At 32.8% G+C, this 72,089-nt stretch overlaps 3 protein-coding genes across 3 annotated transcripts; 1 reads left to right on the top strand and 2 right to left on the bottom strand.

Annotated features, from left to right (window-relative positions):
• Window positions 1-22,535: 22,535 nt before the first annotated feature.
• On the bottom strand, window positions 22,536-28,999 carry LOC127708018 (elongator complex protein 6-like). The gene is made up of 2 exons (XM_052212808.1): window positions 28,254-28,999; window positions 22,536-22,688 (listed from the first exon to the last, which is right to left on the bottom strand). The coding sequence occupies exons 1-2, from the start codon at window positions 28,911-28,913 to the stop codon at window positions 22,569-22,571; spliced, it is 780 nt and encodes a 259-aa protein (XP_052068768.1). The 5' UTR covers window positions 28,914-28,999; the 3' UTR covers window positions 22,536-22,568.
• A 214-nt stretch (window positions 29,000-29,213) lies between these two features.
• Window positions 29,214-54,029, top strand: LOC127708017 (kinetochore protein Nuf2-like). The gene is made up of 12 exons (XM_052212807.1): window positions 29,214-29,270; window positions 33,170-33,287; window positions 33,827-33,901; window positions 35,650-35,729; window positions 36,018-36,079; window positions 41,171-41,268; window positions 41,751-41,861; window positions 43,163-43,282; window positions 46,465-46,727; window positions 49,373-49,564; window positions 51,084-51,246; window positions 52,986-54,029. Exons 2-12 carry the CDS (start codon window positions 33,171-33,173, stop codon window positions 53,070-53,072), a joined length of 1,368 nt encoding a protein of 455 aa, XP_052068767.1. The 5' UTR covers window positions 29,214-29,270; window position 33,170; the 3' UTR covers window positions 53,073-54,029.
• Window positions 54,030-54,773: 744 nt separating this feature from the next.
• On the bottom strand, window positions 54,774-58,793 carry LOC127708013 (uncharacterized). Its single transcript, XM_052212804.1, has 2 exons — window positions 58,750-58,793; window positions 54,774-57,969 (listed from the first exon to the last, which is right to left on the bottom strand). The coding sequence occupies exon 2, from the start codon at window positions 57,966-57,968 to the stop codon at window positions 56,262-56,264; it is 1,707 nt and encodes a 568-aa protein (XP_052068764.1). The 5' UTR covers window position 57,969; window positions 58,750-58,793; the 3' UTR covers window positions 54,774-56,261.
• Between the last annotated feature and the right edge of the window lie 13,296 nt (window positions 58,794-72,089).

Genomic DNA, 72,089 nt, shown 5'->3' with positions numbered 1-72,089 from the left:
TTCCAGCAAACCAGAAGATGACTTGATAAGTTCCGGTCAAAATTGTCAACGTCGGTTCATTCATTATGACGTCGGTGATATGTCCGGGACAAAGTTATTAAGGCCGAGTCTACGTATTTGACGTCACAAAGCCGTGATATGCAATTTTATTAAGAGCTGAGCAGAGTGATACAGACAGTGGGACGACCGATAAGTACCGATTATCCGGTTGTTTGCATATTAATATTTTAAAATGTCAGCTCCGAGTCACAATAAAAAGCTTTTAATCGAGTGAGCGCAGCAAACGAGTTGAAAAGGCTTCATATTGTGTCGAGCAGCTGATATATATATATATGCAGACACTAGATAATTGATTTATTGGGTTGTAATTGCGTATTTTTATGATAGAAACAAGCGTTTTCTTTGTTTCACCAGCAAACCGAAAGATGGCTTGATGAGTTCAGGTCAAACTTATCAATGTCGGTTCATTCATTATGACTTAAGTCAAATGTTCGGGTTAAAGTCATTTAGGCCGGGTCAACGTACTTGACGTCACAGACGGCCAGCCGTGATATGCATTTTATTAAGAGCTGAGCAGAGTGATATAGACAGAGGGACGACCGATAAGAGTAAGAACACATTAAATATCTGAAAATAAGTCTAATATTAAAAAAGATTGAAAAAAAGAGAAAAAAGGGGAGGTTAATACCCCGACGAGCATGTGGATTGTTTCTATAATAACAAGACATTATTCAGTAGTATAGTGATAGTAGTAGAAGTAGTAGTAACAGTAACACTTTTATAAAAACCGGCACCATTAAAAACACAAATGAATAAAATGGTTATCTACGAAACATCTATCAACATTAAAAGCGTTTCTCCACTGACCACAATAAATAAGAGGTTGGATTATAACCACATACCAAAGAACATGTTGTAAGAAGCGATAATTCAAATTCAACATGAAATAAATTAAAACAATTTCTCGGTTTTCAGTACTTTTATGAGATTTTATTATGACAATGATAAGGATCTATGGCGATATAAATTTGCTTAATTGATAGTTTAAGTATTGCATTGAGATATATTTGTATTACAGCTATTTTATGCCCCATCTGTTTTACAAGCTGAAAAAAGGGGAATAATGACTAATAAAAATGTCATTCTAATTAAGCTTCTGTTATTCAAAGTTTGTGAAGATCACATTTATTTATTTTATTTTATTTTTTCTTTGATTGAGCATGGAAGTATCATACTGTCAAGTAAATAGTTAAATGGATTTTAGTAGTTAACATAAAAAGATTGCATTTTCCGTTAAGGTCAGTTTAAGCAATAGGTGTAAAATTATACAATACAATATTAGGATTCATTGCAGAATTAATATTTAACAAAAATTCGCAAAGGCTTCAGCGTATCTCGACTGCGATTGTTGTGGTCATAAGTGAAATGTTGACTGCCAATAAAAAAAAGATATTTTCACAATTTTGCTCCATATACTATCCATTGACCACCAATAAGATGATATGTCTTAGTTTTATAAATTTCCAAGAACTTTTTGACAGAGTTATTTTCTATAACTATATTATCATATGACTTGTTTTATCATAGAAAAAGTACATGTTAAAAGTTACCAAAATATACGATATTGTGATGCCTAAAGCACTTCGTTAATAACGTTGGTCCTAATTGGCACCACAAATCGCAGATATCAACAAAAACTTGTCCACAACAAAAAAGACGTCTGCAGAACTCAAACTTTATTGAAAGAACAAACAATATGAAAACTAGTTTACAATCCCCACCCAATTGTCGTCAAACAAAGCATTTACACCATCAGTATATGAATGATAATCATCTACACTAGAACATTCAAACACGACCATGACGTTGATAATGTATACCTTGTAAAACTCCTATGATATGACTTTTTTGGTACACTTCATCCCCGATTAGGGCATTAAAAACCCTACCGTTTAAGAAAAGATGAGAAAGATACCAAAGGGACATTCAAACTCATAAGTCAAAATTAAACTGACAACGCTATGAATAAAAAAGAAAACAAATACAAGCTACAAACAGCAGCACACAAGACAAAACATAGAAAACAAAAGACTGATCAACATGAACCCCACCATCAACTGGATGTGATCGGAAGGGTAAACAGATCCATTACAGTTGGGCTATCGTGGATATTATCAGATCAGAACCAACCGTTATTTATAGTAAAGATAACTAAACCTTGTCAGAGCTAAATTCTCTATGTAAACCTAGGTCGCTACCTTCACAGAAACACCTGTTATTTACAGTAAATATAGCAATACCTTGTCAGAAATAGGTTTTCTATGTAGACTAAAAGAAACAGTTTCTTTTCCAGAACCAAATTCTTTTGGTCGTTATCTACTCAGAACAAACAATTATTTACATAAAAATATATTAAGCAAAGCCTTGTCAGAACCAAATTTTCTATGTAGACCCAGTTCATAACATCCAAAGTGAATATAACAATACCTTGTCGGAACCAAATTTTCTATGTAGACTTAAAGTCATGACCTCCTCAGAACCAAACGTTATTTACAGTAAGTACAGCCATTTCTTGTCAGAACTATATTTTATATGTAGACTTTAGGTCGATATCCCCGCAGAACCAACCGTTATTTATAATAAAAACAATCAAACATGGTCAGAACCAAAATTTCCAAGTAAACTTTAAGTTGGTACCTCCTCAGAACCAATCGTTATTTACAGTAAAAACCACAATACCTTGTCAAAACCAAATTTTATATCAGTACCTCCTCAGAACCAACCGTTATTTACAGGAGAAACCACAATACCTTGTCAGAATCAAATTTTATATCGGTACCTCCTCAGAACCAACCGTTATTTACAGTAGAAACAACAATACCTTGTCAAAATCAAATTTTATATCGGTACCTCCTCAGAACCAACCGTTATTCATAGTAGAAACCACAATACCTTGTCAGAACCACATGTTATATCGGTACCTCCTCAGAACCAACCATTATTTACAGTAGAAACAACAATACTTTGTCAGAACCAAATTTTCTAAGAAAACTTAAGGTAAGTACCTTCTCAGAACCAAACATTATTTACAGTAAAAACAAGAATACTGTGTTAGAACCAAATTTATTATGTAGACTTTAGGTAAATACCTCCTCAGAACCAACCGTTTTTTATTTCAGTCAAAAGAGGAAAACATCTTCAGAACCAATCGTTCTTTACAGGAAAAACCAAAATACCTTGTCAGAACCAAATTTTATATCGATACCTTCTCAGAACCAACCGTTATTTTCAGTAAAAACAGGAATACCTTTTTCAAAACAACATTGTGTATGTCGACTTTAGGTCGATACCTCCGCAAAAACAAACCGTTTTTTAGAGTAAAAACAACCAACCATTGTCAGAACGAACTTTTCCAAGTAAACTGTAGGTTGGTACCTATTCAAAACCAATCGTTATTTACAGTAAAAACCACAATACCTTGTCAGAACCAAATTTTATATCGGTACCTCCTCAGAACCAACCGTTATTTACAGTATAAACAACAATACTTTGTCAGAACAAAATGTTCTAAGAAAACTTAAGGTAAGTAACTTCTCAGAACCAAACATTATTTACAGTAAAAACAAGAATACTTTGTTAGAACCAAATTTTTTATGTAGACTTTAGGTTAATACCTCCTCAGAACCAACCGTTTTTTTCTTCAGTAAAACCAGGAATTCATTGTCAGAACCACATTTTGTATGTCGACTTTAGGTCAATACATCCTCAATACCAACCGTTATTTACAGTAAAAACAACCAAATATTGTCACCAAATTTTCCAAGTAAACTTTAGGTTAGTACCTACTCAGAACCAATCGTTATTTACAGGAAAACCCGCAATACCTTGTCAGAACAAAATTTTATATCGGTACCTCCTCAGAACCAACCGTTATTTATAGTACAAACAACAATACCTTGTCAGAACCAAATTTTATAGGTTTACTTTATGTCGGTACCTCCTCAGAACCAACCGTTATTTCCAGTTAAAACAACAATACCTTGTCAGAACTAAATTTTATAGGTTAACTTTATGTCGGTACCTCCTCGGAACCAACCGTTATTTCCAGTTAAAACAACAATACCTTCTCAGAACCAGATTTTCAATTCAGACTTTAACTCGATACCTCCGCAAAGCCAACCGTTACTAACAGTAAAAACAACCAACCATTGTCAGAACGAAATTTTCCAAGTAAACTTTAGGTTGTTACCTACTCAAAACCAATCGTTATTTACAGTAAAAACCACAATACCTTGTCTGAACCAAATTTTATATCGGTACCTCCTCAGAACCAAACATTATTTACAGTAAAAACAAGAATACTTTGTCAGAACCAAATTTTCTAAGTTAACTTTATGTCGGTACCTCCTCAGAACCAACCGTTATTTCCAGTTAAAACAACAATACCTTGTCAGAACCAGATTTTCAATGCAGACTTTAACTCGATACCTCCGCAAAACCAACCGTTATTTAGAGTAAAAACAACCAACCATTGTCAGAACGAACTTTTCCAAGTAAACTTTAGGTTGGTACCTACTCAAAACCAATCGTTATTTACAATAAAAACAGCAATACCTTGTGAGAACCAAATTTTCTAAGCTAACTTAATGTCAGTACCTCCTCAGAACCAACCGTTATTTACAGTACAAACAGCAATACCTTGTGAGAACCAAATTTTCTAAGTTAACTTTATGTCGGTACCTCCTCAGAACCAACCGTTATTTCCAGTTAAAACAACAATACCTTGTCAGAACCAGATTTTCAATGCAGACTTTAACTCGATACCTCCGCAAAGCTAACCGTTACTTACAGTAAAAACAACCAACCATTGTCAGAACGTAATTTTCCAAGTAAACTGTAGGTTGGTACCTACTCAAAACCAATCGTTATTTACATTAAAAACCGCAATACCTTGTCAGATTCAAATTTTATATCGGTACCTCCTCAGAACCAACCGTTATTTACAGTAGAAACAACAATACCTTGTCAGAATCAAATGTTCTTTCGGCAACTCCTCAGAACCAGCCATTATTTGAAGCAAATAACAACAATACTTGTCAGAACTAGATTTTGTCTATGTAGATTCAAGGCTGGTACATCCTCAGAACCAACAGTTATTTTCAGTAAAAATAAGAATACCTTGTCAGAACCAAATTTTCAATGTTGACTTTTACTCGATACATCTGTAGAACCAACCGTTATTTACAGTAAAAACAACAATACTTTGTCAGAACCAAATTTTCTAAGAAAACTTTAGATAAGTTCCTTCTAAGAACCAACCATTATTAACAGTAAAAACAAACATACTTTGTTCGAACCAAATGTAGACTTAAGTTAAATACCTCCTCAGAACCAACCTTTTTTCAGTAAAAACAGGAATACACTGTCAGAAACACATTTTGTTTGTCGACTTTAGGTCAATACCTCCTCAAAACCAACCATTATTTACAGTAAAAACAACCAAATATTGTCATCAAATTTTCCAAGTAAACTTTAGGTTGGTACCTACTCAGAACCAATCGTTATTTACAGGAAAAGCCGCAATACCTTGTCAGAACCAAATTTTATATCGATACCTCCTCAGAACAAACCGTTATTTTCAGTAAAAACAGGAATAAAATTGAGAATGGAAATGGGGAATGTGTCAAAGAGACAACAACCCGACCATAGAGCAGACAACAGCCGAAGGCCACCAATGGGTCTTCAATGCAGCGAGAAACTCCCGCACCCGGAGGCGTCCTTCAGCTGGCCCCTAAACAAATATGTATACTAGTTCAGTGATAATGGACGTCATACTAAACTCAAAATTATACACAAGAAACTAAAATTAAAAATGATACAAGACTAACAAAGGCCAGAGGCTCCTGACTTGGGACAGGCGCAAAAATGCGGCGGGGTTAAACATGTTTTTTTATATCTCAACCCTCCCCCTATACCTCTAGCCAATATAGAAAAAACAAACGTACAACAGTACGCACAGTAAAACTCAGTTTAAGAGAAGTCCGAGTCCGATGTCAGAATAGGAAACAAAAGAAAATAAACAAAATGACAATAATACATAAATAACAACAGACTACTAGCAGTTACTCCCATGCCAGCTCCAGACCTCAATTAAACTGATTGAAAGATTATGTCTTCCTCATATGAATATCAGGCACAATCCCTCCTGTTAGGGGTTTAGTATTATACCATCATAAAATATAGGAGAAGAACATAACCCGTGTCATGCCAACAACTGGTTTTAGAATAAATATGTTTAATGCCGATGCAAAGACCCTATAAGTGAATCAATATTAAAGCCAAAATATGCAATCTTTAATGACCTGACAACAGTATCGTAACTATATCCCTTCTTAAGCAGTCTGTTTAAAGGTTTGGTTAGCTTTTAAGGTGAATACTGACATTTTTGTGCTTTGTAAAGAATATTACCATAAAAGATTGGATGTGAAATACCCGAACGTATAAGATGTCTGCATGTTGAGTTATATTTACGAATGATGTCCTTATACCGATGATAAAATTTAGTAAATGTTTTGACTAGTTTATGATATCGAAAACCCTGGTGTAATAATTTTTCAGTAATACATACATTTCTTTCGCTAAAATCTAATACGTTGTTACATACACGAGCGAATCGTACAAGTTGAGATATAGAAACACCATAAGATGGTGACAAGGGAACGTCACCATCTAAAAAATTTACCTTTTTCAAAACCACATTTTGTATGTCGACTTTAGGTCGATACCTCCTCAGAACCAACCGTTATTTACAGTACAAACAACAACACTTTGTCAGAACCAAATTTTATAGGTTAACTTTATATCGGTACTTCCTCAGAACCAACCGTTATTTACAGTACAAACAACAACACCTTGTCAGAACCAAATTTTATAGGTTAACTTTATATCGGTACCTCCTCAGAACCAACCGTTATTTACAGTACAAACAACAACACCTTGTCAGAACCAAATTTTATAGGTTAACTTTATATCGGTACCTCCTCAGAACCAACCGTTATTTACAGTACAAACAACAATACCTTGTCAGAACTAAATTTTGTAACAACAATACCTTGTCAGAACCAGATTTTTAATGCAGACTTTAAGTCGATATCTCCGCAAAACCAACCGTTATTTACAGTAAAAACAACCAACCATCGTCAGAACGAAATTTTTCAAGTAAACTTTAGGTTGGTACCTACTCAAAACCAATCGTTATTTACAATAAAAAGCACAATACCTTGTCAGAACCAAATTTTTTATCGGTACCTCCTCAGAACCAACCGTTATTTACAGTACAAACAACAATACCTTGTCAGAACCAAATTTTATGTCGGTACCTCCTCAGAACCAACCGTTATTTACAGCAAAAAAACAACAATACTTGTCAGACTAAATTTTCTATGTAGACTTAATGCTGATACCTCCTCATAACCAACAGTTATTTTCAATAAAAATAAGAATACCTTATCAGAACCAAATTTTCAATGTTGACTTTTACTCGATACATCTGTAGAACCAATCGTGATTTACAGTAAAAACAACGAAACATTGTCAGTACCAATTTTTTTCAAGTAAACGTAAGGTTGGTATCTCCTCAAAACCAATCGTTATATACAGTAAAAACCACAATTATACCTTGTCAGAACCAAATTTTAAATCGGTAACTCCTCAAAACCAACCATTATTTACACAGTTTTCAGTAAAAAACAAGAATGCCTTGTTGGAACCAAATTTCCTATGTAGACTATAGGTCGGTACAGCCGCAGAACCAACAATACCTTGTCTGAACAACATTTTTGTTTGTCGAATTTAGGTCGATACCTTCTCAGAACCAACCGTAATTTACAGGAAAAACAACAATACCTTGCCAGAGCCAAATTTTCTAAGTAAACTTTATGTCGATACCTCCTCAGGACCAACCGCTATTTACAGTAAAAACAACAATACGTTGTCAGAACAAAATTTTAGTCTTATTTAAAGTAATATTTATGTCGGTGCCTCCTCAGAACTAATTTTTATTTACAGTAAAAGCAATAATGCCTTGTCAGAACTAAATTTTCTCTGTTACCTTTATGTCGGTATCTCTTCAGAAACAACTGTTATTTACATTAAAAAAAAACATCAAAACCGTGTCAGAGCGAAATTTTCTAATTAAACTTGAAGTCGGTACCTTCTCAGAACCAACAGTTAATTACTGCAAAAACAACAATGCCTTGTCAGATATTCTCTATGTAGACCTTAAATCGTTACCTACTCAGAACCAACCGTTTTTTACAATACAAACAACAATAGCTTGTCGGAACCAAATTTTCAATGTTGACTTTAGGTCAGTACCTCCTCAGAACCAGCCATTATTTACAGTAAACAACAATGCCTTGTCAGAACCAAATGTTCTATGAAGACTTTAGGTTGGTACCTCCTCAGAACTAACCGTTGTTTTTAGTAAAAACAACAATACCTTGTCAGAACCAAATTTTCAATGTTGACTTAAGGTCAGTACCTCCTCAGGACCAACCGTTATTTACAGTTAACAGAACAATTTCTTGTCAGAACCAAATTTTCTACTTGAACTCTAGGTCGGTACCTTCTTAGAGCCAATTGTTATTTACAGTAAAAACAACAATACATTGTCAAAACCACATTTTCTATGCAGACTGTAGGTCGATACCTCCTCAGAACCAACCGTTATTTAGCGTAAAAACAACAATACCTTGTCAGAACCAAATATTATTTCGGTACCTCCTCAGAACCAACCGTTATTTACAGCAATAAACAACATACTTTTGTCAGAACTAAATTTTCTTTGTAGACTTAAGGTTAGTACCTTCTCAGAACCAATCGTTTTTACACTGTTACAATAACAACCATAATTCCTTGTCAGAACCAAATTTTATATCGGTACCTCTTACCTTTTCAGTAGTATAAGAATACCTTGTCGGAACCAAATTTTCAATGTTGACGTTAAGTCGATAACTCAGTAGAACCAACCGTTATTTACAGTAAAAACAACCAAACATTGTCAGGACCAAATTTTCTAAGTAAACTTTAGGTTGGTACCTCCTCAGAACCAATCGTTATTTACAATAAAAAGCACAATTCCTTGTCAGAACCAAATTTTATATCGGTACCTCCTCAGAATCAACCGTTATTTACAGTAAAAACAACAACACCTCGTTAGAACCTAGGGCATTATGTTTTTCGGTATGTGCGTCCGTCCGTTCGTCCGTTCGTCCGTCCCTCCGTCTGTCCCGCTTCAGGTTAAAGTTTTTGGTCAAGGTAGTACGCATGTTCCCTATGATATGTTCTTTCTAATTTTAATGCCAAATTAGAGTTTTGACCCCAATTTCACGGTCCACTGAACATAGAAAATGATAGTGCGAGTGGGAGCAACCGTGTAATATGGACACATTCTTGTCTATGTAGACTTTAGGTCGATACCTCCTCAGAACCAACCGTTATTAACAGTAAATACAACAATACCTTGTCAGAACCAAATTTTCGTTCTGTAACTCCTCAGAACCAACCATTATTTATAGCAATAAACAACAAGACTTTGTCGGAACATAGTTTTCTATGTAGACTGAAGGTTGGTTCCTCCTCAGAGCAAACTGTTATTTTTAGTAAAACAAGAATACCTTGTCAGAATCAAATTTTCAATGTTGACTTGAAGTCGATACCTCCTCAAATCCAACCGTTACTTACAGTAAAAACAACTATAATAGTGGTTGTCGTTATTTGATGCGGTTCTCGTTTCTCGTTTTTTATATAGATTAGACCGTTGGTTTTCCTGTTTGAATTGTTTTGCACTAGTCAATTTTGAGTCCTTTATAACTTGCTGTTCGGTGTTAGCCAAGGATCCGTGTTGAAGGCCGTACTTTAACCTATAATTGTTTACTTTTTGCACATTATGACTTGGATTGCGAGTTGTCTCATTGGTACTCATACCACATCTTCTTATTTATATATACCTTGTCAGAACTTTAGGTTGGTACCTCCTCAGAACCAATCGTTATTTACAGAAAAAACAACCATACTTTGTCAGAACCAAATTTGATATTGGTACTTCCTCAGAACCAACCGTTATTTACAGTAAAAACAACCATAACGTGACAGAACCAAATATTCTAAGTAATCTCTAGGTTGGTACCTCCTCACTGAAACACAATGTGTGAAAGAACAATATTTACCAAGGTATATTCAAATGTAACTTAATTGATACAAGTACATGTATCCTGCAGACACTTAATAACGATGTGCACGAATATTATAGTACATATACCCATCAGAAAATTAATGACAATGTCCACGGCTTAATTAACATGTATCCTGCAGATGTTAATTGCAATGTCCGATGCTTGACCTAGTTCATGTATTATTCAACAGCTAGACTACTTTATAAATTTATACCGACAGTTATGGGCTATTGTTGAAAGCTGATTGATTACCCCTCTGAACTATATAAGATCCAGCTTTGGACTAGAACGGCAGATTCCGATAGGAGATTCCGCTAAGGTCTCCCCTCTCGTGGGTAGGCTGAAATTAATCAGGACCGAACAGTTATACCGCTATACTATCACGTGTTCATGTGACAATTCGCTAACACTAGAATTCGTCAGATCACGGCCAGTGTCACAGTGCAAAACAATTATTGAACTTTCGAACTAGTTATCTTTAGAACCTCTGTACATTACGTAATAAATTTTAATTCTGTCTTAGACTTCGTTATATAAGTCTATTTTTTATGCCGTTAAGACCAGGATCGACTTCGATTCGAGCTAGAACAACGCAAAGAAATATAAAACGTAAGAACTAAGCTACTTTCATTTTTTCTTTATGGACCATCAAGATATTTCTATGTCAGCGCAAAAAGTAGAAATGGCTTTTCAAGAGATGGCACACATATTAAGTAAATTTGTAAATTTTAAAGTCTGGCTGCATATTTATAAAGGCTTAAAATCAGCCGTATGTTCACGAGATGTGGTTCACACAAAGTTTTTGTTAGTTATTTTAATGTATAGGTCAATTTCAGAATTATGAATACTCATTTTTTATATTAGAACTAAAGGTTATATTTTTTTGGAGTTATTTTTTATATGCTGTTATTTAAATATAGAATCATTTTTTTTAAGTGTAAAGAAGCATCTAGTGTTTCGTTTCAGTAAATATGATAAAAATTAAAATGTCTGATACTATAGCATTTTTTCCGTATTTAATGGTGGTTTTTTGGTCATATCATGGGTTGTTTTTTGAAGATACATTCAATTATTCTAGAAAATATATATCTAACGTAAAATAAGTAGAGTACCGGTATAAATGAAGGTTGAATTAGAACCTTTGGAAGATGAAGTTAAGGGTACATTGTGGATACATATGTTTACGTGTTATAGCCATTGATGATTATGGTTTACACAGTTGGGTAGTGTGTACACATGTTTACGTGTTATAGCCATTGATGATTATGGTTTACACAGTTGGGTAGTGTGTACACATATTTACGTGTTATAGCCATTGATGATTATGGTTTACACAGTTGGGTAGTGTGTACACATGTTTACGTGTTATAGCCATTGATGATTATGGTTTACACAGTTGGGTAGTGTGTACGCATGTTTGTTTAGAAAAAACAAATAGTCTATAATTTTGGATTCCAATCCCTTCTTCGGATGATTAACATAAGTGATGTTAGTAATTAGGTGCAGGTTGTTTTAATGTGTTAGATTACGCCTAATTTACATAATGTTAATAGATAAAGAGAAGTATCTTCAGAAAATAGCACATTAAAGATTAAAATTGATATGTTTTGCCCTAAGGGATTTACAGTATTGTTGTGGTAGATTGATATTTGTAAAAAAAATGAGAGACTTATTTAAACTTCATAGATAGTGAAAAACAATGGATAATTGATATAAAAGGAAAACTAGCATTAAAGTAAAATTGAAAATTTTTCATAAACACTTCTGAGGATTATCATCAGAAATTAAAATAAGAATAAGAAAATAATTAATTTATGAGTCGAAAAAATAAGAGTCTTAACAATGTGTTTTGTTCATGAATAAGTATAAAAATCAACTTTAAATTGTTTTAGTTTTTAAGATGAAAGTTAAGTTTTAAACGAATTAGAATGAATAAAATATGACCGGACTATTTTGACTGTGCAGTGTGAAAATAGTTTTTAAACAACATTATTAGTAAGTCAATTGTTTTAATGTACTTTAATATTTTGCATATATTATTCTAGACTTTGTCGTAAATTTAGACATAAGTGTTTTACACAGATTAAGTGTCATAATCTTGGACAAAGGAGGGAATGTCATGTAGTCTTTTCATTTAAATATTTATATCATGGTTAGGTCTTGCCGGACTGTTAAAATAAAAGTTTAAGGAGCGAAATATTCCTTCTTGATTTCAATATAGTCGGAACGCTATTTTACCAGGCTAAAAAATCTCAACATATACATTTAGTCATATTGAAATGTATAAAAAGATAGGCTTTTTAAGAGTGATGAGAATTAATCTGTGGTCTATATTTAGCGTTAAGATTAATTAATGAGAAACTAAAGTTAAAGAAGTAAAAGTATTACAATTGGTAACAAAGTAACACATATAATTTTTAGTAATTTTTTTTATAGGTATCATGTAGGTGTAAGGGTTATATAAAAGGATCGAATTGAACTTATTTGATTGTAAATTTAGAAATATATTTCTTATGTCTTGTGTAAATAAACATCTCTTTGTTTTTATTATGTAGGATTCTCAAAATTGTAGAAGTTTTATCTCCCTTTGTTTTTTTGTTTTAACCAGGTAATTCGATATTTAGGGGAATATACCTAGAAATTGTTTTATTAAATTTTGCTAGGCTTGAATAACCCAGTGAACTAAATGCGATTAAACAAACCATCGTAATACTTTAATTGATAAATTAAAGAAATTTAAGGGGAATTTAAAACTATATTGAATTTCCAAATTGGGGAGTATGTTTATCCGTGGGCTTAAATGCGATCGTCATTGGAATAGCCACATATTTTGTACTGTTAAATTATTAAGAATATATCTTGGTTAGCTAAAAAGAAAAGTGTGAGTTCTGGTTCTAATGCCATGAACGATGAGTACAAAATGGTGTCAACGCAATTGGTTGGAACAGATGTTACTGCTTCCAGAGAGATGTCTTCCTCTGCGCCATTGATCAGGGACGAAACTTAACCGAAGACCAATGTTAATAGTCTCTTGAGAAAGATGTACCTAGAGCTAGATACGTCAACAACTTAGTAATTGGATTAGAGTGTAAACCTTAAAATGGTGATGACCGAATTCACTAGCAGATGATGACCGACACTTGTACAAAGAATTGCACACTTTCCAGTAGTTGAGGAACAATAGGTTATGATGGTGACGGGAAAAATATGAACAATATATACCCAAATATTGAACTTTATGAATCATATGAACTGTATATATATATATAAATATATATATAAACAAGTCTAAATTGAAAACAACGTTCAAACCTATGATTGCGTTGGATAAAAACCGCAATTTTTATACGTGTGCATGCAAAACAAATTTCATGTTAGAGGGGTCTAAATACAGCACAAACAACATTTTCCAAAAGACCAAAAAAGTGAAAAAGTATATTTTAACAAAACGCATTTGACTAACAGGTCGAACAACAAATGTTCTTAAACCCTGCTGACTGCCATTGGCGATTGCCAAATAAACAGATCACCGATGTACTTACTGGATCTTAATTAAAAATTTAATACTAAACAGAAAACAATAAACTTGCGGGAAAGATGATATACCGCAAACAAAAGGTGCAAAGGTTTTTGTACACCATATCCGGATTTCGACAATTAATGGGTCTTCAGTGATGTTAGGAATCGAAACGGTATTTGGAAAGCCATACAATTTACCTCAATTTAGGATAGACTCTTGAATTTTGAGGAGTCAAAATATGATGAACGGATCATATAAACCCGACGGCAAATATAATACAAGCCCATACGAAAAAATATAAACAAGTCTAAATTGAAAAAAACGTTCAAACCTATGATTGCGTTGGATAAAAACCGCAATTTTTATAATTTTTATATATATATATATCCAGATATTGAACTTTATGAATTTTATGAACTCTATGTATCCAGATGTTGGGCTGGCGAATTTCATTGAACTATATATGTGGTGATGGTTACCGAAAACTTAACAAGGAACTACAGAATTTATAATAGCATCAATAAAGAAGGACTATCGTATTTTACCGGACTTTCGTTCTTATTGCGATGGGAGGAATTATTATGTAACACAATGTGTGAAAGAACAATATTTACCAAGGTGTATTCAAATGTAACATAATTGATACAAGTACATGTATCCTTCAGACACTTAATAACGATGTGCACGAATATTATAGTACATATACCCTGCAGAAAATTAATGACAATGTCTACGGCTTAATTAACATGTATCCTGCAGATGTTAATTGCATTGTCAGATGCTTGACCTAGTTCATGTATTATTCAACAGCTAGACTACTTTATAAACTATACCGACAGTTATGGGCTATTGTTGAAAGCTGATTGGTGACCCCTCTGAACTATATAAGATCCGGCTTTGGACTAGAACGGCAGATTCCGACAGGAGATTCCGGTAAGGTCTTCCCCCTCGTGGGTAGGCTGGAATTAATCAGGACCGAACAGTTATACCGCTATACTATCACGTGTTCATGTGACAATTCGCTAACACCAGCATTCGTCAGATCACGGTCAGTGTCACAGTGCAAAACAATTATTGAACTTTCGAACTAGTTATCTTTAGAACCTCTGTACATTACGTAATAAATTATAATTCTGTCTTAGACTTCGTTATACTCAGAACCAATCGTTATTTACAGTAAAAACCACAATACCTTGTCAAAACCAAATTTTATATCGGTACCTCCTCAGAACCAACCTTTATTTACGGCAAAAACAACAATACCTTGTCAGAACCAAATTTTCTATCGGTTTCCTCCTAAGAACCAACCGTTATTGATAGCAAAAACAACAATATTTTGTCAGAACCAAATATTCAATGTTGATTTAAAGTCGATACCTCCTCAGAACAAACCGTTATGTACAGTAAAAATAACCATACCTTGTCAAAACCAAATTTCTATGTAAACTTTAGGTTGGTACCTCCTCAGAACCAATCGTTATTTTCAGTTAAAACAAGAATACCTTGTCAGAACCAAATTTTTAATGTTACCTTCTCAAAACCAATCATATTTACAGTAAACACACAATATCTTGTCAGAACCATTGTTTTATGTATACTTTTGATCGTTACCTCCTCAGAACAGACCGTTATTTCCATGCAGTAAATAAAACAATACCTTTTCGGAATAATTTTATTTCTGTGCAGACTTTCTCAGATACCTTTTCAGAACAAACCTTTAAAAACAAGAATACCTTGTCAGAACCAAAATTCATATGTAGACTTTAGGTTGTTACGTCCTCAGAACCAACCGTTATTTCCAGTTAATATAACAATACTTTTTAGGAATAATTTTCTTTCTATGCAGACTTTAGGTCGTGACATAAGAACCAATCGTTATTTACAGTAAAAACAAGAATGCCTTGTCAGAACCAACATTTTTTTCACAAATAGATAAAAGTTTTCTAATCCCAGCAACTGTTTTACACATATGATCAGTATAACTAAAATTATATTTAGTTATTATATTGCTTCTTTTATAACCGTTTGATATATTAATGAATTATATGTAAGCTTGAGTACGCAAAATGTTGTTTGAATAATTTTCATTGATTGAATAATGCACACTTGTTTTGTGATTAGGGTAAAATTCAAAGACACCTAGCTGTGGTGTCCACTTATATTAAAATTGTAAAAAATGAAAATGGTAGGACGAATGCCCGAGCGACAGGGTTATTTTGTTGGCTGAATATGGAACAAACAAAAAAAACACACACATTTTAAAAAAAAAAATTTTTCTACTGTTAGTTCAGGGGACAACACGCAAAAGCCCCTGGAGAAAGTAGAAGGAAAAAAATATAGAAAAAACTTTATAAATAGCTAGAGAAAATGTAGTGCGGTGAGAAGATACTGAAAGAAATTCAAAAGAAACCAACCGTTGAATTCCAGTAATGCAATGCGGTGAGAAGATATTAAAAGAAATTCAAAAGAAACATAATTTCATGAAATGAAAGATTTTAGAATATTTGGAAGAAACTGTTGAATACTCTAAATCATCTTGTACTGAGAAAATTCAGCAAATTATAAACTAAACAATACATTATACAATACAATACAATTTGTGTTTGTTCCAATTAATGTTCCCCAGGGGGCAGTGACACAGATACAGACATGCAATGATAGGACTATAGGGTGGTATATATTAGTAAAATCTGAACATCAAAACTTATCTTCGTGTTCATTATCAAATGTGTAACGTCTCTAAAGAACAGACCAATTTATCTTTCTTTTGGTGGGGTTTGGAGGGGGGTTCCTCTCGACATTGAATATTTTTTATGCAACTTGAATAACAGATAATTTGTTTTAACACGAGAAAGGGTGTTACAGGTATCATCAGTGTCAGTTGGTGTGGGATATTAATCCATATAATCAGTCCCAGATTAAATGAATAGGTATTTTGATAAAAATAATAGAGCTATATGATATTAAATTTGACCTATTAAATGTTGGAGTTAACTATCTCTGATGTTTATACATGTCTCCGGTTTTTCTCATTAACTTAAATCTTTATTTGTAAAAATACAGCAGTTTGTCGGCTGCTTATTTCACTTAAATGATAATTTGTAGTACATATAAATATATACAAAATATAACCCCACATGGTAACGTAATCAACGCGTAAACATTTTTATTACGCCTCTGTTGATGCAAACAACCTTAATGTTTTCTTTCATGGTCGTTATATCTGTCCTAATTTTACGGGAGTGAGATGTCAATCAAAGACATATCTGCGCAAGACTTATAAAGCTTCTGAGAACGTACTCCGGTTCTGCACAATTAATGGTTCTGGGGAGGTGCACCGCTGCCGTACCCTGATCAAAATTGGGGCACAGCAGTCAACATTGTGTTATAATCTTAATCACTATAAAAACATTATAACTATTTCAACAAATAGTATGCAAATCAAATTAAATCGAATAATTTTATTGGTGTAAATTCCAATACAGGAATGATACCAGCTGACATTTACAAAATATAAAAATACAAAAATAGACAAAAATAAACAAAAACAAATATACAGAGACATATTTTCTCAATGATAAGAGACACATATTTAATATCTATACATTGCGTGGAAGTGTTATTCATACTATATTATTAATTCAAGCTATTACAATAAGCTTTAATATGCATGCACACGTATACAAATGGCGGTTTTTATCCAACGTAATCATAGGTTTGAACGTTGTTTTCAATTTAGACTTATTTATATTTTTTCGTTTGGGCTTGTCTTATATTTGCCTTCGGGTTTATGTGATCCGTTCATCCTATTTCGACTCTTCAAAATTCAAGAGTCTATCCTAAATTGTGGTAAATTATATGGCCTTTCAAATACCGTTTCGATTCCTAACATCACTGAAGAGACATTAATTGTCGAAATCCGGAAATGGTGTACAAATTTTTGCACCTCATGTTTGCGGTATACCATCTTTTCCGCAAGTTTATTGTTTTCTGTTTGGTATTAAATTAATGATAAAGATCCATTTTGTTACATCTTGTGATCCGTTTATTCGGCAATCGCCAATGGCAGTCAGCAGGGTTTAAGAACATCCGTTGTTCGACCTGTTAGTCAAATGCGGTTTGTTTAAATATACTTTTTCACTTTTTTGGTCTTTTGGAAAATGTTGTTTGTGCCGTATTTAGACCCCTCTACCAAGAAATTTGTTTTGCATGCACACGTATAAAAATTGCGGTTTTTATCCAATGCAATCATAGGTTTGAACGTTGTTTTCAATTTAGACTTATTTATATTTTTTCGTTTGGGCTTGTCTTATATTTGCCTTCGGGTTTATGTGATCCGTTCATCCTATTTCGACTCTTCAAAATTCAAGAGTCTATCCTAAATTGTGGAAAATTATATGGCCTTCCAAATACCGTTTCGATTCCTAACATCACTGAAGAGACATTAATTGTCGAAATCCGGAAATGGTGTACAAAATTTTGCACCTCATGTTTGCGGTATACCATCTTTTCCGCAAGTTTATTGTTTTCTGTTTGGTATTAAATTAATAATAAAGATCCATTTTGTTACATCTTGTGATCCGTTTATTCGGCAATCGCCAATGGCAGTCAGCAGGGTTTAAGAACATCCGTTGTTCGACCTGTTAGTCAAATGCGGTTTGTTTAAATATACTTTTTCACTTTTTTGGTCTCTTGGAAAATGTTGTTTGTGCTGTATTTAGACCCCTCTACCAAGAAATTTGTTTTGCATGCACACGTATAAAAATTGCGGTTTTTATCCAATGCAATCATAGGTTTGAACGTTGTTTTCAATTTAGACTTGTTTATATTTCAACAAATAGATATAGATTAAATGTAAACAGTAAAAATGATCAGAATGCAGGATCTGCCGTGAAATAAGTCAACATATCTTAAATCATCATTGTATTTGTTCCAAAAGAGATAGATTTTACATTAGAAAACGATCATTTGTATTAAATTAAGCCTTTAAACTGAATTATTAAATTCAGCATTTATAATTTATCATTGTGTCCATGTGTCCGGCTTCAAAATGCATGCCAACTTTTTTTTGCACCGGAACCTTGCCACTAATGAAAAGAGAGGCGAAAGATATCAAGGGGATATTCAAACTCATATAAAGATGAAAAAACTGACAATGCCATGGCAAAAAAACGAAAAACGACGAAAAGGCAAACAGTACAAAAATCACAACGAAAAAACACTTAAGACTGAGCAACACGAACCCCAACCAACTTGAAACGACGTCGTGTTGCCAATGTAAGTACAGACTTGGTGATAAGTCTAATTCGATAGATCACATTCGATGAAAAGATGACAGGATTGTGGCTACGACAATTGGAACATATCTGTCATCCTCTGTAAAACAGATATTCCATGACTGTCTACCAACTCGTGATGGCGTCCGAAATGTTTTCGAAGGGATGATTTCAACTTCACCACTTCCTATCGTCGTAACCACGAATGTGACCCACCTGTTAAGACTTATCACCGGTTTTGTACTTTCATGAGCAACATGACGGGGGTACATGTAAAGCAGGATCTGCTTATCCTTCCTGAACACCTGAGATCCCCACCCATCGGTTTTTGGCGGGGGTCGTGTTGCTCAATCTTTAGATTGAGTTGTGTTCTGTAACCTGTTGTTTGTCTTTTGGTCTTTTTTCTTTTTTGCCATGGCGTGGTCAGTTTATTTTCGACTTATGAGTTTAATGTCCCTTTAATATCTGTTGTCTCTCTTTTAAAACGTTATTTGACAACTTATAAGAGTAATTTCCCTCGAAAGAAGACTTTACACATGTATGTTTTTTTGCAGAAACTATAGTAAATAAAGAAAAATATAAACAGCAAAATTTATCAGCAGACCACGGCAAGATCTACAAATCAGACATGGACGAAATCGTCATGAATTTTTACAGGAGTTAGTGCCCTTGCAAGTCAAATTTTAACCTTTTGTGGTTTTGTTTGCAGAACTATAGTAGATGATGAGAAACTCAGTCCAGCAAAATGACCATCAAGATTTTCAAATAAGTCAAATGTCTAATCCCTAGAGGAGTTGTTGCTCTTGAAAGACATTTCATACCAACTTCGGTTTTTTTAAAGAAACTATATTCGTAGTAGCTAGAGAGAAACTGTTCAAGTGATAATCAGGACAAGGTCTACTAATAAGTCAAATTGTAGACATCGTCAGTTGTCTCCTTATTGGAAGTTATTTTCCCAATTTTTACTTTTTATGACAGAAACTATCAGAAATACTCTTACTGAATTCTACCCATTTTATGAAAATATGACAGCTGAACAATATACCTTTGAGACACTAGTTTATTGTCCCTTGTTTTCATTAAGGTACAATGTATTAGGTTTAGAAAAATCTTCCATCCAAATACATTGATCCATACATTAATTTTCTTTTCATATTGGTTTGGTTCTTTTAAATCAAATAGCAACCATATATTTCATACGTTTCATTTCTATTCCGAAAAGGGGGCCTCAGTGGCCGAGTGGTCCAAGAAGTAGTCTAACTACTGTATAACTAGGCTGTCAACACTGGGGTTGTGAGTTTGAATCCCGCACGGGCAGGTGCGCTCCACTCCAACCTTATCTGACTAGAATTGCCGGAAAGTCTTACCGAAAGTCGGTGGTTCTCTCCGTGCACTCCAGCTTCCTCCACAAATAATAAAGATCTGCGCCATGAGCGCATGATACGCCCGTCGCTTTTTCAATGAATAAAGTTCAATAACTCCTCAATGTCATATCAGATATTTATAAAAAAAAAAATATTAAAGGGAGCTTATTTTGATAGATATAAACCAGTCGCCAAAGTTTCGTGAAACTGCACATAGCATTTTTGAGTTATTGTCCAATAACTAGAAAATCCCCCCTTTTTATGAATAAAATCCCATAACTCAGAAACCTAAAATCTCAAATTCATAAAAATCGAAAGGGAGCTTACATCGATAGATATAAACAATTTGCCAAAGGTTCATGAAAATTGGTTAAAGCGTTATTGAGTTATTGTCCGACATGTTGACGACGGACAGACAGATGGACAACGGTATACCATAATACATCCCGTAAACGGGCGTATAAAAACTGACCGCTACGAAATAGCACAATAATGCTGAAAGTGGCTAAAACACCAATCAATCTATATTCTGTAAAAAGGCTTGGCTAGAATTCTGTGTCTGCATAGTGAGATTTTTCTTTCAACTAAAGCAAATGAAACCAAACTGATTAAAGACAGAAAAAGCTAAATGTTGAAAATGTACAACTGTATGCAAATATTATTGACTTAACATAGTGGTTCATGTTAAGATAATGAGTTTTATGTAAACCAAATACCTGTCTGTCATACCAAATTATAAGCCTAGTTTTTTTAATGAGTTTTCCCAACACTTTGGTCTACACCACTAACTGTTTGACGTTTTTTTCCCCGGGCCTCGCAAGCCCAGTTGTTAGCACTTCAATATAAACTTCGAATATAATTGATATGGTCATCTTCTTCAAATTAACTATTTCATTAAATGTTCAGTTATTTGATATAGTAAGTTTTTTCAACCCCGAGGAACAGATAGCCTTAGCTGTATTAGGCACAACATTTTTCAATTATTGATTTTCAATGCTCTTCATCTCATAATTTAACTTTTTCTTCAAGCACCACTGATGAGTCGTATGTAGACAGAATGCATGTAATACCACATCCTGAAGCTGGTATCTTTTTTATGTTGAAACATGAATACTCCTCATTGAAATGAGTTTTACTAATCCTAAAAGAGGCACATTCAAACTCATTTGTTGAAAACAAGCTGACAATGCCATGGCAAAAAAAAAACAATCAAAAGACAGTCAGCAGTATTTTAAACACAACATAGAAAACCAAATACTGAGCAACATGAACCCCAACAAAAACCGTGGTCCATCTCATGTGCGTAAGAAGGATTAGTAGATCCTGCTCCAGATGCAACACCTGCAGTCTAATCATCAGAGGTTAAACTGAACTCTTAAACCTTAGACTATGCAAAAATATATTGTTGGTTTCCCCTTACACTATCGGTCTGTTTTTAACCTTCAGGTCAATTCTTTTTTAAACAGATGAAGAAAAGAAAGAGCAAGACTCTCATTCAAGAAAATTATAAATGATGCTTTAATTGTCTGAAAATTTCTTTAAAAATGTTTTATTTATCATTCTTTAATTGTAAAATAGCTTATATCACAATTTAGATTAAGATACATGTAAAATGTCAAACTACTTTTTTCAAGAATTTCCTGTCAGTGGTTTGAAAAAAAAATCTCTGAAAATTGCTTCTCTTGTTTTTCTTTGCAAACAAAATCAAATGAAAAGTTTTCCTGTCTGCTTACTCTTTCAAATTCTCTTGTGTTAGGGGAAACCAACATTCTATTTGTTAATGGCCTTATATTAACTTTCATAGAGTACTCATAGGCAGATCCTGGGGGGGGGGGGGGGTTTGGCCTGGGGGGAAAATTTGGTTTATCCTATAGGGAATCACTGAAGCATGACTGGAGTGGGCCCCCCCTTAGGTCAGTCAGCGGGCCCCCCAATATGAAAAGTTCTGGATCCGCCACTGGTACTGCAATAGCACTGGACAGATTATACACTACAATGTACATGAAATCATTCATTGTTTAAGCTTTTTTTTTCAATTCAGACAATTTTTTGAGTCTATTGAAAGGATTTTATTCTCTTAACAAAAAATAACAAGGAATAGCACAAGGTCAAATCAACATGCAAAAATAAATGGAATTCATTGTAGATAATAATTATTTGTATTTTTAATTATCTATAGAACAGCTGATGACATCCCTGCAGCAAACAATATGATATTTTTATCTGTCAGTTTATACTGCATTCTTCTTTCTTTTCCTGGTTTTGTTAGAGAATGTCTGTGTTTAACAGCAATCTGAAAAAGATAACACATTTTATTTTTTTATATTATAGATATCTAATTTAGACATGGTAGATGCTCTAACTCAAAACTGCTGAATTTAGTGATTTCCAAATGCTTTTTCTATTTACATAAGGAATGATCTGAGGCAAACTTCTGGCCATGCTGGACAGACCTGGAAATACATGCAAGAAAAAAGTTCTACAAATAGGGATCTACATGTACAACCAAAAATTACAACTAATAGCCAAATCATATTTATTTATTTTGGTTAACTTTGGTTAATTGTAATTGAAATTTAGTTTTCAAATGTGACTTTATCATTTTATAAATCATCCATTTGTATATGAACATCATATCTGTGCCATATAATTGCCTTCTTTGTTGATAATACATTTAGTCAAGACTGTATAAAAATGCACTTCTACTAAGAAGTCAAAAATTAGGCTCTTTACCAAGAACTTATACAGATATACTTTAAAAACTGTATACAGTACTTCTTACAAAATGGTAATAATACTTTAGATGAAAAAAAAAAAAATAGAGGCTCTTAAGAGCCTGTGTCGCTCATCTAGGTCTATGTGCATCTTCAACAATGGATACTCTCCATCTTTGTGGACTAGAATCAAATTCATGACAAAAATCTCTTCTTTGTTGATCTTGTCTTGCTGATCATTTTTTGCTTATTTAAGTTTCTATCTATCTAATATAGTTTTTCAGATAGTAGGCAACAATGCAAAAAAAATGTCAAAATCGTTATTAAAGAGAACAACTCCAACATGTCCAATAAGGGGTCAGCAGACGATTCAAACCATGCTGACTTATTTGTAGATCTTGTCTTGCTGATCATTTTTGCTTATTTAAATTTCTATATATCTATTATAATTTTTCAGATATAAGGCAAAAATGCAAAAAAATTGGTCAGAACCATCATTAATGGGTAATAACTCCAATAAGGGGTCGTCAAACAATTTCAACTATTCAACTTATTTGTAGATCTTGTCTTGCTGATCATTTTTGCTTATTTAAGTTTCTATCTATCTATTATACTTTTTTCAAATATTACGCAAAATAAAAAAATGTAAATATTATCATTAAAGGGCAATAACTCCAATAAGGGGTCATCAGATGATTTCAACCATGTTGACTTATTTGCTGATCATGCTGATTATTTTTGCCAAATAAAGTTTCTCTCTATCTATTATAATTTTCAAGATAATAGGCAAAAAATTTTAAAAGGTTGGTAAAATTCGTCATTTAAGGGCAATAACTCCTATAGAAAGTCGTCTGTCTACATATATAGTTGAAAGTGACAGTCATGTTACATCCAGGCTCCATGTTTTATCATATCTAAACAAAGATTTGAGCAAAAAGAAGCATATCTCTATCTACCATATCATTTATATGCTTTTTAATATGCAAATGTGGGGAACGACCTAAATTGACAACCTGTTTTTTTAAGCTTGACATTGCTGAAGACCATTTTATTCACATGTGTTATGCTATTTGAAACTTATATTTCCATTAAAAGTACATTTATAACATGTAAAAGGTGTTTTTATAACTTAACAACTTCAGAAAATTGTGGTAAGTGAAAAATATTACATTTCATATAAGGCCTCGATTCATTTGAAAACCTCTATTTTTTGGCACAGGCTCATATAAAATTTACTTCTGGCCATTTTTTATAAGTCTGAAACATGAAGTATGCTATCTGTTGCTTTTAATAGGTGATAACTTATACATAGAAACATTAAAAAATGTAAGTTTTGGTATATTTTGGTTTTTAGAAGCCCAAATTTGATAGTTGAAATTGTTCTAATTCAACGCCACAATTCAGCACCCAAAGTTCAGATATAAAAAATGCCACATTTTTTATAATTGGTATCATATGGCTTTGAAACTTTGTAAACTGTTTTATAATACACTAAGCTTAAATCATGCCAAGTTTTATTAGAATTGGTCAAGTTTTAGACCCCTAATAGGCCCAAGACCACAATTAATGATCCCGCTTTTCGTTGTCCACGAATATAGTTCCTTTTAATTAGAGTGTATTTTTTCTTAATTTTTTTTCTTTTCCTTCCTCACTCATTTCTTAGTTTTTTTTGGGTGGAAATAAAAGAAGAGAGGTGAAATAATCTTTTGGATGTTGTATTTTAACTGATTTTGATATGGAAAGAGTGATTAGGCCAGGTGCAAAAAGGTGATATTTACAGTTTTCGGAACATCTCTTGACTTGTCCATAGGGGTATGGATGTGTATTGGCTAAATTTGTAAGAGTCATTGGTTCAATCTTTCTGAATTTTGGATATATTTTTGGACTAGAACTATACATTATACACACAAAAGATTTGACAAAAATGCAAGGTGCAATTTTTTTAATGAAACAAAACGTTATAAAGAACTAATAGGGGAATTTAATTGTGGTCTGTGGCCTATGTTCTATTTTTAGCCATGTCAGCCATGTTGGTTGGCAAGCGGGGTCATCAGACACATTTTTTCAAACTAGATACCCCAATGATGATTGAGGCCAAGTTTGGTTAAATTTGGCCCAGTAGTTTCAGAGGAGAAGATTTTTGTAAAAGTTAACGATGACGACGACGGACAACAACGACGACAGATGCAAAGTGATGAGAAAAGCTCAGTTGGCCTTTTGGCCAGGTGAGCTAAAAATTGTACATAGCAAAGTTTTGCAATCAAAACTATTTCCAAACAAACTCAGTCAAAAAATCAAAGCATCGTGGATGTTGTGATCCAGCCATATTCATAGCTAGTCTGATATTCTTTCTGACCATACTTTTTCAATAATTTTTTCTCTTTTCATTTCTAATCTTACTGTTAAATTTCTATGTTATTGCCACAGGAAGGGAATTTCGCAATATTGATGCAAATAATGATATATATATTGATATTTCAATTTTAGAATCTGTCAGATTTTTTTTTTTTATGAATATTTGCAATCTAATGGAATTGACATGAATGGAAAGGGAAATAGTCAAGCAAGTAATATATTTTTTTATATGCCATTAATAATAACTGGCTTAATTATTTCCAGAAAGAGGCCTTGGAAATGCACTTTCTCAACAACAAAAATGAAAAAAAATAATAACTAATTTTTATCTAAATTGGTGTTCATTCTTCATTAAGAAAAAATACATTTCCTGTATTCAAATTTAAATGTACAAATTAAATACCTAATGCTGAGATATTTCCAATTACTGTTAAATAGCAATATAATGGGATATTAATGCAGAACAAATAAATAAATTTTATTGCAGAAAATACTCAGGTAAGAGTTATGCAATTTTGTTTATTGTTTCAACAAAATTTCTGATAATTGTAACTAATTAATTAGATCTTAATTATTGACTTATGTCAGATGGGGTGCAGGACATTTTAGCGAGAATTTTTAAACTACTAGGAGACATTTTAGCGCAGACATTAGAGCCCATTTTAATCCGTTCACATGTATTTTCGATAGTCCTTTTTAGCGAAAACTTACCTGGTTGAATAATACTCACCTTACTATAACCATGAACAGTAATTTATACTGGTTTAATGTTTCAGTTGTTTATATGTTCATCATGGAAATACAAGTTGTTGAAACGAATAGAGGAAAGAAAAGTGTAATTTGTGATAGATACCGATATAGGATAGACAAAATATTGAAAGACCAAGAAATAGCATGGAGATGTTTGGTAAATACTAATTAATATCAATATGAAATGCACAAAATTATATTAAACCTCTCATATTTACAGATAAAAGACTATAAATGAAAAAAAAAAAAAATAAGATTTTATTATACACACAGCCAATAATAAATAGGATGTAGTTTTTTTTCTCATTGTTGAAGGCCTATAACTGCTTACATCTCAAGTATCAATTTTAAAAACGTCTTATATTTACAGATAAAAGACTGCAAAGCTAGATTTAGGACAGACGAGAAAGCATCTATTAAAAGTTTTTTATTTATCATATATTATTTATTATAATGGGTTAAAAATATGGCGCTTAAATTGGCATTGACAATTTTAATTTTCGCTAAAATGGGTTAAAAATCTGGCGCTAAAATGGGTTATACTTTGGCGCTAAAACGTCTGATTTTTTTCGCTAAAATGTCCTCCGCCAGTCAGATGATAATGACACTGATTTTACAAATGAAATAAAATTTGCTTGCATTTTTTATACATATTTTTACATTTTTTGTCTTTTCTTTGAAAAAAAAACATTCAGCTAGCTAGCAAAATTAACAGAATATTTTAATGTAGTGTAGATCAAAATAAATAATACACTTGTAGGTTTACTATTGAGGTAATGAATGTGTGTATTCAGTTTGGTGTGTAATAAATTTTGCCTATTTAATTATGTAACAAGTCAGGAGATATTAAATGTGGTGAATTAAGACTGGGGTTGTTTCCAATTAATACATACACCTTTGAGTGTAATTATTTAAAAATCATGACAGTTTATAATCATACTGACTCTTACTTGCCTATGGAAAGAATTTGAGTACATGTAATACCATTTCAAAAAATTGTGGGAATCAACTTAGATTTATTAACACACATGTTGACCTAAACTTCAGTCTTCACGCTGAATGGCAGCCCAGGCAGCCCAGGCTTGTAATATTGCTCTCGGGCCTGTAAAAATCATATCTACAAGCCAACAGAATCTAACTAAAAATTTTCAAAAATTGAGCTCCGGGCCTGTAGATTTGGCAGTTTATCGTGAAGACTGAAACTTCATAGAACAAAAACTTACACAAGCATAAGATAATAATATAATACTTTCAAAATTGTTATTAACTGATTCAATTGATGTAAAAATACTTTTTCAAAATAATTCGTAAATAGTAAATCATTATAAAGTTTGATTTAAAAAGGAACTATATGCAAGTGTATATCTAAAATAAAAGGGTTGTTCGACCAATCTTTTCTTAATTTAAAGGGCAAATAACATGTCCAAATTTGGCAGTTGATGATTAAAATGGTGTAGAAAGTTTCTGCAAGTCATAAAAACACATAATTAGTTTCATGACATGTCTTCAACTTAGTATTCTGCACCATCTCCAAAAACAGAGTGATCGCATAGATCCAGCATGGCTGAATCAAAAACCCAACAATCAATCGTCAATAATCATGATAATAGAAAAGCTTCAACATGTTCAATACCAAATGCTAAGAATTTAATTGTCTCAAGTTCTACATTTTTGTAAAACATTTAAATGGTACAGACAGACAAAGCCCTTACTTTCACACAGATACACATATGACAGTTAATTTTGCAGCAGGGTTCTCACTTAGGATTTTTTAAGGCGAGTCCAGGGACTCGTCGTTTTTTTTGGCTATGGAGAGTCCAGGCCAGTAAATACCAGTAAATTTGAGATGCAACCAATGTTTTTACAGTTCATTTGTGCATACAAGGTATGTACACAGACATGGAACAATGGGGATCTATATGTCAGTGTGTACAGATTTAGTAGCTAATCTGTCCACTTTCTGTTTGGGAGCTTAAGAAAGAATTGGAACAAGTTCCAATCTTTCCAAAAATAAATTCATAGACAATGTATATATGTACCTCTCCATGAACATCCTTACAGTAACCAGTTGCTAGCCCAGACACTTCCATGGTGACAGTACAGTTATGACACATCCAGTTCCATACCATTTTCATTTGTTCATCACCGTTATGTTTTCCATTGTTTGCATAGAGGACAAGACATCCTTTCTCACCAATGTCTTCATGTATTAGTTCGTGTAAATAATGGCAAAATGTAATCACATCTTTTGTGCTAAAACCAAGAGCTATAAGAACAGATATGTTGTCTATGATGATAGTTGGAGAGCAACAATTCTTCTCTTTAAGGTCCTTGTAAGATGTGCTGATGGACTGTAACAAATTAATCAAAACAGATTTGTCATCAACCGAATTGTCTCCCTTGTCACAATCTTTACAACAGGTATTCCCTAGAAGTTTTAGTCCTTCAACAAATACGAGTTTATTTGTTTCCTTTTGTGTTGATAAATTTGTGCCAAACTTTTGACTAATTACATTATAATGTCCAAAAGACTGACTTAGTGCAACAAAACAAACTGGAGTCGAACTTTTAAAAGAATGTGACAGAAAATGATGAACTAGAAATGATCCTTCAACTGTTGACTCTGATATACCAGCAAACCAACCATTGATTCTTTCTGTTTGTTTTACGTCTATTAAATTGTTAATTTCGATAAACATTTTGATTTTAAAACGCGAACGTGAAGAACATGTAATTTAAATTGACAAGTGCATGAAGTGTGGAAGCAAGATCAACCAAAAGTGAAAATGAAAGTTAAGACAATTTACATAATTTATTTTCAAAAACGAACACAAAATTTATCCTTATTTAGTTGGAAATTAATGTTATTATTAAGGATTTTTAAACCATAAATAAAATATTTGGGCACTACATTAATAGAAGTTTTTTATTACACAATTCATTATATTGTGTAAGCCATTGATATAAAATTCGTTTTACAATATTCATATATTATTTTTACCGGAAGTAATATATTTGGCGGATGATTTAAAAAATTGTCAACATTCTTCTACCAGGTAAAACTATTCGCAGTGTCGGGAAACGTAGCAAGTTCTCTGTATGCTGTTTACGTTTAAAACCATTCCCAATATACAATCTGCCAGTCAACTCAACAAGCAATTGGGGCATAGACCCCCCTTTTTCTAATTCCCTTTTTTGTATAATTTAATATATCAACTCAAAAAAGTCTTACCTATTTGTTTCTGTTTGTGGATTGTGTGTACAATCATTCAACTATCCAGAGATTTCAAAATTTCACTTCTCTAAATATTTTGTCAAGTCTTATTATGGATGACAGAGGAATATGTCATTCACATGAGCTGTAGGAATCCCTGATATCTCGGCCTATATCAAAATCGGACTATAACAAACTCGGCCTATAACATAATCGGCCTCACAAAATCGGACTATAACAAACTCGGACTACTAGAAGAATATAAGTATGATGTTGGATGTTGTTTTCTTTATTGGAAATTAATTATCAATACTTAATTTGCAATTAATTATGATTTACAATTAATTAAATAATCATTTTGAACATTTTAGAAGCGAGTAATATAAATTGCGTTAACAAGATATGTATTAAATGAAAAGTAGTAATAAATTCATTTAATAATGAAAATCTAGCACTTATTTGTCTTTTCTGTATTATTATTTGTATGTCCCTCTCATTAAGGTCTTTCCTTTCACTATAAGGAAAGACTTTACTGTATTTCTTCTGATTATTATTATTATTATTATTATTATTCTCTCCGTCAAACTTTCAACGACATTTCCCAACAAAAGTACTCGACATGTTGAAATGATATTAGGTATCTTTTATCATACGCATATCTTATATGATTGAACTGGGAATATGACATCATGCCACGTGTATCGTTGACACCTTTTTAATTACCTGAATTTAAACTAACAACTGGCACATGTACTGTTGACACCTATTTAATCACCCAAAGTGAGAACAAAACTACCTGTAATTACATAAAATTGTAATTAACTAAATATTGAATAACTTTGCAGTAGCAGCTTGTGTATAACAATAGATGTAATAGCCATTATGTCTATGGTATAACTGACGGTTTTTTTTTGGTTTTTTTTTTAGTTTGATTACAATTCTTATGTAATTATAAGACAGTGTAGTGAATTATATGTTTCTGATCATACTTTTATTGGTAACGGTTGAATCCCAGCGGTTTGTGAGAAAAAGAAATCTCTGTTGTTTTTTCAATTTTACTCCACATCTATTTTGAGAAATATGTATAATAAATGTTTGCGTCAGCTTGCCTTTCTAAAAACATTGTATCTGTTTGATGTGACAATTTAATTTTAAATATAATTACTTTTCCATTAATAAAGAATTACAGATAAGTGAAATTGTAAAGAACCTATTCACTGTCAATCAAATTTCTCTTTGTTTGTATACTAATAATGAACATCAAGGATTAAACACAATACAAACATGCACACACGCCAATCATTAAAACATCTTTTGTCAATAAACATAACAAACGAGAAAATCTCAATAAAATTTCAAATAGAAGTAAATTATCCTCATTCAAAAATATCAAATTCAACTCATATAACACATATTTTAATGATGGATCTACATCTATTTTAATACATTTCTATATATTGTTTTTTTTTAAATATTTATCATTTTCTCATAAATTCGTATATAATTTTTTTATATATAAAGTTGTTTTTTTTTAAAGTCAGAAAAAAAAAGTTAACAACACAATCTACTAATCGTAGTCCGAGTTTGTTCAATATATTTCTGCATATAAATAGTGGTAGGCTGAGTTTGTTATAGTCCGAGTTTGTGATAGTCCGATTTTGTGATAGGCCGATTTTGTTTTAGTCCGAGTTATCCAGCAGCGATCTGTAGACTGTAGTCTTGTAGATACTGTAGACTTCAAATGCACATTTATTATGCATGTATGTATGCTACGTAGAAGCCTCCTTTCACTGGGAGCACAACCAAGAGTTGTGGTGTAAAGGAGGACATTTAGCACACTAAATAGGTAGATTTTATTTAAATGTGAGCATTTGCCCAGTGATCGGGAAGGACGTGCGTAATAATAGCAACATGCGGTATGACTGATTACCCAAAAAACGTAATTAACCATCATTCATGATATAATTTTTTATAAACAACTTTAAATTTGTGAAAATTGGCTAGTACAGGCGAGAATTCTTCTCTAATTATAATCTTTTAAGTAAGCTTGCTATAATTTCGATTGAAAAACCCAAAAGCCTTTTTATGAATAGTATAGTATTTGTCTCCATAAAAGGGGCTTAACTGTCTTTCTCAATTTTTTTGGTCTTTGGCTCGTTTTGACATTTTGTAAACATGCCTTCAGCGAATTGTTGTTGTGTCTTATCAATTAACATTGCTCTCTACTGTTATTCTTGTCATCGTGATGAAGTAATAATAATACAAGTGCAGAGGAAATGCCAGAAACGTCCTCTAATACGGAACGTCTGGAATAAGTTTGGTATCGACGAAGACCCAAATTGAATGTAAAAAAAACCCATGAACATGAACAAGGGAACAGTACCAGTTTTAACATTGTAAATAAAGGTTATCGTAAATATTGCCTGGTTTGGAAGAAGTTATTGTATATTCATTGAAATTGAAATTACAAAATCACAGGAACAATATCCATGGTATTAGTTAGAATCATACTTGTAAGTACAGTGAAATATACACTTTTTTTATTTGTTTTTATTGTAAATGAATGGCCCACTCATTTGACAACATGGTCCATTAATTCTAAAAATGGCCCATTGAATTTTTTTTGGGGGGGCCCTGTGCCCATAGAGAAAAAATCCTTCCAGATCACTGTTTGCCTACCCAGTTCCCCAGCCTGGCTGTGACTGGACTTTCATTTTTTGTACTTCCAGAAAGTTGGCCTTCCCAAAAACATGAATAAATACAATGCAATAAAACATTCAAACACACCCACTCACCTGGTTCGTTCATCCTCAAAACATAAAAAGTGCAAAATATATACAAAATAAGAGAAAAGCTCACCCGGATGCCGCACGAATGCCATAGCAACGAACAGTGGCGTAACAATGTATTAGTTTGTGATTAGGTCTAGTTCATGGTGAACCACTAGTGGTAGGTCAATGATATTTGCAGTTGTATTAGCATTGGCACATCTTATTACCATGGAGATTATTTGGCACCGCCCCCTCAGTCAAGGTCTATTGACTTTGAAACTTTGCTTCATTTAATTACATGTATTAGTTTGTGATTAGGTCAGTTTATGGGGAACCACTAGTGGTAGGTCAATGATATTTGGTATGCAGTTGTATAAGCATTGGCACATCTCATTTCCATGGAGATTATTTGGTCCCGCCCCCTCATTCATGGTCTATTGACTTTGAAACTTTTGCTTCGTTTACATGTATTAGTTTGTGATTAGATCAGTTTAAGATGAACCGCTAATGTTATGTCAATGATATTTGGTATGCAAATGTATTGGCATTTGCAAGTATCGTTTCCATGGATTATATAGCCCCACCCCCTCCTCATGGTTCATTGACTTTGAAACTTTTACATAGTTTACAAGTCAATGTTTGTGTTTAGGTTTTTTGAAAGGGAACGACTTATGATAAGTCTATGGTATTTGGTATGCAGTTGTATTAGCATTGGCACATCTCATTTCCATGGAGATTGTTTTGCCATGTACCTTCAGTCATGGTTCATTGACTTTGAATATTTGCATAACTTACATGTTAAAGTATTGCTATTTAAATTTTCAACATTTGCATTATCAAAAGTACAAAAAGGCGAGACATATCTCTGTGTTAACAGTTTATTTACATAATGGATTAGTGATGAACGATCATAATCTGTCTTAGAAATTTAACATTTCTACAGAATATTATCCCTATAATTTTTTTACAGAATGGCTGGTGATGAACAATCATTTCAGTTTCCTCCTCTAGAAATACATGAGATTGTTCGTCAACTCAGAAGTATTGGCAACATTTTAACTGAGGAAAATGACTTCAAAAGACCAGATGTAAGTTAAGCAATTAACATGAATGTAATTTTGAAATTTTCAGTGATTTGGAAGTGACCTTACAGGAAACATATTTCAAGGGTGGATATATAGAGCCAACAGAAATAACATCCACAAAAACATATATAGCCAATAGAAGTAACCTCCACAAAACACATTATAGCTAACATACATTTTGTAAGTAACCTCCGCAAAACACATTATAGCTAATAGAAATTACCTCAATAAAATATATTTTAGCCAATAGATATAGCCTCTACAAAACATATAATATAAAGCCAATAGAAATAACCTCCACAAAACAGATTATAGCCAATAGAAATAACCTCCACAAAACATAACAGAAAAAAAGTATAAAAAAAAAACAACACTTAGAAGAGAGTCAGAATTTCTGCAGATGACCTTCTTGTCTACATGTATTACCCACTGGTAAAATCAAATACAAATGTACATGTAGTTTTAATTTAACAAAATGGATGTGTACTTAACTACTGACATTGTTTTCTTCTTAAGGTCAAATATCGAATTTTGCTTTGTAGCCTAACAGATGGGCAAAGCTTTACCCACAGATTCTAGAAGCTTTAACAGGTGTACCATATGAAAGTATGTTACAGGTAATTAAGTATGAATAAATATGACAGACTCCTATTAAATATACATTAAAGTTGAAATTAAGGCATGCAAGGTATTTGTGAGTGGATGTATTTTTTCATAGTGAAGGTCAGAAAAGATCACTTTTTACCCATCAGTGACACAAGTCAAGTTTATATTAAGATCAAGATTTTTGTCTCGCCTTGACGGAGTCAAAAAGTGAGACATAGGTATGCTGTTTCCGGCAGCGGCGTCAACAATGTATTAGTTTGTGATTAGGTCTAGTTCATGGTGAACGACTAGTGGTAGGTCAATGATATTTGGTATGCAGTTGAATTAGCATTGGCACATCTCATTACCATGGAGATTATTTGGCCCCACCCCCTCAGTCAAGGTCTATTGACTTTGAAACTTTTCATAGTTTACATGTATAAGTTTGTGATTAGGGCAATTTATTGGGAACCACTAGTGGTAGGTCAATGATATTTGGTATGCAGTTGTATAAGCATTGGCATATCTCATTTCCATGGAGATTATTTGACTCCGCCCCCTTAGTCATGGTCTATAGACTTTGAAAATTTTGCTAAGTTAACATGTATTAGTTTGTGATTAGGTCAGTTCAAGGGGAACCATTAGTGGTAGGCCAATGTTCATTGGTGTTCAGTTGTATAAGCATTAGCACATCTCATTTCCATGGAGAATATTTGGCCCCGCCCCCTCAGTCATGGTCTATTTACTTTGAAACTTTTGCTTAGTTTACATGTATTAGTTTGTGATTAGATCAGTTTAAGATGAACTGCTAATGTTAAGTCAATGATATTTGGTATGCAAATTTATTGGCATTTGCAAGTATCGTTTCCATGGAGATTATATAGCCCCACCCCTGATCATGGTTCATTGACTTTGAAACTTTTACATAGTTTACAAGTTAATGTTTGTGTTTAGGTTTGTTTAAAGGGAATGACTCATAATAAGTCAATGGTATTTGGTATGCAGTTGTATTAGCATTGGCACATCTCATTCCATGGTGATTGTATAGCCATGTACCTTCAGTCATGGTTCATCGACTTTGAATATTTGCATAACTTACATGTTAAAGTATTGCTATTTTAATTTCAACATTTGCATTATCAAAATTACAAAAAGGCGAGACATATCTCTGTGATAACAGTTCATTAAAATTAAACACATGAAATGGATGATGATGATGATGGGTGGCTGCTTCACATTCAACAGCAAATTAAATGCATATTCATATATTCATATTCATGTTAATGTAATATAAATATTAATCCTACTTTGTACTAGACTGACAAGCTGAGCTGGATTTTTAATGTGCTAATTCACAAGGCAACAGTCTGCAAGAAGACATGTCATCCTACCTGGACACATTATTCTCCAAGCAGAGCAGTCTGTGCTCTTACTCCTTAATGCCCCTTGCTTAGTGAAGAAGCAGCAAATGCCAATTTTAATGTCTTTTTAACCAACTACCTCCGGTCTGGTGGCGGACACACAAAAAGGATAGAAATATCTTGTCATACCTTTTTATGTAGACAATTGTCTGTACTGATAGACACTGTGTTGAAATCTAGATGTTTTTGGTTCTTTTTTGGTTGTTATTTTATTAATATTCATCCCTTTTCTCTGGAGATCATTATTGACTTTACTGTTCCTCTGTGTATTTTTAAGTCTCCTTATAGAGTGTGTTTATGTAAAGTTGTCTGTTTTACAATGTATATATTTTTTTATTTGAAATTCTGTATTTTTTCAGAATTCCTTAAATTTTGCATCATTTGAATATCCAGAACTTTCAGAGGAATCAATCCCAGCATTTGTACTATCTCTAGCATTGTAAGTACATTGAAGTACAGTTTTAGTTGTATATATATATATATGTGTTAATTTCTCAACAATGTAAGGATATATAAGAAAAAACATGAAAAATACAATGTACTTCTGTGTGTCCCACTTACCAGTAATTTGGAAAGGGATTGTCACACAGGTACAATCAAGTTTAGATATGTTGTAAGAATTTGTCTGCATGAGGTTATGTGCTGTAACCATATCAATTGATGCCACTGCTACAATCAAAAATGTAGAAAGTGTTAATCCATCAGAACTGTGTTGATCTCATTTCAGATCTAGAGTATTAGGATCATGTGGAATAAAGAACTTCAGTATAGCAGATATACATGAACCAAGTAAGAGTTGTTGGTTATATGTGTTAATTATCTTTTCTGTTCAGATGTCATGTTATATGTGTTAATTATCTTTTCTGTTCAGATGTCATGTTATATGTGTGTATTGTCTATTCTGTTAAGATATCATGTTATATGTGTTTATTGTCTATTCTGTTAAGATGTCATGTTATGTGTGTGTATTGTCTATTCTGTTAAGATGTCATGTTATATGTGTGTATTGTCTATTCTGTTGAGATGTCATGTTATATGTGTGCATTGTCTATTCTGTTAAGATGTCATGTTATGTGTGTGTATTGTCTATTCTGTTAAGATGTCATGTTATGTGTGTGTATTGTCTATTCTGTTAAGATGTCATGTTATATGTGTGTAGTGTCTATTCTGTTCAGATGTCATGTTATATGTGTTTATTGTCTATTATGTCATGTTATATGTGTGTCTATCTCTTCTTTTTTCAATATTTTATTGTTCATCTGTATAATAAATGTGAATCCTCTAATTTCCAATATCTGTTCACTCTTTTTAAACTGTTACATTTGTGTTAAGAGGTTAGAAGAATTCCAGTAGGTGATCTATAGTTGTTAATTTCTATGTTATTTGATGTCTTGTAGAGAGTTGTCTCATTGGCAATAGTATCACACCTTTTTAGCTCACCTGGCCCGAAGGGCTAAGTTAGCTTTTCTCATCACTTGGCATCCATCGTTGTTGCCGTCCGTTGTTAACTTTTACAAAAATCTTCTCCTCTGAAAGTACTGAGACAAATTTTACCAAACTTGGTCACAATCATCATTAGGGTATCTAGTTTAAAAAATGTGTCCGATGACCCCGCCTGCCAACCAACATGGCTGACATGGCTAAAAATAGAACATAGGGGGTAAAATGCAGTTCTGAAACTAAAGCATTTAGAGAAAATCTGACATGGAGTAAAAATGTTCATCAGGTGAAGATCTATCTGCACTGAAATTTTCAGACGAATCAGACAACCCCTGATTTGGTAATTTTAAGGAAATTTTGCAGTTTTTTGTTATTATCTTACTTAGAAACTGTGAGATTGAGGAGGATTTGCAGTGCTGTTGTTAACTTTTTATTGTTCTGTAATTGTAGAAACTTCAAGATTGAGGAGGATTTGTAGTACTGTTGTTAACTTTATATTGTTTTGTAATTGTAGAAACTTCAAGATTGAGCAGGATTTGCAGTGCTGTTGTTAACTTTATATTGTTTTGTAATTGTAGAAACTTCAAGATTGAGCAGGATTTGCAGTGCTGTTGTTAACTTTATATTGTTTTGTAATTGTAGAAACTTCAAGATTGAGCAGGATTTGTAGTGCTGTTGTTAACTTTATATTGTTTTGTAATTGTAGAAACTTCAAGATTGAGGAGGATTTGCAGTGCTGTTGTTAACTTTATATTGTTTTGTAATTGTAGAAACTTCAAGATTGAGCAGGATTTGCAGTGCTGTTGTTAACTTTATATTGTTTTGTAATTGTAGAAACTTCAAGATTGAGGAGGATTTGTAGTACTGTTGTATACTTTATATTGTTTTTCAATTGTAGAAACTTCAAGATTGAGGAGGATTTGTAGTGCTGTTGTTTACTTTATATTGTTCTGTAATTGTAGAAACTTCAGGATTGAGGAGGATTTGCAGTGCTGTTGTTAACTTTATATTGTTTTGTAATTATAGAAACTGCAAGATTGAGGAGGATTTGTAGTACTGTTGTTAACTTTATATTGTTTTGTAATTGTAGAAACTTCAAGATTGAGGAGGATTTGTAGTACTGTTGTTAACTTTATATTGTTTTGTAATTGTAGAAACTTCAAGATTGAGGAGGATTTGCAGTGCTGTTGTTAACTTTATATTGTTTTGTAATTGTAGAAACTTCAAGATTGAGCAGGATTTGCAGTGCTGTTGTTAACTTTATATTGTTTTGTAATTGTAGAAACTTCAAGATTGAGGAGGATTTGTAGTACTGTTGTTAACTTTATATTGTTTTGTAATTGTAGACACTTCAAGATTGAGGAGGATTTGCAGTGCTGTTGTTAACTTTATATTGTTTTGTAATTGTAGAAACTTCAAGATTGAGGAGGATTTGCAGTGCTGTTAACTTTATATTGTTTTGTAATTGTAGAAACTTCAAGATTGAGGAGGATTTGCAGTGCTGTTAACTTTATATTGTTCTGTAATTGTAGAAACTTCAAGATTGAGGAGGATTTGTAGTACTGTTGTTAACTTTATATTGTTCTGTAATTGTAGAAACTTCAAGATTGAGGAGGATTTGCAGTGCTGTTAACTTTATATTGTTTTGTAATTGTAGAAACTTCAAGATTGAGGAGGATTTGCAGTGCTGTTAACTTTATATTGTTTTGTAATTGTAGAAACTTCAAGATTGAGCAGGATTTGCAGTGCTGTTGTTAACTTTATATTGTTTTGTAATTGTAGAAACTTCAGGATTGAGGAGGATTTGTAGTACTGTTGTTAACTTTATATTGTTTTGTAATTGTAGAAACTTCAAGATTGAGCAGGATTTGCAGTGCTGTTGTTAACTTTATATTGTTTTGTAATTGTAGAAACTTCAGGATTGAGGAGGATTTGTAGTACTGTTGTTAACTTTGTATTGTTCTGTAATTGTAGAAACTTCAAGATTGAGGAGGATTTGCAGTGCTGTTGTTAACTTTATATTGTTTTGTAATTGTAGAAACTTCAAGATTGAGGAGGATTTGCAGTGCTGTTAACTTTATATTGTTTTGTAATTATAGAAACTGCAAGATTGAGGAGGATTTGTAGTACTGTTGTTAACTTTATATTGTTTTGTAATTGTAGAAACTTCAAGATTGAGGAGGATTTGCAGTGCTGTTAACTTTATATTGTTTTGTAATTATAGAAACTGCAAGATTGAGGAGGATTTGTAGTACTGTTGTTAACTTTATATTGTTTTGTAATTGTAGAAACTTCAAGATTGAGGAGGATTTGCAGTGCTGTTAACTTTATATTGTTTTGTAATTATAGAAACTGCAAGATTGAGGAGGATTTGTAGTACTGTTGTTAACTTTATATTGTTTTGTAATTGTAGAAACTTCAAGATTGAGGAGGATTTGTAGTACTGTTGTTAACTTTGTATTGTTCTGTAATTGTAGAAACTTCAAGATTGAGGAGGATTTGCAGTGCTGTTAACTTTATATTGTTTTGTAATTATAGAAACTGCAAGATTGAGGAGGATTTGTAGTACTGTTGTTAACTTTATATTGTTTTGTAATTGTAGAAACTTCAAGATTGAGGAGGATTTGTAGTACTGTTGTTAACTTTATATTGTTTTGTAATTGTAGAAACTTCAAGATTGAGGAGGATTTGCAGTGCTGTTGTTAACTTTATATTGTTTTGTAATTGTAGAAACTTCAAGATTGAGGAGGATTTGTAGTACTGTTGTTAACTTTATATTGTTTTGTAATTGTAGAAACTTCAAGATTGAGGAGGATTTGTAGTACTGTTGTTAACTTTATATTGTTTTGTAATTGTAGAAACTTCAAGATTGAGGAGGATTTGCAGTGCTGTTGTTAACTTTATATTGTTTTGTAATTGTAGAAACTTCAAGATTGAGCAGGATTTGCAGTGCTGTTGTTAACTTTATATTGTTTTGTAATTGTAGAAACTTCAAGATTGAGGAGGATTTGTAGTACTGTTGTTAACTTTATATTGTTTTGTAATTGTAGACACTTCAAGATTGAGGAGGATTTGCAGTGCTGTTAACTTTATATTGTTTTGTAATTGTAGAAACTTCAGGATTGAGGAGGATTTGCAGTGCTGTTAACTTTATATTGTTTTGTAATTGTAGAAACTTCAAGATTGAGGAGGATTTGCAGTGCTGTTAACTTTATATTGTTTTGTAATTATAGAAACTGCAAGATTGAGGAGGATTTGTAGTACTGTTGTTAACTTTATATTGTTTTGTAATTGTAGAAACTTCAAGATTGAGGAGGATTTGTAGTACTGTTGTTAACTTTATATTGTTTTGTAATTGTAGAAACTTCAAGATTGAGGAGGATTTGCAGTGCTGTTGTTAACTTTATATTGTTTTGTAATTGTAGAAACTTCAAGATTGAGGAGGATTTGTAGTACTGTTGTTAACTTTATATTGTTTTGTAATTGTAGAAACTTCAAGATTGAGGAGGATTTGTAGTACTGTTGTTAACTTTATATTGTTTTGTAATTGTAGAAACTTCAAGATTGAGGAGGATTTGCAGTGCTGTTGTTAACTTTATATTGTTTTGTAATTGTAGAAACTTCAAGATTGAGGAGGATTTGCAGTGCTGTTAACTTTATATTGTTTTGTAATTGTAGAAACTTCAGGATTGAGGAGGATTTGCAGTGCTGTTGTTTACTTTATATTGTTTTGTAATTGTAGAAACTGCAAGATTGAGGAGGATTTGCAGTGCTGTTGTTAACTTTATATTGTTTTGTAATTGTAGAAACTTCAAGATTGAGGAGGATTTGCAGTGCTGTTGTTAACTTTATATTGTTTTGTAATTGTAGAAACTTCAAGATTGAGGAGGATTTGCAGTGCTGTTGTTAACTTTATATTGTTTTGTAATTGTAGAAACTTCAAGATTGAGGAGGATTTGCAGTGCTGTTGTTAACTTTATATTGTTTTGTAATTGTAGAAACTTCAAGATTGAGGAGGATTTGCAGTGCTGTTAACTTTATATTGTTTTGTAATTGTAGAAACTTCAGGATTGAGGAGGATTTGCAGTGCTGTTGTTAACTTTATATTGTTTTTTAATTGTAGAAACTGCAAGATTGAGGAGGATTTGCAGTGCTGTTGTTAACTTTATATTGTTTTGTAATTGTAGAAACTTCAAGATTGAGGAGGATTTGCAGTGCTGTTGTTAACTTTATATTGTTTTGTAATTGTAGAAACTTCAAGATTGAGGAGGATTTGCAGTGCTGTTAACTTTATATTGTTTTGTAATTGTAGAAACTTCAGGATTGAGGAGGATTTGCAGTGCTGTTGTTAACTTTATATTGTTTTGTAATTGTAGAAACTGCAAGATTGAGGAGGATTTGCAGTGCTGTTGTTAACTTTATATTGTTTTGTAATTGTAGAAACTTCAAGATTGAGGAGGATTTGCAGTGCTGTTGTTAACTTTATATTGTTTAAAGGACAACAGTGTGATGTGTACAGAAATCTACGAGAGGAAACTGTAAGTCTTTCACTACCTTTGTTTAATAAACAATACAAAAATCTAGCGCTAAACCCTATTGAAGGACGATGTATTTGTCTCACAATTATGTTGATTTTATTTGTTAATGTCTATGAGGTATATAGTCTTTTCACTTTAATTCAGAAGTACTTTGCTATGTCACATTGACATTTTTATAAACATTAACGAATAAATACACAATAAGGGAGATAAATTTCTTATGTAATTGATATTTGTTAGACTAATTTGTTGTAAACATTTTAAGATTCATAATTCTCAATATTCTTAAATAAAAGGGCGGAAGAAGCAGTCCTATTTTAGCTTTGTCTTTTTTGCGAAACCCAGGTATAAAAGAAATTTACTGTTTAAATGTTTTTTAAAGTGTGTATACCAGCAATCAATATTTATGCTGGTGTTAAGGTTTTAAGATTTAATATAAATAATGCTAGACATTTGGATTTACTTTATATTTATTTTCTCAGGAAAGTTCTGTTAAAGAGTTTGAACATGTGGTGAAGATGAACGATGAACTAAAAATGAAAATTAATGCTATAAAATCTGTTAGAGCTGAGCAAGAACCAGAAATAATCAGGGTAAGTTAAATTTCTTAGGGAAGACTTCATTATACCGACACTATGAAGTAGCCGAGGGGATATAAAGTTTCTGACCCATCACTCTGTCAGTCCATTTCATTTTTAGGATGCTTACTCAAATACTTTATGTCGGACTGCAACCATATATGTATATATAGTCACATATAATAAGAAGAAGATCCCTGTTGATTTTGACATCACCTTGCTAAAGTTGAAGTTCGTAGTTACTAAAAATAGGCTTTAATTTGTGCAGAAAAGTTGTTTCTCAATTCTAAATCACATATTACATATGGGATTGCAACTTTACTTGAGTAAATGTTCACATATATGAAAGGAAGATCCCTATTCATTTTGAGATCAATACCGAAAAGGTCATGGTAAAAGTTACTAAATACAATATGAAATTTGTGAAATAATTTGAACCACAAATGGTAAGTCAAGGATATTTGGTAGGCAGTTGTATGACCGTTTGCACATTTCATTTGTTTTCATCTTTTAAACATTCGCATTAAACCATTAAAATTACACATAGTCCAGAGATGTCACCATGTCAACAGATTTTGACATTTTCCATTAATTGCTTTGTTATACCCAAGAGGGGGTATCTCTGATCACCAGTTCCCCTAATTCTAGTTTGTATAATCAAACTCACATTTTTCACCTCACAGGACTTTTACAATATGTACATACATAGAAAAATTATGCACCTGGTATTATGTAATTATGTTTGGAAGATTTTCTACTTTTTGTTCATGTTACAAGTTCAATAGTACTTAACTTTCTCTGATTATTTTATTGATATACTCCTTATAAAAGCAAGGAGATATTTTATGACAGCCAATGAGATAAATATCAATCAAAGAACAAAGGATAAGGATGTAACCAACTACAGGTTGATGTTAGGCCTTCAACAATGAGCAAAAATCTATACCGTACAGCATTCTAGAAAAGGCTATGGATAATGGAACATGAAACAATACAACATAGAAAACTAGCAGCCTGATTTGAGCTAATATCAGTAAACAAGAAACAATTACGACAGACAGCAACATATGACAAACACTGTATAACAGTTGCCTGGGTTGGAACTGGTACAAAAAGAATGTGATGGGTTTAAAATACAAATATATATATATATTATATTGGAAGACAGGTTAGAAGAAGCGGTGTTATTTGTTTCTGGATTCTGTTTCTTTATAATGGTTTATCTTTATAAGCATTATTATTTATTGAATAATATATGTTTTAAACCAAAATTTAGAATTGACATAATGTAGGACTATAAGTTTTAAATATTTTAGGTACAACAAGACATACAGGCCAGAACTGTTACCATGAATGAAATGGACAAAGTTAAGAATGAGAAACTAAAGGGCATTAGTGAAATAAAGGAGGCTGTAGCAGAGAAACAAGCAAATACTGTATGTATCAGTTTATACTTACCGTACATCGAAAGGGTGCAAGTAATATTTAGCAATTACTTTGAAACCTATATCTGACAGCGAGTCATCCCATTGCTCCCAGCCTAATTTTTTTCTCGCCTTGGCGGAGTCAAAAAGCAAGATATAGGTATGCTGTTTCCGGCGTCGGTGGCAGAGTCAACAATGTATTAGTTTGTAATTAGGTCTAGTTTATGGTGAACCACTAGTGGTAGGTCAATGATATTTGGTATGCAGTTCTATTAGAATTGGCACATCTTATAACCATGGAGATTATTTGGCCCCGTCCCCTCAGTCATGGTCTATTGACTTTGAAACTTGGCTTAGTTTACATGTATTAGTTTGTGATTAGGTCAGTTTATAGGGAACTACTAATGGTAGGTCAATGATATTTGGTATGCAGTTGTATAAGCATTGGCATATCTCATTTCCTTGGAGATTATTTGGCCCCGCCCCCTCAGTCATGGTCTATTGACCTTGAAACTTGGCTTTGTTTACATGTATTAGTTTGTGATAAGGTCAGTTTATAGGGAACTACTAATGGTAGGTCAATGATATTTGGTATGCAGTTGTATAAGCATTGGCATATCTCATTTCCATGGAGATTATTTGGCCCTGCCACTCAGTCATGGTCTATTGACTTTGAAACTTTTGCTTAGTTTACATGTATTAGTTTGTGATTAGGTCAGTTTGTGGGGAACCACTAGTGGTAGGTCAATGATATTTGGTATGCAGTTGTATAAGCATTGGCATATCTCATTTCCATGGAGATTATTTGGCTCCGCCCCCTTAGTCATGGTTTATTGACTTCGAAAATTTTGCTTAGTTTATATGTATTAGTTTGTGATTAGATCAGTTTAAGATGAACCGCTTCTGTTAAGTCAATGATATTTGGTATGCAAATTTATTGGCATTTGCAAGTCTTATTTCCATGGAGATTATAAAGCCCCACCCCCTCATCATGGTTCATTGACTGAAACTTTTACAGAGTTTACAAGTTAATGTTTGTGTTTAGGTTTGTTTAAAGGGAAGGACTTATGATACATCAATGGTATTTGGTATGCAGTTGTATTAACATTGGCACATCTCATTTCCATGGAGATTGTTCAGCCATGTACCTTCAGTCATGGTTCATCGACTTTGAATATTTGCATTATTTACATGTTAAAGTATTGCTATTTTAATTTCAATTGATCATTTGCATTATCAAAATTACAAAAAGGCGAGACATATCTCTGTGATAACAGTTTATTATGTATTAGTTTATGATTAGGTCAGTTTTAGGGGAACCGTTAGTGGTAGGTCAATGATAATTGGTATGCAGTTATATAAGCGTTAGCACATCTCATTTCCATGGAAAAATTGGTTTACATGTATTAGTTTGTGATTAGGTCAGTTTAAGATGAACCACTAATGTTATGTCATTGATATTTGGTATGCAAATGTATTGGCATTTGCAAGTTCATTTCCATGGAAATTATAAGTTTCATTTCCATGGAGATTATATAACCCCACCCCCTCATTATGGTTTATTGACTTTGAAACTTTAACATAGTTTACAAGTTACTGTTTGTGTTTAGGTTTGTTTAAAGGGAACGACGTATGAAAAGTCAATGGTATTTGGTATGCAGTTGTATTAGCATTGGCACATCTGATTTCCATAGAGATTGTTTAGCCCTGTACCTTCAGTCTTGGTTCATTGACATTGAATATCTGCATTTAACTTACATGTTAAATTATTGCTTTTTTATTTTCACAGTTGCATTATCAAAATATCAAATAGGCGAGACATATCTCTGTGTTAACAGTTTATTTAACAACTGATACTGCTTTATATTTTTTATATTTATAACTATCATATAACACATTTATTAGAAATGCTCAAAGCCAAGTATTTTTTTAATATCCGAGGCAGAGGACATAACTGTGTTACAAAATTATTGTTATAATTAATAAGAAGGAATAATTTTTTTGATTAATTCCTAAATCCATGAAATCAGGTGGATTTCTTGCTGTTTAGCATTTAGTGGCAAATTAAATGCAAATTGCAGACCAGAGCATGTTCTGGCAACATTAAGGGTTCAAATTTGACTGTTTAACCCTTTCGCTTCAGCTGACAATGAGTCCCGATTTACCAGGATCTGAATACCTCTTTTATATTTCCCGCTGAAAAACATTGCGACCACAAGTTATCTTTCCTTGTTTAATACCCAGATGAAAGTGTAAACATGGCGCTTCCGTTTGTTGAAACCTGTTTCAAAATCAGATGAAATTTACGGATTTTACTGGAATTTGAAATAAAGGAACATTTTTTTTTAAAGAATTTGGAAGAATTGAAGCCTGACTAGTATACTTTTTTTACATAAAATGCTGTTTTATGTACAAAATACTTGGAATGGACATCGCTCAGTGAAAGGAATTTGTACAACCTCGTTAAAATTTTCAAACTTTTGCCGTTCTGGGTTAGAAAATTACGATTTTGGGTCAAAAAGTTGAATTTCATGAATTACATCTAATTTAATGCCAAAAATTTGCAAATTTTGATTTTTTCTGACAAAAAATTTATCAAAACATTAACAAAATTGTGTCCATGGTGTAAGTGAATAAAATAATGACATAAATAACTACAGACAAGTTTTTATTGATATTTAATATGAAGATCTCCCACTTGTGTCACAATAGCCAGGGAAGCCATCGTCTCAGAGTACCTTCTGTCAGGGCCGCTATCGGTGAAAGGGTTAAAGTTGATATGAATATGAAGCCTGCAGGATTTTTAACATGTCAGATAGCAAGGTATTAAAAGGCAAGAATACCAATAACCTTACTTTAGCACATTATTCTGACTCCTTCTTCTAAATGCTGCCTTCTTAGTGGAGAAGTACAACCTCCTTCATCTGAGGCAAACACAAGACCACTAAGCAATTCTCAATAAAATGAAATATGGATGCCATTGATAAACTTGTAGTTAGTAATTTAAAACATAGATACAAAAAGAATATATACATTACATTGAAAAAAATGTAATCATATTTTGTTTGTGTCCTTGGGAATATAAATACAAAATTAAGAGTATTCTTGTAGACTTGAAATAGATGCAGTTATAGTCATAACTGAACAGTACAACAGTCAATCTGTTTATCAGTAACTTGTTTTTACTCTTTCAGGAAAAGATAAGGGTAATGACACTTAAAACAAAAGAAGAAATGGACAGATTATCACAGAAAATTGTGCAGTCACCTGAGAGAGTGAGAGAAGGTCAGGAAAATATGAAACAACAACTGGTCAACATGAAATGTGGAATGGATAAGAAATGGGAATCATTAGAAGAAATGAGACAAAGATTGGAGACTGTGATTCAGGGCACTACAACAGTGGATAAAATGTTAAAGTTATTGACAGACTTAAAGAATGACAAAGACAAGGAAAGGTAAGTGTAAACAAATGAACCCATGTTGGGAATCAGTAATAACAATCTACGTTGGGAATCAGTATTTCAGATAAAGGTCCATATTTTACTCTCAGCATTTCATTTTTTCTATTTCAGTATTTCCCAGCGTTTTACATTAGTATAATTATCAGAAATATTCAGAAGATATACTTAATAAGAACAATATTAAGGACTGTTGTATACATTGCATGATATCCCATGTACCTTCTTGTATAAAACCCTTGTTGTTTTATGAGGTTGTGTGTGAATGGATCAATTTCTCATTGCCAGTCATACCAAATCTCCTTATTTTATGTACAGTGAAACCTGGGAAAACCAAAGACCGATAAAACTAAATTACAGTTTAAAACCGAAACAATTTTCAAAGTCCCATGAAATTTCCCTGTCAATTAATATTAATCTAACCCGAACGAACCGAACCATGCCAATACCGAATTCTGAATGATTTTTTAAGGTTCATTAGTGAATGTGTATTTAAAAATAACCTGTCAAAATCGATCTGTAACAATCAAAGCAAAAGGTATTTTTAATGATTTGCATGAGTGAATAAACAAACACAGGCTGACAGAGGATCCCCGAGAGTATTTGAGGTTTAATTAAATGGTGAGTGGTTTTTATAAACTAATTAGCTTGTTTGTGTACCTGTATGGAGTGTTATAATATAAACTCCTTAGAAGAAACATAAAATTGATCAAAATGATACTCATCCCCCATTGCCGAAAAAGGCAAGAAAGGAACTTTCCCTTGAATAAAAATTGGAATTAATAAAATGTATGTGATTCAAATATGGACTTCCACAAACTGACAACTGCCATTCTGTACCTAACCTGGGTAAATAAATTAACGTTCTAAGAGCCATTCACTGGCCATGGATTGAGAAGTCTTGAAACAAAACAAAATCATTGACTTTTGAATCATGTTTTCGTGATACAGGATTCCCTTTAGAGGCCCTATCAAATGCAGACTATTCTGAAGACCTGGATGATGATGTTCCCTTAGCTATTCAGTTAAGATTAAGTAAGAGAACTTGTGTGTACAGATAATTGAAACAGACTGAATCGTCATTTGATAGTGATTGGGAATTTGAATTGGATAGTGAATATACAGATGACAACATCATTATGAAAAGCAATCTCGCTACATGTGAGACAACATTGAACGATGATTTCTCTTTACAATGAGTAGGAGCGTGTTTGACGAAATGGCATCCGATTATAAAAAATGTTACTATGTCTTTCTTCATCTATTTGATATTTACATCTAAGTCAACAGTAAAATATATTCTCATCTGTTGCAGACATGTGACAGAGTTGTCAAGCCACAACTGGAGATTTGGAAATTTTCAGCTGGAGTTTGGGCTTCATAACTGGAGATTTTTTATCGACCTATTTATCGACGTATGCAATGGTTTTTTGTGTGTTTAAACTGCATATCTTCTTTTTAGTTTGTTAAAAGAACAATAATTCCATACCTTTCAACAACTCCATATCCATTTTTACTTGATAAAAATAGAAGATAAGGGGTTTCAAATATTTATTCATTATATATAATTCAAGATAAAGCGATCAGCCATCATACAGAGTTGGCAAAAAGTACCCCTGATTCAGCTACATTGTCAACTTTGGTACTACTACTGAACATGCTTGTAACAGAAGGTGTTAATTGATAGAGTTGTAGGCTTGCTGGTGGGTAGCTGTCCCCATAAGTTTGGTCAAATCATTAGGGCCACCACAGTCAGCTTTGCATGAAGTGTAGTAAGCATGGTCTTGACCCTTGGTACTGGATCTGCATCATTTGAAATCAGATCTCCAGGCAGAGTTGAATTTGGCTAGATACTTGGTCTTCTTTTATTTGCTGCTGGGGTATTTGGTGATATAAAAATACGGTTTGCATTTTGTCAAATTCTAAAATTTTAGAATAGTCCAAGACAACTGTACTTATATAGGTATTCCATTGGCTTGGATAGAAAACAAGCCATAAATATCATATTTGAGTTGATTTCATTTGTCTTTGAGGTTCAGTAAACGTTCCATGTTTTCAACAGCATCAAATTAAATTGTTGTTTATACAACTTGTACAATTTAATCCTCAGGCTAATTTTACCTATTTTAACTTTTGACACAAAATCCATTACAGGAAACTTCCGTTTTTCTCGGACTTTTCCCATATCAATTTCGAGTTTCTCGGACTTTTTCTCTGTCCGTATCGATTTTGTAAACAAAAATGTCTAATGAAAATTTTACGAGGTTGACATTTTCAAAAAGCGGAAGATTTCAAATTTTAACGGGAGGGACGGAAGAGGGTCTGAAATGCGGGAGATTTTGACTCCCGCCGGAAGAATCACATGTATGCTGTTGTGTCACCTGGTGTCCTTTCAAATAATTTGAAACTACAAGTATCCACTTCTGCTTACCTCTACAATCCAGACACCTGTGAAAATGGAACAAAACACAAAAGTCTGAAGGGTGTACAGTTTTGTATTATGTATCTGAAAGTTGATTTCTTTCCTGGTATCTTGGCTCCATGAACAAGTTTGCTTAAGAAATGCAGGATAAATGAGCTGTTTTTTTTAACCAAGGTCTAGTTTATATTATTTATTATGTTTACGCCTTAATTCATTTCAGTGAAATTTCCAATGAAATAAATCATATCGTAGAAAAAAGTCAAGAACAAAGAATAACATTGACACATTTACGTGCCAAGAAAGATCAATTACAACAAATAATGAATGGAAAGTTAGAAAAACGGGACAAGCTAGCCTTACAACATCAAAATAAACAACAAAGTCTGACAGAGGCTGTTAATTCTCTACAACAGTAAGTACTTTGCTAGCATCCCAACATCAAAATAAACAACAAAATCTGACAGAGGCTGTTAATTCACTACAACAGTAAGTACTTGACTAGCCTTACAACATCAAAATAAACAAAGTCTGACAGAGGCTGTTAATTCTCTACAACAGTAAGTACTCTGCTAGCATCCCAACATCAAAATAAACAAAGTCTGACAGAGGCTGTTAATTCACTACAACAGTAAGTACTCTGCTAGCATCCCAACATCAAAATAAACAAAGTCTGACAGAGGCTGTTAATTCTCTACAACAGTAAGTACTCTGCTAGCATCCCAACATCAAAATAAACAACAAAGTCTGACAGAGGCTGTTTATTCACTACAACAGTAAGTACTCTGCTAGCCTTACTATCTGGCATGGTTCATCTGACCGTGATCTTATTTTCATCGAACATTGATAATGTTAAGTTTATGTGATACTTGTAGTAAAACCTTCATATACTTTCCACATGAATTCAATGATAAGTAAAACAGGCGAGACATTTCAGCGTGAGCACTCTTGTTCTAACATAGTGTGCTTCAATTTACACCAATTTTATAAGAAATATTGGTTAAAACATGAAATGAATGCTGTTAGTTGACAAATCCTCTTTATTTCAACGATTTCTGACACATCTTTGACCATATTAAATGATACATTAAGGAAGCACCACATTTCAGTTTCATCAGCATAGTTGGGATTTTTCTATTAATGTTTTGTTCCCAAAATTAATGACTAAAATGGGATGTTTTGTATATATTGCATTTGAATGGTGATAACTGTTTTTCAGTGAAGCCAAGCTTATAAACAATACAGCTATATCCTCAAAGGAGCACACACAATGGCACAAATGGAGCCATGCATGATTTGCAAAATAGTCCACACAAATTGAATTTAACCATAGGAGAAATATGTTTTTAACAACTTGTTTGCAATAGATATGGCTTGCTTTCAACTCTCCTTGTTTGATTTCAACAGTAATAATATCTTGAGTTATCATATGATATCAAGTTCTCACACGTTATGAAACCTATTGTCTTTCTGCATTGACATTTGTAGAGATTCATAATATGCATTATTGACACATGACCTTAAATCTTAACCAGTGGCAACACAGTATGGTCAGTTTGAAAATATCAGGGTCCTCACAATATATGAAGTCTTAACACTTCATTAATGGCTTCTAGTTTTCAAAATGCCTGCGCTAAGTAACAAGTCAGCAATCTAATTGTTCTATCTATTGACATGGTTATTTTATTGCCAGTGTGTTTGCAATTGTGTTTTAAAGTAACTTTAAAGTTAATATTTCCTTTTTCTTTACAAATTCCATAGGCTCAATTGCAATTCACAGGAAATTTGTGACGTGATTTGTGCAGAAAAATGGAGTACCCTTAATACTATTGTAGACCATATTCCACTTTTCCTTCACAAATTCATTTTACTCTCAAAGCCTTTTGTTTACAAAGATAATAATGTGTTATACTTTTTACGTTGTATGATTTTAGACAGAAAGAATTTTTCCGACAAAGATTTGATACGGATGAAGCACAAAAATCTGGTATAAGAAAACAAGAACAACAAATTATAGACAGTATTAATGAAGAATACAGAAAATTTGAGAGAAAGAAAGAAATAATAATGAGCCTGTATCATCAAATTTTAGAGAGGGTAAGATAATCCTATTAATAAAGGGGTGTCTAACAATGACTACTGACGAGAGTTTGGTTGAGACTAATTTTTTCCAAAGTTTTTGTCGAGCCTGCGACTTTTGTTGCTGAAAGCTCGACATAGGGATAGTGATCCGGCGGCATCGGTGTTAGTTAACTTCTTAAAAGCTTTGTATTTTAGAAGGTGGAAGACCTGGATGCTTCATACTTTGTTTATAGATGCCTTATGTTACGAAGTTTTCGTCTGTCACACGTCCATTGTCCATGACCTCATTTTCATGGTTCAGTGACTACTTGAAAAAAAAGTTAAGATTTTTTGTAATGTTAATTTCTCTCTTATAATGAGTAATAGGATAACTATATTTGGTATGTGCGTACCTTGCAAGGTCCTCATGCCCGTCAGACTGTTTTCACTTGACCTCAACCTCATTTCATGGATCAGTGAACAAGGTTAAGTTTTGGTGGTCAAGTCCATATCTCAGATACTAGAAGCAATAGGTCTAGCATATTAGGTGTATGGAAGGACTGTATGGTGTACATGTCCAACTGGCTGGTGTCACCTGACCTTGACCTCATTTTCATGGTTCAGTGGTTATAGTTAACTTTTTGTGTTTTGGTCTGTTTTTCTTATACTGTATGCAATAGGTCTACTATATTTGGTTTATGGAATGATTGTAAGGTGTACATGTCTAGCTGGCAGGTGTCTTCTGACCTTGACCTCATTTTCATGCTTCAGTGGTCAATCTTAAATTTTTGAGTTTTGGTCTTTTTCTAATACTATATGCAATAGGTCAACTATATTTGGTGTATGGAAATATTTTATGATGTACATGTCATTTTGGCTGGTTTTATTTGACTTTGACCTCATTTTCACGGTTCATAGCTCAGTGTTAAGTTTTTGTGTTTTGGTCTGTTTTTCTATTACTATAAGCAATAGGTCAACTATATTTGTTGTATGGAAGGATTGCAAGCTGTACATGTCTGCCTGGCATGGTTCATCTGACCTTGATCTCATTTTCATGGTTCATTAGTCAATGTTTAGTTTTCTTGGTTAACTATATTTAGGGTATTGAATGATTGTAAGGTGTACATGTATTTCTTGTTTGGTTTATATGACCTTGACCTCATTTTCTTGGATCATGTTAAGTTTATGTGATAGTTGTAGTAAAGCTTTATATTTAGAACTATCAACATAATATCAATGATTAGTAAAGAAGGCGAGACATTTCAGCGTGTGCACTCTTGTTTAATTTTTATTCAAAGTTGGTTGTACGTTGTATCTTAAATAACATATTTTTATGAGTTGCAATGCAAAATTTTATGTTTTTATATGAGTTGTTTTATTATTTTACCTACCAACATAAGGACATGGTTGCATATGTAGCTAAATCAAAAATTTTAAAAACTGCTATCCACAAATCAGCAGGGTTCAAAATATGTTGGGGCACAATGTCCTAAGACTCATAAACATTCAGATTCACTCCTTTGAAGTATGTAGATATATCCTGTCAGGTTCTGACTATGTAAATAACATAATTTTATGAAAATTTATTAACAAAATGATCTGTTTAACACTTAGGGGTAATATACTTATGTAATAGTTCCAGGTCAGTGAAGTCACATGTTATAAATATTGTTTAAGAAATAATTCTTTCCTGCAATGCTTTATGCTTATTTTAATATGGGTAGGCATTATATTTGTTATGACAAATTTTTAATAAGTTGTAATTATGTTTTCAGATTGACAATAACCATAAAGAATTAGGAAGTGGATGGGAAGCTTTATGTGAAGTAATGCACAAAGTTATAAAGCAACTGGACAACTGACAGTAGATTTGATGGAATTATGTTTTGAGATGACAATAAGCATAAAGAACTGGAAAGCTTTAATAGGTGTCATGCACAAAGTTTTAAAGCAACAGGACAACTGATAGTAGACTTGTTCATTGTATTTATTTGATGTAATTATGTTTTGAGATGACAATAACCATAAAGAATTGGGAAGCTGTAGTGGGTGTCAAGCACCAAGTTTACAGCAACTGGACAAATAACAGTAGACTTATTCAATGAATATATTTCATTGAATTGTGCAATTATTATGTTTTGGAAATGTTATTGTTTATATTTTAATGATAACACAGCAATAGCTGTAGAGTATCATAAAAGGCCCATTCTTTGTATGTAATAACCACTGCCAAATCTCAAAGAAATTTAGAAATAGAAGTCTGATAATTGGCAATTTGAAAAATTGTATAATGTTTTTGGAAAGAAACATTTTGAATTTATTTTGAGGATAAAGAAAAAAATATTAGCAAAAAAAGATAAGAATTTCATGATATTCAGTTAAGCGGTACGTTCGTTGTAACTCATACCATATTTTCCCATTTGACCAATTGTTAGTGCCAATAACCTCTTATGAGCATAAATGCAACTGCTAAAAATGAATTTAGTCTTCAAAACTGATTTTTATACTTAGAAATGTAAATATAGAACTGCTGAAACAACACCTCCTAAATGTCTTGGTGTAAGGTTCCCTTAAGTGGATACTGATAGTATGCAGGTTTGTCAAATAAAAATAATTAACTACCCCTAAATTGGCAACGACACTGTAACTTTTATTAGCCTACATATTTCACCGATTAGACTGGTGACTTAAAGACGATGATACAGAAGGGTGATGGTATCATGTATGTGATGTCATAACTGCATTATCTTGTTTGTGTTGTTATATGTATTTTATATGTTATACAATGAAAATAAAAAAATAAAAATTCAGAATTCATCCATTATTGTCTGTCAATCTTCTTTATCTCGAATAAATATAAAATCTTTGGAAGGTAAATGTATAAATAAAACCATAAGTAATATGTTTGGGAGGATATAAATTTCAGTGTAAAGTTTCTATATTAATTTTTTCTAATTTAAACCACACTTTTAAGGCAATTCCGTACCATTTTGATTACTTTGCAAACATGTGATTATGCTATTTTATAAATATAGCAGGTGCATCCCCCAACTGGGTTCAATTAAAAACATCTAATGCCAAGGTCAGCCTCAATTGATGAATTTGAATGATAGGTACATTGATAATGTCCTTTGAGAATAGCATAATCAGCAACTATGTCCAAAACAAAATCAAGATTTTTAGAGCTGTGCACAGGATTATATCAATGAAAATAATATCTTTCAAAACTTTTGTGCTGAAACTAAGAATTCAGCATTATAAAATAAGAAATTACATTATTACACCAGAAACATGACATATATCCTCATTACAATTATTGCAACAAAAATGTAGCATTACAAATCAAGGTGATTTTAGTTAAAAAAAAGTATTTGTTGAGTATGTGCAAAGACTAAAATAATACTGTTGGAATATTATAAAATTGTACGAAGATTTCAGTCAAAATATAGAAACATTTCACCAAAAATGACATAATATGCAGATTTTTATGCCTATTTTTTGGTAGCAAATATTGGCCACATGCATGTATACAACATAAACATTGACATGAGAAGTGTTGTTCATAAAGACAAACATTGCTGTAAATTATTAATACATTTTTTGTAGTTGATTCTTGCATGTGCTGAATGTATGTGGGTCTAAAAATAATGAAAAAATTACAAAATTCAATGAATTTTTCACAAAAACATTATGAAGGGCATATTTCATGACGTCACAACTGCATTTACTAGTAAACAATGAAGTAAAATGATGGAAGCATCCCCTAGTTATTGTGGGATAAGGCAAAAATTGATTTAAATCTGAAGGCATATATTTTTGGAACTACACGGCAGAAAACTTTCAAAATAAAAAAGGAACAAAGTTTTACCAATCCCAACTGCAGCGTAAATCAATCCAACCATACTCAAGTAGAAATCCAATAGCAGTTTTGAAATGTGATGGTATAACAACAAAATAATGAAGATCCTTAAATATATCCACTAAGAAGTCTTAGCTCATTACTATTCTATCTATAGAAAATTTCTATGAAGCAACATTTCAGCAGCGTCTGTATATAGGGTATTTATCTCCCAATTGATACGATATTCCAGAGCTTGCATTTCCTATTGTGATTTAACTTGATTGAGGGTTGCTGCTTATAAGGAAGCTATTAAACCAAGAGTTCCAAGTGGTAGAGTTGAAATCACCCCTTCTCAAATTTTACGGACACCTTCATCAGTTGGTTGACGGGTGTTGCATGTGGAGCAGGATCTGCTTACCTTTCCGAAGCACCCTTAGTTTTGTTTTAAAGGGGTTCCTGTTGCTCAGTCTTTAGTTTTTTTAGTGTTGTTCTTTGTGCTTTTTATTTTTTAATGTCTGTGTTGTATATACCGATAACAGTCTTGTCTATATTTTCTCATGGGCAACTGGTTTCAATTCAAAATTTCACATTAGGTCAAGTTTCAGTGGTAGAAAATTTACATGACTGATGGTTTATGAATGTGGTGATGTCTTAGGGTTATATAAGAGCCAAGTACAAATCTGCTATTGCTTGATGGCTAATCACTTGACAACTTATAATCATATTATCTAGGAGTAACACGACGGGTGTCACATGTGGAGCGGGGGATCTGTCTATCCTTCCGGAGCACCTGACATCAACCTCTTGTTTGTCGTTAAACGTTTTTTGCCATGGCATTGTCCATTTGTTTTCGACTTATGAGTTTGAATATTCCTTTGGTATCTTTAGCCTCTCTTTCAAGGGTTAAATGCCTGAATGAATTTAGTTTCTCAATAACACATCATTTCCTCGTAAATGTATATTTAAAAAGATTTGTTAAAGATGTATTTTCGTCAAGGTGTTTCTTGACATTGACCTCTTTAAATGGGTCTGTGGTCACTGGCGTATCCATTGGAAAATAATTTTTAGGCAGGGGGTATTGTGGGCGTCAGACCCCCTCCCCCCTTTCCCGAAGCTGAACGATACTAGTAACATTCTGATTGAAAAAAATGTTTTATAGAATTATTTGCTTTCTTTTGCATTATAAACGAATCCGATCTAACTTTAAAATTCAATTAAATGAGATACAGTATATTTTTGCCGCTTCATCATCATCAGCTGACATGTCACATCCAATCCACAACTTTCCAGCAGCATCTATACATAAGCTAAGAGGGTAATCTATTCCTATATCATCTACAAAACTACATGTTAAAAGTGCTTTTCCAAGTACATGAATAGAATGTTTCCCAATGTCGCTTACTAAAATCAAATTGGAATGAGTTTCTGCAATGTCAAAGGGACAAAAATTGAAATCATTGCAATTTTCACATTCACAACCATTATATTCCCGTTCAATATCACCTGATCGATTTAAAAGTACAACTTTTCCAGCATATGTACTTAGATTTGAGTTATCTATGATTAATATATCATCTTTTTTCGTGTTTAAAACTCTACTTGGATAGTCGAACATATCAACTTCCTCATCTTCATCATAACTGTCATCATAGTATATATAATCGCTGTCACCGTCATTAACAATATTTCTTTTATCAAATGTACATGTGGTATTTCCGTGCTCATCTAAAACTAGTACAATACCTAATTCTCCTCGCCAGTGATCTGGGTCTTTGACAAGTGCTCCCACAAACAGTTCATTTTCATTATTTACATGTACGCACAAGGTTATCAAGTCTAAATGAAGAAATGTTTTTAACTGTCCAGTTTTTGTTAAAATTTTTAAATCATCACCTACGGATAATATTGCATGTCCATCTTTTGTCTGTGAGATATCCATCACCCTTATGTCTTTTAAAGTTTTCAGAGTTTTGTATGTGTCATAACTCAGGTCCTCTTTCTTCAGAATATCTTCAGAGTTGTTGCATATCAAGAGTTGTTCTGCTTCACAGTGACTTAAACAACTGATGCATTTCATATCGGTTGGATAAACGGTAATATTCTCTATTATAGGCTTTTCAGTAAGGTCTCCAAGAATTCCTCTGGTTTCTATCTGTTGTGGAAAAAGCTGAAATAGGCTGGCACGTTTGCCAAACATTGGTTGATGTAATTGCTTAATGTCAGAAAGACATTCGTCAAAAACAAGTCTTGGATCATGTGACTTAAGGGTCTGGTATATATTGTCTTTTCTTTTAAGCAGCTTACTTTTAGTTTTAGAGCACAACTCAATATCACTGTTTATTGAGTGTTCTGTATTATGCCATTCAGTTTCTAGTTCATCTAAAACATATCTGGTTTTCATGGCAATATCTTGTTTCATATCTTCTTCTCTGCTAAGGATTAAAGTTCGGATTTCAATATGATGATTTTTGCTTTTTAATTCACATTCTTGCAACAGTGTTTCTTCACTTTTCAAAAAAGTAATGCTACTTTTGATTTCGACCTTCAAATTTTCTATATCAGCGAGCTTCTCCTCGTAAGCATCGTCAATTTCACAGAAGGTATGGTTTTGATGAATATTTAAGATACAAGAAGGACATATTGGCTGGTTGCAATTTTTACAGAACATGCAGCACGTTCTGTCATGGTGGGTTGTACACTTCATTTGTTTCAAGTCCAATTTTCTAATATTATTGATCGTTTTTTCTGTTCCACATTGGTCTAAGTGAATTATTTTATGTTCTACAGATGACCTTATTTTAGAATGAATTTTTGAATTACAAATTCGACATAGAAACAAGTCGCAATTTAAGCATCTCCAATTGATCTCTCTTGAAGTTTCACAAAACTGACAAACTGCCGAAATTTGTGCTTCCATTCTGAAAAAAGAGAGAACCTCTTAAATTTTCTCTCCAATTATATGTTCAGTGTGAAGTATTGTACTTATTGATATATTTAGTCCAGATTTAGTGAAACAAATTGGATTGGGACAATAGAAACCACCTAATGTTAACGATTAACATCTGGTCGACACTTTACCTCATCGAAAAATGTCAAGGCCATTTCGCATGGAGGGTGATGCATACAGGAGACGCGTACCCAGTCGACGCTCCCGGTTTCGCTCCTTTTGGAATTCATGCAATTCCCTCAGTCAGTTTTTATTGGTTACCTTGCTTTTTATCTTCTTAATCGATTTATGAGGTTAGAACATTAGTAAACTACTGTTGCCTAAATTTACTATAGTTTAGACTATTGGATCGTCTACATTTGATTCCGTAATGATTGATGCATGTTTTGAACCAGGTTCAACCCACCATTTTTTATTAAAATGTCCTGTACCAAGTCAGGAAAATGGCCATTGTTATATTATAGTTCGTTTCTGTGTGTGTTGCATTTTAGTGTTGTGTTTCTGTTGTGTCGTTGTTCTGCTCTTATATTTGATTTGTTTCCCTCAGTTTTAGTTTGTAACCCGGATTTGTTTTTTTCTCAATCGATTTATGAATTTCAAATAGCAGCATACTACTGTTGCCTTTATTTATTCAGATTAGAATTTACTACACATATAACAATCATTGAAGAGGGGATATCACACGTTATTTGTATACTCTTTTTTTTAATCATATATGCACAATTGATTAAGAAATCATAAATATACTTACTTGGGGCAAGTTGTTTTACATTAGAAGTCACTTTATTGATTTTGTACCGGAAGTTACACTTTACATTTACAGAATGAAAACCGAAAGTAGAAGTATTAATAAAATGGAGGCAGAGCTAATTCCTAAGATTTGCGAGTTTTGCGAAGCTTCACGCGAGATTAAAATGAAGTGTGTAAACTGTAACTTGTTCCTCTGTCGAGCTTGTCATTTGAAGATCCATTCAAAGATTAAAGCAGCAAATGATCATATTGGAATTGACGTTCAAGACTATTGTACCGAAAGTATCTTTGAAAATAGTAGAAAGGTAAATCTTAAGCAGATGTCATGTATAAAGCATAATCAAAAGACGTGTTTTATGTTCTGTAGAGATTGTGAACAGTTAATATGTTCTACTTGTGTCATTGATTCTCACGATCAACACAAATTTGAAGAGATTGACCATGCTTACCATGAAAAAGTGAAAGAGTTAGAAAATGAAACGATACGAATAGATTCTGAAATTCCTAAGGTCGAAATTAAGGCAACTAGACTGCGGGAAATGAAGTTCGAAGGTGAGAAAAGTTTCTTAGAAATTAAATCCAAGATTTTTCAGCATGAATATCAAATTAAAGAAGACATTTCAATGGAAGCCAAAACTCTTCTTGCACGAGTAGATACACGATGGAAGGTAACCAAAGACTCTATAACCAAACAGGGAAAACAAGTGCAGAAAAGTAGAGATTATTTAAAAAAGCGAAATGCTCAATTAAATCTAATTTTAAATTCTAAAGAAGCAGATGATTTTTTTGCAAAAGCTACAAATATTAATCACCTATCACCAATTACGTGTCTAAGTCATGTACAAATTGAAACTTTTCGGTTCACCCCAAGTAACAGGGATTGTAAGGAAATTGGACTTTGTCATAAAATAGAAAGATTTGAATTTTTTCATGCTTTTCAAACAAACCTTACCATTTCAAAAATGCTTAAAATAGAAGAAAACCAATATGTTTTATATAGTCATGTTGAAAACAAGTTGCAACAGGTTCAGTTCATTGACAAAACTATCAATATCCGGAAAGAAGTGAACAATGTCGTAGCGTCTGACATTGCAGTTACTAAAGACCGTCATATTTTACTGCTTTTTGAGTCGGATTTGTACTGCCTTACTGACAATGGTAAATTAATGCAACTTCCACTTCGTACTTATTATCAATATTTAGATGATTTGATTTGCATTCATGTAAACAATGAAAATCAGATCGTAGTTGGAAGTAAATTTGACGATAACCCTTATGAGGAGATATATTCTGGCATGATTATGATATTCACATCAGTGGTTTATTTTCATGACTATACGTATAAAGAGATTGAAGATCCACTTTTCAGGGGAGTTTTAGACAATTTCATTCCAGATAGAATCATATCTACAAGAGACAACGATTACTGCCTCATTGTAAGAGAAAATTTACATGGAAGAAAACAGATAGCACGCTTTAATCATAAATTTGAATTCAAATGGGCGTACGATGGCTGCTGTAAAGACAATTTTTTCCCCGCAGACGTAGCGGAGGCACCGTCAGAATTGATATATGTTGCTGATGCTTATAATGGTACTATACATGTCTTAAATCAAGACGGCGATGTCGTGACGTGTAACCTCCTTGCGAATGAAAACGTTGCAGATCCTCTTTCCGTTTATATAACTGTACCTGGTATGATTTTTATTGGCTGCAAAAAAACGAAGAAAAATCAACCGGCACATATATACTTATTTAAACTCAAATGAATAGATTTATAATGCTTCATTTTGAAACGAAGGACTTTTTTTCATTCGTGAAGTTACATGCACTGCCATTTTCTGCATTTGATGCCATTTCTGAATTTATTGACTAGCTGCTGATACATTTGGATCTTCAAAGGTATACGGTGGTCCGTATTAAAAAAAAATTTGGGTAAAAATGTTCCTGATGAAAGTAAATCCAGAAAGGCGCAACAAATTTATAAAGTGTTATTTTCATTTGATTTTTTGTTTTTGTTTTATTGACAACATAATTAAATATTTATTTCAATTACTGGTTTGTTAAAATATCCTTCGGGGGTCTAAGCTCCTCCAGATGTTCCCTGTTTCATTCCACTAATTACTCAGGGCAGGAATTAGTTGTAAAATTCATATTACATCAAATATATATTTAATAACATCACTTATTGTTCAAATGTTTTTTAATGGTTACTGAAATATTATTTTTAATTGTCACACGTACTCTTCTATTAAATTCATTTAACGAAAATTAAAAAAAAACATTGACATTATTTGTCTTTTAATCAGATATGTAATACGCTTTATAAATTAAAAAAAAAATAACAATTGTTAAAAAGTAGTTAAAGCCAAAATATCCTTCGCCAGAAATTTTATACCCAAATACTAAATGTTTTAAATGTCATATTAAAAGTTATTTTACTCATCTTTAAAGCTTCATTTATTTTATTCCAAAAGCTTTCTAAATGTGGACACAGTATGAAGAAGTGACCGTAATCTTATTCTTGTGTACAAAAGTTGAAAAAAAACCTATTGTTTGCAATTTTCCACCTGAATTAAGGTTTCTTTGTAGGTATAATATGTTGTAGTAATTTCCACCTAAAAGTTTTAAGTTTATTTTCTGTCAAATAATTGAATAAAAATTCATAATATACATTGTGACCATGGTGACAGTCTTGATATAACACATCATCTATATTAAGTATACGCAGCCATTTTTTGGTCCAATAGCTGAGCTGGTTCAATTTTTTATCAGAGACTTATTTAAAATTTTGTTTGATAGTGATTCTAATTTTATAGGTAAACCTTTCCATATAATTTGGTTTCTTTTTATATAAACAGTGCTGTTTATAGAATTTTCCGACTTAAAGATGGCTGCCCATTCTTTTGGTATTGATTTCTTTACTAAATTAATTTCAGCTATCCAAAACGCAACCTTTTTCATCTATGCTATCATTTACATAAATAAGATCGCTTTAAATCATTTTTTTTTAAATTATAGCTTCATTATCAAATATAATTAACTTGCTGTTCCATAATATTTGTTTTTTTATATCTGTTAATGTTTCAGGCTTTTTCGTTAGACCTCATCAGTTTTAATTTCCAACATTTAAGGATAGTTTTATAAAAATCTGGGATTTTTTCAAGACTTTCTTCTGGATTATCCCCACTGTTTGTTTGAAACGCTAGCCAATTTGACCCAAAATTACAGAAATAGTGATGAGGTATAATTTTCCAATCTCCTTCACAATCACTTACGAGTCTTTTAACCACATAGTTTTTATTTATTTAATTTTTAAAGCAATATCAATGTTCGTTTTGGACCAGTCTTGCTTTGGGAAGCTGTCCCTTAGCTCTGAAAAACCAATAAGCTTATATATGCGCTGAGAAATTATAAAAAAATAAAGTTCAAATTATTGGTTAGGGCTAATAAATTTGCTAATGCATTCCGCCATCAATAGTTGCGACGCAGATTTAGCGAATAAAAGTAAAATGTTTCGTTCTAGCAAAAATACCTAGGTTTTTTTTCTTCCATCACTTCAGATAAATTCAGATAACAAATGTTGTTTTAGACAATAACTCTTTATGATATTTAACTTAACACCCATATGCAATAGGAAGTGAAAATATATATATATATATATTAAATGTACAAGTGATCTCGCATACGAGAGGTAATAGTTATACACTGAGGGATAGGTGTGTCTGGATAAGAAACCCCGACGGCCGGAGGCCGGAGGAGTTTCTTATCCAGACACGCCGTATCCCGACGTGTATAACTAACTTACGCCCTATGCTAAACCCTATATTTGTTTACATTGAATATTAAATGAAAAAGAACGGATAGCATTTTTATTGACAATATCAAACCATGATTAATAAGAATTTTTTTTTTAAATGAAACCCCACTAGTAACCTTACTTTGACGATCTTGACACGTGAGTTGATTTTACAAATGTCAAAGTTGCCGTTTTGCATATTCCCGTTAAATCCATGTGCTTATATGGATTAGCAGGTCAAGGTTGGCCGTATCGTGCATTCTTATTACAAAAAAAATACATCATGCTCCTTGTATGCAGTTGTCAATATGGACGGGTATAAGACGGACGACAGTTTGAGTCAAGCGTTGGATTTGGAAGAAGAGACTGAAGTTAACGCAATATTTATAACCCAAAGTATTTTACATGTATCAGTTTATTGAAGGTTATCAGAAATGTATTTTACATATTACAGTTTTATAAAAAAAAAAAAAAACCACCACTTCTCAACATTAAACAAACATTCATATTCGAACATACTGAGGGATAGGTGTGTCTGGATTAGAAACCCGACGACCAGACACGATTAACATACACAAATACAAATTGCATATGTAGGACCCCCCTTTTTTGGGGCAATCCAAGGGGGGATGGGCTTCCGGGGGTTGGAACCCCTCTTTTTTTTACGATAATTGCTTTTGAATGGGGACATATGGCTGGAACCCCCCCCCCCCCCCCCCCCCCCCCTTTATCCTGGGTTGGCATCCCCGTTTGAAATCGGCTGGATCCGCCCTTGGGTGCCATCATTAGTCTTCAACAATCCAAACATAAATATTTATTTTATGAATAAGACTTAGTTCAAATGAAAACTATATGTTTTGAATGTATAATTAAATAAAAGTTCTTTACGTCAATGTTTTTAAGACATTGCCATATGGGATTAAAATTGTAGCTTCAAGCAAAGGAGTATTTAAATGATTTTTTTTATTCAAATAGATGCTAAATATTTTTTTCGCTGTTGGAATTTCCTGAAATATGTTTTTTTAATATGTATTGAAACAACTTGTAGTGAACACTATTAGTTATCTCTTATGTTCATGCTATTAAAAAAAAACAATTTCTATTGTTATGAATAACAATGGACAGTGTTTACAGAAACCCCGCTCGTCACACCCTATGGTCAAAATCCATTGTTATTCCTAACATTTACACTTCAGAAATTCAGAAATAGAAACTATGAAGTATAACAATAGAACTGGGGTGTAATAGAGCAAGTAACCCCATATAAAACGTGTATTTTTTCAAGTTCAATTGTTTGAGAAAATCGTATGTGCATGTATTGCTAAATTTATTATTATAATAAGAATAATTGTATAGCAGCTTCATATCTATAAATATATCAGCCTAAAATTGGGATAGATTTAATTTTAGTCCATTTTTTATCTAGAAATGTTTCACCTTTTTCTACCTTTTACATGATTTTATGTGTGGCGCAACCCCTCGCCCATATATATATGGTATATAGAGAATATTTCAGCAAAAACATTTGTGGGCGAGAGGTGGTGCCACTATCACTTTTTCAGAAAACCGGCATAAATTTTGCCAAAATGCAAAAAAAAGGGTTTTAACGAATTTAACCTACAATTGTGACGTCACAAAAACATCATTAATAATGCAATTGATGAACAGTTTGTCAGTTTATTTTCGACTTATGAGTTTGAATGTCCCTTTGGTATCTTTCGCCTCTTTTTAACATATATTGTAATCAAATTTTCATAACATTATCACAGTTAAACATTTAGATTTTTAGGGCCAAAAGTATGAGTTAGTAAACAAAGTCCTTTCAAGTGCACAATATTATAAATTGTAAAACTGATATGAAAAACAAAGTAAAAACTGCTAGACTCAGTAAATTAAGTGTTGAATCATGAAAACCGGATCTGTATATATGTAATATCTAGTGTCACTAAAGGTATAAATATGAGTCGAATCTATATTCCCAAATCAATAATCATGGTTAATTTCGTTATATTTGTTCACTCGTGTATTAAAATACGCTATTGCAACTAATGTAAGTTTGGGTGTTACTAATCTATCTATCTGATACAAAACCACATAACCATGACTTATTTGATGTGCATTTTATTTCGTTTAAATTAAAGTACCAACAAATTTTTAAGAGAATAATTATTAAAGTCGTAATATCGAAATGAATAACTCATGTACGAAAGAAAGAAGAAATAAGTTAAAATTGCATACCCGTCTCATTCATTCAGCTAGTTAAAGAAGCCCAGTGGCGGATCCAGAAATTTTCATAAGTGGAAAGGGGGGGGGGGCACTGACTGTCCTAAGAGGGGACCCGCTCCAGTCATGCTTCAGTGATTCCCTATATAATCAACCAATGTTTTCCCACAAAAGCCCCCCCCCCCCCCCCTGGATCAGCCTATGAAGCCATAGTGAAGTTCAGACTATCGACTATTATTAGTATATTGATACATTGCCTAAGAAATAGTTCTTTCATGCCATGATCGTTGTATACAAGTGTTTTCCACATGTGAAAGTCTCTGAGGCATTAGAATTGACCCTTCTCTCACCTGGAAAAAAACAAATTGATTTGATCTGCTCAATAATTTCATCTAGGCTATATCTATTATTGAAGATTAAGAAATTTCCAAATTTAGTCTGCAGAAAATTATTCTATAATGGTTATATCTTAACACTAATTGATCATTGTTGTATAGTGTGGAGTAGTTCTAGCATTGAGGGTGTAAATATGATCTTAAATTACAAAAGAGAGCTGCTAGAATAGTACTAGAAACGGACCCTTTCACTCCTTCGGAGCCTTTATTCACACTCTTAAACTGGATAACATTTGAACAAAGCATAAAATATCACAAATTTGTGATGACGTTTAAGTGGATCAAAAATGATGCACCATCGTATCTTTCTAGCAAGTTTCATTATGTTTCAGACAGAAATCCATACCTTTTAAGAAATGCTGTTCAAGAAAATCTCATACTCCCTTAACAAAAAATCGAATTGTTAAAGAAACCGTTTATGTATTCTGGACCATCCTTGTGGAACAATTTGCCTTTATCGGTACGGAATATTACAAATTTTAATTCTTTCAAAAACAAAATAACAGATCATTTATTGAAATCAACCAATTGAAAAAATATTAAATATTAATTGTTTTATCATTTTTATTTTTTCATAACATTTTATGCAGTTGAAACGAAAATTATCATTATTCTTAACTTTCATACTAATTTATGCCATGTATATGTTTGCAATTTTGTTTTTCAATATTTTTTATTTATGCTTTTCTATGATAAGGGCTTCAGAGAAGATTAGTTATATAGCTTACTGTGTAACCCTTTTGAGATAAAATATTGTTGTTGTTGTTTCTCACATTAACATAGGTAAGCGTTATATTCGTCAATATTTTTAAACCAAGCGTTAGCAACACCAACACAAACATCCATTTTGATCCTTGGCGTTATGCAAAATACAACTGTCGTTGCAATTTTGAAATTGTGACGTCAATCAAGTGCGCCCCATATTCTATTGAAATTAAAACATGGCTTTGTTTAGAAAAATAATAATTTTAGAATCAGTTATTATCATTTTTGTTATCGTTAGTATTATTATTATTCTGGCCATGAAGTTGTCCTCGACAGTTCTCAGAAACAGTAAGTCAAATGTTCCCCTACCTATAGGCCATGCTACTCCTATGTTCTAAATTGACGACATATTTGTTACTTTTGGAGGACTTGATTTTCAACACACAACTGGCATGGCTATGGGAACCAACTGTGCCCCTCCTCGTCGACTTACTTCTTTGTTCAAATAAGGCACACTTCTTTCATTAGCAAATGAAGGAAGAATAAAAAGAAACTAGAATAATTCGTTAACTTCAAGTTCTGCTATATTAATGATGTCGTCTCACTAAATAAGTCAACGTCTAGTGAGTATACTAAACGCATCTATACCATCGAACTTAAGATAGAGAATACCACAGGTACAAGTAAGTATGCCTTATATCTTGACTTACATTTTAAAAGTGACAATCAGGGTCAGTTGAGAATAAAACTTCCTGACAAAAGGGAGGAGTTCAGCTTCCCAATTGTGAACTTTCCATTTCTATGCAACAACTTTCCTGGAGCGCCAGCATGTGGAGTATACATCTCCCAGTTGATACAATATTTCATATCCTGCATTCCCTTTTAAGATTTCCTTTATAGAGGATTACTACTCACAAGGAAGCTTTTGAACCAAGGGCTCCAAGTGAGAAAGTTGCGGACGCCATCACGAGTTTGTTGACCGTTATGGAATATCTGTGTCACAGATGGCGATTGATATATTCCAATTGACATAACCACAATCTCGTCCTCTTTGTCTGGATTGTGGCATCATCGAATGAGACTCACCATCGGATTCATACTTGCATGACCAATACGACGGGTGTCACTTATGGAGTATGAAGTGCGTATCCTTCCTGAACACATGTGTTTGTCCCTGTTCTTTGTGGTGGGGTTCTTGTTGCTCAGTATTTAGTTTTCTAGGTAGTGTATTGAGAAATTGTTCTTCTTTTAGTAGTTTTGGGGCCTTTTGCCATGGCTTTGTCAGTTTTTTTCTAGACTTAAGAGTTTTGAATGTTCCCTTGATATCTCCCGCCTCTTTGTTCTTAGTTTTCTTTCAAAGGTTTGTTTTTAAAATGTGCATCTTAGGGGTATTAATAGTGTTTTGTTAATTGAAAGGGATTTGGTCTACTAACCGACAATATTATTTAAAACATTTATACATAGCAGCTATGCATATATGTATAGTTTTAAATATATTGTCCCAATCTTCTATAACGAAAAACTGGATTTCCATGGATGTCATTCAAATTTTGGTATTTCCTTGTAGTCTGTTAGAACAATTGATTTGAAGAGGATGTGATTCCTACTTTGGTAATTTTCTTGAATACCTTTAAAATAATAACGATACGAAAAAGCACCAACAAACCATAAATTTTGGGAAACATTTTTTACCAAAATGTTCAGATAGAACAATCTAATGTCAAGGGTGTGATTCCAAAGTTTGTATTTCTTAGAAGCGTTCCAAAATATTATTTGTTTAGAATATCACTTAGCAATCCTATATTTTGAGAAAATTCATTTTTTTACTTCGAATTTTTTAATTTTTCAAAAGTATGTGATTCCAATTTTGGTCAATTTCTTGATAGATTCCAAGACCGATAATTTTGAAGAAATGTACCTCGCAACAATACATGTATATTTGGAAAAGTTTGGACCCGATCTTTCATATATTAAAGAGAGGCTAAATATACCAAAGGGATAATCAAACTCATAAGTCGAAAACGAACAGAAAATGCCATTGCAAAAAAACATAAAACGACCAAAAGAAAAACACAGCATAAAAAATACAACATAGAAAACAAAAGACTGAGCAACACGAATCCCAACAAAAACTGGGGTGATCTCATGAAGAAAGGATAAGCAGATCCTGTTCCACATGTGGCACCCGTCGTTTTGTTTATTTAAGTACAAGCATAGTGCAAAATTTAAATTAGTAGGTAACATCGAGGAAAAGAGGTCGGGATTATGGTTACTAGAATTAGAACATATACGTCGTCATTTGTGAAACAATTATTCCATAACATTCAACAAACTCGTGACGGCAACTGTAAAATTTTCGAATGATGATATTGTATTCGACCTCTTGGTTTAAAAGCTTCTTTGTAAGCAGCAAATCCTTATCAAGGAAATCTTGTTAGGATATACAAGCTCTGGGATAACGTATCAACTGAAAGATATACACTTCATGTGCAGGCGCAGTAAAAAATGTATTAACAAACAAAAAAAAACGATCTCCAAGGTAAATTCTAAAAGAGAAGTCCATAAAACCAGACAAAATCAAAAGTTAACCTATATCAACCAACGCAACGAATGGAAAACAATTTTCATATTCCTGACTTGGTGCAGGCATTTTTTTCGAAGACATGGTGGGTTAAACCTGGTTTTATAGCTATATTAAGCTCCTACGTGTATGACAGTTGTTTATAGTTCCGTTCTATTGATAAAATTAGGTGAGAAACTCAAACAGACAAATTGGTTAAGTTGACAATAATTGGGATCCAGCAGCCAAATAAAAGGATGGAACTCCAAATTTGGTGCATTTCCTGGAAAACTCTCAGAACCATGACTTGGTAAAGCAGATATCTAGCACTGCTGTCATATATTTTTGGAAACATATTGACCCTAGTTTCCCTATAGAACAGTTGATTTTCAAAAGGTATGTGATTCTAATTATTGTAAATTTCCGGAAAGTCTTTCAAGACAATCGAAATTGAGAAAAGCACCTAACTACCACCAATGTGCTTACATGAAATATACTTAATATGGTAATTTTCTTTACTTTACTGATTATAATATATGAAGCACTTTTGTTTTTCTACAATCTTGCATTGGTAACTATAACTAGATATTTCACAACTTGTTTTGGTAGTTTTAGGTTTTCAATGCTCTTTACACTTTGAACTTAGGTAACACTCTACAGTTAGAAAATAAAATTAAAATTGAACCAAAAAATGTTTAATCATCTTCTATTCCTGGCTTTCTAATACATTAAGCCAACTGTTTGTGTCATACATGTGCATATGTCTATAATCAGTATCTTCCATAGATTTAATTTTCAAAAGTTAAAATGGTGAAAAATAATTCCATTTTTGTGTATCCATGGCAACATTCTGCATTAATATCATAAAATATTGCAAAAGGGGGCATGAAAATGTCACATATTCCCCCACAATTTGGTTTAAACTAGAATATCAATGCCTATGAGTGATAACTTTTCTGTAACTGTTGACATTAATCTACCAAATAATCAAATAAAAATTGGGTGTCTTTCGCCTCATTTTGCGTACAATTTAATCACAAAGTTCGTGCGTCAAAAAGTTAGAAAAAAACAATGCAATAATTGCCGGGCCGATGTCTGGTATGGATATGAAAATACGGACTGTCATACAGAAAACAGTCCATAATACATACATTACACAATATTGATGTTCCTATAAACCCACTATGAAGGCTATATTAAATTTCAGGTATCCAAAAATGAATTTTATTGCACACTAGCTCTCATATTTGAAAAATCCGCAGGGGCCAAAATGCGAAATTACACATCTAACTGTGGAGTGGTACATTACATGAGCAACACGACGGATGCCACATGTGGAGCAGGATCTGTTAACCTTTCAGGAGCACCTGAAATCACCCCCGGTTTTTGGTGGGGTACGTTTTGCGCAGTCTTTAGTTTTCTGTGTTCTGTTTTGTGTACTATTGATTGTGTTTTGGTCTTTTTTTTTGCCACTATATTTTCGACTAATGAGTTTGGATGTCCCTTTGGTATCTTTCGCCTCTCTTCTTTTACTTCGTATAAATTTGATGTGGCATTACGAATAATTCGATTCGATATGTGGTCTCTTTGACAGTTGTTGACCCTCCAACTGTTTAGAATCAAGCCTCACTAATGAGTTTTATATATACGAAACGCGCGTCCGCCGTATAAGATTTTATAAGCCGGGTATCCCTGATGAGTTTTAATATATTGTTTATTCATGTCAATCATCCCGAAATCCTAGAGGTGAAAGACCTTGAATGACCCAAGATTCCATGTGTTTTCGATACTCTATAATTAGAAGGAGAACAGCTTAATAACCGGAATCTCTCTTTCATACTTTTAAATAGTTATACATCAAACTTTCTACTGACACAATTGTATAGAAATCTGTAGGGAACATTATTTGTGAGTAATTTAAACCTGTAAAAGCATTATATATTTAGATCATTGATAAAGACCGCGAAAGTAATAATAAATATGTCTCATTGGCGACTTGTTGCAAACATCTCCTAGTTGGGAAATCAAGTTTTTATAAACAGATACTTATTGATTATAATGGACATATCTGCTGACAAGAACTTTGTTAGATAAACAAATTTTATTCAATATATATGTTACAGTAAATAGGTGAAATTAGGAATTACGCGGAATAACTTAACAATTCAGTCAATACCTGTAATTACTAATCAATTTAGTAATTACATGTATTTACTGGTTGTTTCAGGTATTACAGGTATTCACCGATTTTTTTTTATTTTTTTTTATTATTTTTACAGCTATTTACTAACTTTCAAATTTTAGACAAAATTCAAGAACCCAAATAAGAAAGTAAAGGGGTATGAATTGTAGGGCTTACTTATATGGGTTAATGAATCAAAGGTCCTTCAAGACTGCATGCTCTTTATCTACAGTTTGTGTATTGAAACTGGAAAATGGTTGTTTTATAATTTTTGAAACTCGCTAAAAATCATTTGCAACATGCAAGACAATGATATAAAACCATGCAACGACAATGTTTTATTCAAAAATTATCTCAACCAAACATAAAATTGAGAATGGAAATGGGGAATATGTCAAAGGGACAACAACCCGACAAAAGAGCAGATAACAGCCGAAGGCCACCAATGGGTCCTCAACGCAGCGAGAAAATCCCGCACCGGAGGTGGTCCTCAGCTGGCCCCTAAATAAAATTGTGTACTGGTTCAGTGAAAATGGACGTCACACTAAACTCCAAAACATATAAAGGAACTAAAATTTAAAAAAAAACATACAAGACTAACAAAGGCCAGAGGCTCCTGACTTGGGACAGGCGCAAACATGCGGCGCCGCGGGGTTAAACATGTATTGTGAGATCTCAACCCTCCCTCTCTACCTCTAGCCAATGTAGAATAAAGAAACATATAGCAATGCGCACAGTAAAACTCAGTTTAAAAGAAGTTCGAGTCCGATGTCAGAATAGGTAACAAAAAAAACTAAGCAAAATGACAATGATACATAAATTAACAAAGGACTACTAACAGTTACTGACATGCCAGCTCCAGACCTCAATTTAACTGATTGAAAGATTATGTCTTCATCATATGAAAATCAGGTACAATCCCTCCCGTTAGGTGTTTAGTATCATACCATCATAAAAAATATGAGAAGAACATAACCCGTATCATGCCAACAACTGGATTTAGAATAAATGTGTTTATTACCGATGCAAAGACCCTATGAGTGAATCAATAATAATACCAAAATATGCAATCTTTAATGACCTGACAACAGTATCGTAACTATATCCCTTCCGAATAAGTCTGTTTAAAGGTTTGGTTAGCTTTTGAGGTGAATGTCCACATTTTTGTGCTTTGTAAAGAATATTACCATAAAATATTTGATGTGAAGTACCTGAACGTATATGTCTGCATGTTGATTTATATTTACGAATGATGTCCTTGTACCAATGATAAAATTTAGTAAATGTTTTGACTAGTTTGTGATATCGATAACCCTGGTGTAATAATTTTTCAGTAATACAGAGATTTCTTTCGTTGAAATCAAATACGTTGTTACATACACGAGCGAATCGAACAAGTTGAGATATATAAACACCATAAGATGGTGACAAGGGAACGTCACCATCTAAAAATGGATAATTAACTATAGGAAATGAA

The sequence above is a fragment of the Mytilus californianus genome, unplaced genomic scaffold, assembly GCF_021869535.1.
Source record: "Mytilus californianus isolate M0D057914Y unplaced genomic scaffold, xbMytCali1.0.p SCAF_7, whole genome shotgun sequence".
Lineage (NCBI taxonomy): Eukaryota > Metazoa > Mollusca > Bivalvia > Mytilida > Mytilidae > Mytilus > Mytilus californianus.
Note: the sequence above shows the minus strand (reverse complement) of the source record. Positions and strands in the feature narration are given on the sequence as shown.

Bases quoted from the DNA above. Each gene is read 5' to 3' on its own strand.
- LOC127708018 (XM_052212808.1), bottom strand. From the start codon at position 28,913: ATGTTTATCGAAATTAACAATTTAATAGACGTAAAACAAACAGAAAGA. The intron at 22,689-28,253 runs GTACATATATAC...TATCTTTTTCAG, and splicing joins GTAAGGATGTTCATGGAGAG to ATTGCTGTTAAACACAGACA.
- LOC127708017 (XM_052212807.1), top strand. From the start codon at position 33,171: ATGGCTGGTGATGAACAATCATTTCAGTTTCCTCCTCTAGAAATACAT. The intron at 33,902-35,649 runs GTAATTAAGTAT...GTATTTTTTCAG, and splicing joins CATATGAAAGTATGTTACAG to AATTCCTTAAATTTTGCATC. The intron at 46,728-49,372 runs GTAAGTGTAAAC...AATTCATTTCAG, and splicing joins AATGACAAAGACAAGGAAAG to TGAAATTTCCAATGAAATAA.
- LOC127708013 (XM_052212804.1), bottom strand. From the start codon at position 57,968: ATGGAAGCACAAATTTCGGCAGTTTGTCAGTTTTGTGAAACTTCAAGA.